This window comes from Cavia porcellus, unplaced genomic scaffold (assembly GCF_034190915.1).
Source record: "Cavia porcellus strain 051 isolate PalLab524CR breed Dunkin Hartley unplaced genomic scaffold, mCavPor4.1 scaffold_14, whole genome shotgun sequence".
Lineage (NCBI taxonomy): Eukaryota > Metazoa > Chordata > Mammalia > Rodentia > Caviidae > Cavia > Cavia porcellus.
In genome coordinates, this window is record NW_026947497.1 from 23,268,246 (window position 1) to 23,340,334 (window position 72,089).

Here is a 72,089-nt window from a genome sequence, read left to right on the forward strand (position 1 = left end):
TACACATTCAAATAACTGTTTTAATTTATTTTCTGGGAACTAAAGACTTGTCCCCTTAATGATATTCTCCCATATCAGGAATAAACATGAAACACAGCAAAGGTGCATAACATATATTTCTCTGATTTGAAATCTGACATTCTCCACAAACTTAGTCTTATAATTTCAATATTTCATTTTAAAATGCAATTATATTCATTATAAATTATAAAATCTTATTTATGCATGTTATGTACATGAAACTGTTTTAGTAGTTTTGTTGAGACATAGTCTCTCGATGTTGCCGAGGCAAGCCTCAGTTTACATTCTCCTGCCTCAGCTTCCTGAGTAGCGGCAGTTTCAGTACTATCTTTCACATCTGAGAGTGCCTTAAATAAAAGTCATAGAACTAATAATGATTTTAGAGATATCATCTATCATACTCACTCTTCTTACTCTATAAATAAAATTCAGTCAAAAGAGACTTTGAGGAATGCATCCCTACACCTTAATGCCAAACCTCGAACTGCAACTCAAACATCTTTATTCCAAAACAATGATTTGTCTCAGATACTACTGCATAGATTACCTAACAATAGTCTGTATAACTGTATGGAGAGTCTAATAAATATATGTGGCACAGTAATAAATGATTTCTATTTTTGGCTTGTGAAGTATTTATACAGTCCACAGTCAATCCTAGAGCCTTTTATTATATTCTACTGCATGACACTCACTTAAGTTGTGAAGCTTAGACCTCGGTGACCGGTGAGAGATCAGTGAAGTCATTTCAGCCAAGCACGAAGCCCTGGTTTGGCTGCAGAATGGCTGGCGTCCACCACCTCACAGTGATTAGGAGCCTTACTGAGTACTGAGTGCTCTCCCAGAGTGTGAGAGGAGCATTGCATTAGATTTGAGCAGTAAAGATGCAGTTACCTCTACCTTTTCCAAATTTCCTGTGTGACAAACGTCAGAATTAAACTGTTGCAACATTCAGCACATTCTTATCCAGATAAATATTGAAAACATATTTAATGCAATATTGAAGGGATTATAGCATTCAGAAAAGGGAAAGTCTGACTAATGCCACAGCTGCAGTGAATTCCAGCACACTCAAGACATTGCCAGCATTTATTAGCCAGTGAAGTCTTTGACAATAAACAATCTACAGTCAGGGCTCATGCTCTCTAGCGGATATTTGTTAGAAGTTTGTTTTCATGACAGCATTAACAGCTCTCATTTCTAGGGGTTGTCTATTGTGAACTGCTTAATTCACATCAGAATGATTTTAACAGAACTTTAAATGTACTTGTAATCATATTCCAGTTGTTGATATTTTTATGATAGTGATTCATCTCGCAAAACGGAGAGAAGTATTCATCTAAAATAGGTGTCAAGTTTTTCAGTGTTCGTCCCAATATAGTGTGCATCTCTACTGTTTTTAAGCAATGTAATCTCGTGAGATCAGAATCAGACCTGATTTTCAGCAAGTTCATACTAAAAAATACACAGAGCTTAGAAAAATGGTTTCTTTCCTGATTAGATGGTTTTTGCTATGAGTGATCAGTTTCAAAATCATATTAGTTGTTTGATGATTTGAATTTTACCTTTCATTAGAAGGAAACTTTAATGCGATCGTTATTTTTTGATAATTTAAATTAGAAATTAAACAAATAATTTAATAAAGAAATGTCAACCATATTTATAGCACCATAATGTGTAAATGCTAAATCTTGGAAACAGCCCAAATGCTTATCAACTGAGGAATGGATAAAAAAGATTTTTTTAATGGAGTACTACTCAGCCATAAAGAACAATAAATTTCAAGTTTTCATAGGTAAATGGATACAGCTAAGAAACCTTACTCATAAGTGAAAGTTGCAATAGATATAATTAAAGGGAAAGAAACTGTTCAAAGGGAAATTTCATTGTTTGATCAATCTTGCATGCCTGTAATAGGGTAACAATACGCAATATAGCAACCACTGGTAAATTACTTTCAACTCTTTTAGAAGTCTGTGTTGTCATTTGTTGTTGATGTCCTTTTGCTTCTATTGTTGGTTTTTAATTGTTGGCTTCTTGATTCTTCTGGGTTTTTTTATATTTAAAATTTTTTTAAAAGTTAATAATTAAATCAGGAAAAGTTTAGGCTACTCAAAATGGAGAAAGTGTAGCAGTACCACATGCTTTATTGTTGGTATAGTGTCATTTGGAGAATAACAAGTATATATGGAATGCTCAACAAAAACAGTGAATGGTTTTGAAATTGCAAAATATAGTGAAGTTAAATGACTCTCAATTTTTAAATATATATAATAAACATATTGCATATATTGATCAAAGTAATGCTCCCCTGAAGTGCTCACATGAAAGTGAGATGGAAAATTCAGAATGCTCTGGGACTGGTCCATGGCATCATTCAGGCCAGTGATGATCTGCTTCATATTTATTTGTATTACAGAAGATACATATTTTTATTCTATCATGTCTATTCATTAATATAATCATAAACTATGAATAGTTTTTTAAAAATTCTAAAATTGATGAGTAGATTAAAATATAATACTTCTATTTTGTTTAAAAACTCTACTGGTTTGTGTACAAATTTGAAAATAATTATTTATTGTCTAGATTATTGATAATATAACATACTGTTTAACTTGCCTATTAATATCCCATATTTATATGCACAAAGAAACTCATACTCATGAACAAAGAGACTAACCCTACATACTGTTACTCCTAGCAGAAATGCTGCTTCTTTGAACATTTAATGTATTCAAGATTCAGCCCAAATTATTCTTCATAGATAAGGATGCTGACTCCTTTCGATAAGGACTTCATCATTCCCTCTTTTGTGCTCTACTATTTCTAATTAAAATACCTGTAACATTTGTATCACTTTTTATATGAATTTGCTCCTTTTCTACATAATAAGAGCTTCTTAGGGGAAGGTAGCAATAGACTGTTACATAATACTATGTTACTGACTAAAAGGAAAACTTTATAGATCAAGAATTAAAATACAGTCCATTGACTCAATGGGAAAGTAACACAACCATGAATCTTTGATGAGTGCTTATGTTGATGTTATATGTTCAGATGTTAGCCAATAAATTATATGCTATTCCTTCTGTAAGAACTTCTAAAGATATAATCTTCTATGAAACAAGAAAAAAACTCTCTGATCAATGGAAAACCAGAATATTAATTTCAACAACCTCCCATTCTTAAAGATAATTTTTCTGAGGCGTGGTAGTATCAAAATGATATGAACAGTGGAAACTAACTAGATGGGGATTAGGACTGTTATCTCTTTGGGAAAATAATCAGAATTTGCTTTTAAAGATGAAATTGAATAATGCACTGATAAGTATTTAATAGCAACTAGTTTGGATTTAAGCATCGTAGTTACATTAGATTGTGTTCAAATTGTATATTGAAATTCAATATTGTATACTATATAGTATACTATTGTATATTATTGAAGTTCAAATTGTATAATATAAAAAATCTTATGCTGATTTAATTACAGTAGTTTCATTAATTAAATGCTTATGTTTTAATAAAAAGTGTATACATAATATTTCATCTTTAATCCACATTACATGCATTTGAAAGTTTTAACTGCCTGCAAGTTTCATAACTTCTATATAAATGTGATGCAGAGAACCAGCTGCCTTGGTGCACACCTGTAACCCCAACACTAAGTCAGCTGAGGCAGGAGGATTGTTGCTAGACTGAGACGAGCCTGGGGCACATAGTGAGTTCAAAGTCAGCGTAAACTGCAAAAACAGACCATGTCTGAAACATATACCAAATGTGATATAGAGACACAGTAAAGTAATATAAGTTTTACAGGTTATGTTTGCATTATTTAAATTCAATTTTTGAGCCTATTTAAAATATGTCTGTACTGGAAACTCCAAGGGAACCAAAGGAAAGAGAACCACACTATATTAAATGTGTACAGATACTTTTTTTATGTAAATGTGTATGCTTGCATGAAATTTAGTTATGAAGTTCATATTTATGGGAACTGAAATCATATTTGCTATACTTTTATTGCTGAAGTCATTTCAAGCCATTCTGTACACCTTTTAATATATTAAAAGTAGATAAGAGACTTTACGGTTTAAATGTTAATGTATGTACATGAGTTTCTTTGTTTCATATAAATATGAGATATTAATAGGCATGTTAAATGGTACACATGAGTAGCACATTGCAAAGGATCTTTATTCTTTGTGTTAATATTTATCTTTTTGTGTAGTTATACAAGTGGGCTCTTAAAAAAATTGAGATGAAGTCTAAGATACATTTGCATTTAATTCCCTAAATTTAGAAGCCAATTTTCACCTCAAGTTACTTATGAAACATCAGTCCACAGAGAATAAAATTTAAATGATTGATAATTTTATAATACCTTAAAATTTTTATAATATCTTAAAATTATTTTTATTATTTTTGCAGAAAATACACTGTTTTATAGAGTGAATTCAGGAATCAAATGCATTAGTCATGCAAGTCACTCTATTTAGAAAATTATGCAATTTATAAATGAAGTTAAAGTGGTAATCTGTGTTTTCTAAGTGACCCAATAATAGTACAATAATTATTTGTGGGAAAAGATTATTTAAATTCATAGCGCATTTACCTGTAACCATATTGTGTGTTTGTCTTCATGAAGATTCCAATCAATTTCTCAAAAATAAAGAAGAAAAAGAAAAAAAAAACCACATTAATTGGATTGTAAAATGTTAACCATTGTGAAAGGTCATTATTCCATTTCTATGAAATTAATATTTAACTTTTACATATGTAAAGGATACTAATCAACCCCTGCTTAGTAATTTATCAAATTATACTTTCATAAAATTTCTTTTAATTTCGACTATGTAAATTCAATACTAGTAATAATTTTGTTTAGCACTTTGGAAATCTAAAATATTTCAACATAATTTAAAAATTTACAAGAGACTCAGAAGTTCATGTTTCAGTATTAATTATTGAAAACATGATGTCATATATTGAACATATATCAGACATATACATGTCTCAGATTTAATAATATGTGCATCTAATAAAGAAGGAATGTGTGAAAAAGAAAGCAAGCATTTTCATTCAAAGTTGGCTCTAAGATCTAAAGCAGTAGAACATTGTTGATTGAAAAGAGGAGGGTCATTTATACTTTCACTCAAAAATATTTAGAAGCAGTAATATTTTTCTTTCATTTCTCAAGGTTGGGAACAATCCTACCATCTCTCAGAAGAAATTAAAAGTTTATTACAAAGAGAGTACACAGCAGACCACCTTCACAGCAGGTAGCCTGAGAACTGAATTGCAATACATAGAATGAGGAATGAAGGGAGTTTTACCTTTGTAAGACTGAAACCCACCTCATCCTACCACTATGTCCATTCATGGAGTTCCCAGAATAAAGCCATTCAGTTTTATGGTTTTGTCATCAGGAGACTGAATAATTCTCTTCAGGGGCTCTAATAAACCCAGTGAAAAGACTGACAGATACTAATATAACAGACTCTAACTAATCAAGATTACAATGACAGCCCTCAAACTCTATCACATTATTGTAGAGAAGAAATTTTAAGTCAGGTTTAGGTAACTTCATTTTAAAGATCGTCAGACAATCATGGTCAAGAAATAGCTGAAGAAGTCTTCACTTTTTTCACTGTGAAGAAAGTTGATCATAAGACACAAACACTCAATTTAACCTGAAGGAGGCACACTACACAAGAAAAAAAACAAAAATAATGATTGTTATTAATATTCAAAGACATAAAAGTAAAATGTATCCTATAAAAGGAAACCCACCAAAACATAGCAGAAACAGGAAAGCAAACAAAAATAAATTTTGGAGTAATGAGATAAAAGATAAGAAATTAGAGATCATATCTGCACTGTCTTTAGACTTTATTTTATTTATTTATTGATTGATTGGTTTTGCTTCATAGTGCAGCTGTACTCTGAAGTCATTATGGAGCCCAGATGGGCTTGATCTTGTAGCTGTCCTCTCACCTCAGCCTCCCAAGTGCTAGGATTGCAGGTGTGTGCTGCCACACTGTCTTAGATGTGTAGTCTCAAACTCCTTGTTTATAAAAGACTAAACAGAAAAACTGAGGTGAAAAAATTAAACAATCTTTAAATTATTATTGGAATTAGTTTCTTGCATTAGCAAACTCATCAGTTGCCTAAACAACGGATGAAAATAGATACATATCTGCATATAATACTAAAAATTTAAACATTGTTAAAAAAGGTCAGTACAATTTTTAGGGAGACAGGAGAAAAGTATTTTGTAAAAATACCACAAGTAATATTTGAAGGTAGAACATGATGTAATAATGTTTTAAAGAATGGAAGAAAATTTATGCATCTTAGTATTCTATTTGTAAAAGAAATATCACTTAAATATGAGTGTAGATGTTTTCACAGACAGTGTGTTGAAAAATGACCTCCAGAGTTATTGCCAAAAGTTACTGGTAGAGAGGCTTAAACATTTTAATTAGTTACATAATTGAAGCTCTAGGGATTTAATGCAGAGAATGGAAAATAGAATCTTATATCAGAAAAGATGAAAGATATAGAAAGGAAAATATCCTCTCTAGATAATGTAAATCAGAAGTCACTGGGAAATATATTGCTATGTTGAGATTTGTAGGGTATTTGATAATTTGAATATATTTAGAAACATTTGATTTATGGAAGAAAACAATATACAAAAAACTAGGGAAGTAAAATCTACTAACTGCAATTAAAATACTAAATTGTTTAATAAAAGAAATTTAATTATATTTTACATTCATAGGTTTTGAATTGTGTCTTCACAGACATAATAATATAAACATTAGAATACTGACCTAGCCAGAACTATACTAATATTTAAGAGAGAAAATGTATTTGTTGGATGTGATCGTGAGCAATGTTAAAGTCCTAAGGAAAACAAAGAACATTAAATATCATTTAAAAATCTGTGTTAATAGAATAAAATATAATGACTTTTAAGGCAGAAAAAACATTCTTGTGTTGAGTAAAAAGTGTGAGGCATGCTAAAAGCAGAAGTAACTGAAATGCACCAAATTTTATTTTCTATATGATTTATAGAAGCTTATATCTTCAGCCTTGTTTGTTCCTTAAGTCCTCTAAGACTGCTTGCAAATTACTTGCAGTTCTCTCTCCATGCTCTCCAGATGGAATGCTTATCATGTATTCCATGCTCTTCTTTGATCACAGAGAATACAGTTTACATTTTACTTTAATCCAATTTTATGCAGAAAATGTCTAATGCTAAAAAATCACAAAATGCTCAAAGAACATTTACAGTACAATAAAATGCATGATTATAAACATCGTTACAACCACACTATATATAAAACCACTCTAAATGTTAACCATGTTATCCTCTGGAAGGGAGTGTACTGTATACACTATCAAACAGCTCTGAGGACAATTGGGCCAATGTTTTAAATTACAATGCAGTAGTGCCAAAAAGAAGAAAGAAAAAAAGAGAGAAAGAAAGAAAGAAAGAAAGAAAGAAAGAAAGAAAGAAAGAAAGAAAGAAATCCCTTACAAAAGTAAGCAAAGAATCCTGCCCATAAAACCAATGGATAAGCACAAGGAATAAACATAATGAACCTAAAAAATTATAAAATCAAAATTAAAACAATTTAGTGTATTCTAGGACAATAGTCTTTTTTTGTTGTTTTTTATTTTTATTTTATTATTTTATTTAAGGAGAAAAAGAAAAAAACAGAAAAAGGGTACAAGTATTACAGAATTTAAAAAAATAAACAGTAGGAAATCACTAGTTAATAGATTACATATTGTCATCTTATAAATAGTTGTTGCAGTTATAAAATTAAAGCATATAAAATGGACATTCAAACAGTGAGACTGCAAACAGTTCTGTTCAATGATCCAACAAAAACTCAGTACTATGGTTATCTATCTTCTACACTTAAATATACATGCAGTTATATCCTTTAGAGCACTTTCTTTTTCGTCTCTTTTTTATAATGACAATTACACATTTTGGGTTTTATTGCTCTCACAGTTCTTATTACTTTTTTTTGAAGAGAATAAAACCAAATGTGACATAGCAAAACAGAGTCAGTCAAATCAAAAGGATGGACATTAGTACATAATATAAAAATAGAATACAACAATGATCAATAGTGGTTACCATAATGCCTCTTGCTATCTTAAAAAGAATTGCCTATATCATCAGTTATAATAAAACTGAACAAAACAGTAATTTAAACTCAGTTTTATTCGATGAATTACAAATCTTAGGACTAAATAATGAAAAGTTAATGTGTTCATTCCGAAATTTTTCTGAAGAAAGACCAGGTAAAACTATACTACAATGGTTTAAAAAAATGACATCAAAAATGAGTACATCTATTTTACAAAAATTAACCAAACTAGGTGGTTTGTTAGTATAAGAGCTTAGTGTAAAGACATACTTATTTTTAAATTTGCCAAAATGGCCTCGGTAAACGCAGCTCATTAGCTCACATTGTATACAATGAAGGTTAATAGATGGATAAAGTGGACTCAGACTAAATTTGTGTTGAACTCATAGATCAGTGCTTACGGTCAACATGAGTGACATTAGAAAAAAAACTGCTTTTGAAAATGCATTATTCCATTTTTCAAGGAAAAATCTTTCTAATACACTAAAATAGCTTTTTAAAGGTGCTTACTTTATTCGTACAAAGTGATACTATACCCAAACTGCCAACAAGCCACCTTATAAAGCAGGACAGTGATTCATTTTTATAGCTGTGATGTTTTGTGCATATATGTTTCAAAGTATATGGAGTTAGAATTTTAATCTTTTCATGTTTTCCCTCTTTCAAATAGAATTCTAGCATGAAATATAGTTCATTTAAAATTCAGGTATAAAAAAGAAAAACTACATGTACTGTGTGTAACTATAACCAAATACAGAAATTTAGTTTAGGCTCAATTATCAAATTCTTAGGAACTTGATGGCCCAGGCAGTCCACACTTGAGCAGACATTAAGGCCCACGTGGGCCCAGTTGGTAGGTTTGCTCAAGAAGCAGCAAAAAGAAAAGTCTATATCTGAATAAATGCAGTTTTAGTTTCTAAAATCAGAGTTACTTTTATATTTTAAGACGAACTTTACCGAAAATGATTCTTCTCTTGAGTCTGTTCTTAAAATATTCTCTATTTCATTCCTTCTAAAATCTGAAAGTACATTAACTATTTGAAACACTATTCTTAGAGCAGAAACTTTAAATTTCATAGTGTCAGGATACCAAATACATCCCCAGTTAAATAAAGCTTGGAAAAGAAAAAGAAATGTGGTTTTTGTACTCTATTTCCATCTGTATGTATGTGTGTGTGTGTGTGTGTGTGTGTGTGTGTGTGTCTCTGTGTGTGTATGTCTCTGTGTGCTCTTAATTCAAATTAATTGAAATTATGGAATGGAATTCAGTCACAGAATTCAGTCACCCTTTCCCTTTGCCACTTCAAACCTGACTTAGAAAACATTTAGAGTCAACAATTCGTATTTCAGTCAGTTAAGTCTTTGATTCAGTCTAAGTGTAAGCAGTGTAGTTTGACTGAAGCTTGTAATTCTGGGTGGTGGTTAAATTGCTGATTCCTCATGAGGAAGGTGTATTTTAAAATAGAAGAATTTTCCATATGCATGTGTGTGCCAGCTCTCCATCATGAATGTATCTAACATGTATCACAGATGCACTAATAAATTATTTTTTAAAAATTAGAAAAGAATATGTATTTTATGTATTTTTGAAGAGTCAACACAACTCTGATTTGGTGGTTTACGGGGCATGTACTATAGACAACAGGAGGCAAATGACTCTTCTGCTACTATAATAGCTTGCTCCAGTGTCTAGGTTTAAAAAAAAGCAAAACGGGCCAAGTGTTCAGTGCTTTCTATGCATTAGGGATAGAAGTCCCCCGGCCCAAGCATTTCAAATTAATTTTGTCTTTTATCTCTGACCCCTCCCACCTTATTGGGGTCAGTTTCCTACAGAATGCATTTTTTTGGCATTACTTTAGATTCCGGTGGTGAAGATGGGGTCCAACCACAGGGTTAGTACACAGTCTGACATTAATACCCAGTACATCTAAGGCCTTGACAAACTAGCCAATTCGTGAACCTGCATTTAATGGAGAAATTTAAAAAAAAAACTTTTTTTCAAGGGCAACCTTCCCACATTTTGTGGTAGAAGAGGCCTAGAAGGATACCCATTAGCACTTCTCCAGGTAACCAGGGAGCAGCTGCTGCATGTGGAGAAGCTAGAAAAGGCTGAGGATTTCTTTTATGACACATGGTTACATCAGCAGCAAAGATCTTGTGAAGACCAGCCCCAGAAGACTGGAAGGAGCCGACCGGCATGGGGTGCTGTGGGATGCATGGTGGTGGTGAGTGGATTTTTATCAGAGAATCAGTCAGCACTGAAGCATCCAATGACCCTTTTAGAGTCATTCTCCCTTAAATTCTTCCACAGGGCTACATCCACAGCACTTTCACATGCTTTAAAATACCTAGTAAATGAAATAGGAAATGGATGCTGGTTTAAGCCACAAAACAGGAACATAAAACAAATAAGTTACAAAGCCTTAAAAAGAGCCTTATGGTTCTAACAATAAATGTGTAAACTCTGGTTTTCTTTTCATTGGCTTTGCAGAGGGGGACAAAGCAACTGATGATAAAGCTCATCTATTCACACATTCGAGATGAGCTGAAACCATGTAATTATAATACATGGTAGCAGAGTTATTGAAAAAAAGAACCAAGAAATACTATAAACAAAGTATTCCATAAATCTCAATGTCATAATTTTTCTTAGCAAAGTATCTAGGTTTAAGTTAAGAAATAGTTCTATTATTTTCTTATAAAAGCAAACTGGAAAGGTAGAAATGCATTTTTCTTTAGTAACTAATTATGAATGAAATCATGTAGCCCCCAGGTTTAAAATAATTGTCCAAGTAACTCTATGGATTTGGTTCTTTAGATGTAAAATATGAATGTGTTCTAAGATTATGAAAATCAATTAAAATTCATTGTAAGTAAGAACTGTGTGTAAGGTGTCAAAATGATGAAAGGGAGGGATTATGAGAATGGGTTTATCTTTTATTCTTCCCCAGTTAATAAATTCCTCGGAATTGTCAATGTGAATTATATTGCATATTGTGGGTTAGAAAGCACAGATATATCTATATCCTGGTTCACCAAACATTACAACAGGTAAAATATATTTATACAAAAACTGAGCTACATTTGAAGAAGAGAAATCTACACATTTATTGGGACAAAAAAATGAAAGTCTAGGTTCAGCTTAAGAATCTGTTGAATCCAAATCACGGCATTTTAGCTAGGTGGAGGATGGTGAGTCTGTGTGGCTTGCTTCGATGCATGGCATTTACATGAACAGTCCTCCTCTTCACTGCACTGACAGATGGGAACGTAAGGTCCCTGGAGGCAAATCAGTTATATTTAATGATTCAAGAACAACCACAGGGCAGGTAATCTTTACCTTGGGGAAAATGTCCTTGAAAAGGAAGAGTGAATTCTGCATTTTTTATAGGACTACTAGAATTAAATTTGGAAGGAAAACGGAAAAGACAGTTAAATGAGCCTGCATTTTTGTGGACATGTCAAATGGAAGTTTTTAAAATACAGTATGTAATTTCTAATATTTAACAAGAAAGTCTAGAAAACTCATAAGAAACGTCTGAAATTGTAAAAAAGCTTCATCAGAATGATTAAAAACTCAAGAAAGAATACTAAGACACTTAATATGACTGCATAATATTATTACTGCCTAACTATATCTATATATATATATGTTTTTAAGTATCAAATAACTAAACAAAAATGCAAACAACAAATCTCACAAACTAACAGATAAATAATTCTCAAGATACAACTATTTTGAATCCTAAACTTGCCACAAAAGTCCTATTTTATAAGACTTGTAGCCACATAGTTCATATATGTAAAAACTTAAGGCTAATATTTATCCTGGTTCAGTTTGTGAAATACTTTGATAGGGTTATTTATGATTTAGAACTAGTTATGATTATAAATTGCCTGCAGTTTAGGTTTCATAATTCATTCACAATTTTCCTTCATGTCACAAATATTTTCATGTTGAACAAAATAGCCTCAAAGATACTACTGGAGGGAATCCTTTTTGCTGTCTGTCTCTATCTCTGCCTTTGTCTCTGTCTCAGCTTCTGTTTCTCTATCTCTGTCTCTCCCTTTCCCTTCTCTTACTTTTCTCTGTGTCTCACAAAAACAGGAATTTGTGACTTACAATACACCAAGAAACAATGTTAATTCCCCCTTCTTCCCCCTCTGAAGCATCTCTTTATCAAACACACAGAACTAATTCTCCATTGGTACAGCTTAATGACAAATACAGCACTTAAGCACCCTCTAGAACATGGTAGAGTTGGCACTCATAGCAGTACCATCAATTCATAAGGATAAAATTGCTACAGATGGCATCATACTATAATAGATCCTTAGACAATAAAGAAACACTGGATCCCTGCCCCCGACTCCCACTTCATTTTATAGTCCCACAAAATGAAGCAAAGACAAGTGAAACCTTCATATCACATACAAGTAACAAACTGTCTCCTAAGGTAGCCTAATGACATTTTGTTTCCCTTCTTTGCATTTTTGAAACAAAACAGTAATTATTATAATGAAAAAATGCATATTAAATAAAAATTATACATTTTAAATGTAATAAAATTATTTTTGGCAGATTTGACTTCTAGGATAGCCTCATAATATGTTTCTATGACTCACAAATTAATAAAGAAGAAAAAGCATCAAGAATAGCTGTCATGGCGTGGCCACTACATTAAGGTTCAGTTTTCTTCCTTGTACTCTGGCTGATTCTAATGTTTAAAACTTCTCACGGCTTATCCATGCAAAAGAATTGTTGTCAAAAATGTGAAATCATAACTTATGAGTAAATATGAAGTCAACACCTTTGAATCATGTTTACTTAACTCCTTAATTAATGACTTAGTAAGTTGTTGAAAATTGATCAAACATGAACATGAGAAACAAAGTATTCATGAAGAATTTAAGAAAAAAAGTATTCAGGAAGATTGTTAAACACAATGCTGATAAATATCCAGCAGAACAATGAACCATAACTTTGAGATTATCTCTTCCAAAAGACAGAAACTATTGGATTCCCATCAGGAAAGAATATGCAATTGACCTCTCCTTTATTTAGTTAAGTATTTGCCAGTCTATTGAAAATCAATCAAAGGAATAAACTCAGCTCAACATTGGATCTTTGCCCAGTAATCTCTTTCACCTATTTGAAGTTCTAAAAATATTTTCTGACACCAGTGTGCTTTATCTATTAAGATACTCTGTTTCTTTTCAAGAAATCCATATAATTTATTTTCTACTTTCTAAATCATTCACTTGCAGAATAAATTCACTTGAACAGAATTCATCCTTGCTTATATTTTAAGCAAACAGATTGTCCAACTGCCCAACTTCTGTCACTCAGTAAATGAAAAAGAAAATACCTGACTAGAAAAACACTTAATGTATTTGGACCACAAACCTCCTCAATGTTCTACAGTCTCCAATAGGATCAATTTAAGTACTGAAGTGACTGAGACCAGCCAGCTTTAAGATTCCTCTACAGTTTCAAAGGGTATAGGAAAACTTTAAATCTAACAGTGATGCTTTAAAATTATTGAAAAGAAGAAAAATAAGAGATGTGTAATGCAGTTGATCTACTGTTGTCCCTGGGCAGTTTACTTTTGACTTATTTAAAGTTTTTAGGTTTTTTTTTTCTTTTGAACTTTGTATCAGGAAAGTTTACTAAAAATGTCCTTGTTTCTTGGAAGACAGGCTTATAGAGTTGCTGCTCCTGTACCAATTTTCATTCCTGTTATCCATCATCTTCTAAGTGACAATACAGGAGAAGATCTACAAACAATTTGAGAGAATGGAAAAATGAGTTCCACAATTGAGATATAGATGAAGAGAATGTCCTATATTATAGAAATTAAAGAAAATAATATATTCTTCTTTATAATGTGATTTGAGAGTAATATGTACTTTTAAAAAACCTAAGCTTTACAGGAGGAACTCTGACCCAAGTGTTTTCCTTTGAGCATGATGTTACAGAGGTGTCCACGGTCATGTTGTAGCACAGCCTGAGTAAGGACTGCTGTGATATACAATGGAGATAATCTGCAATGGCGTTTGTAGTCCTATCTATTTTTGTGCAGTCTTTTATTTACATAATTTTAAAACCTAACAAAAGTTTCTCTTCTAAGAAGGCTGAATTTCAACAAGAAATAAAAATTGCCTAGGTAGTGTGTAGCCACTTAGTAGTATATTGGATAAATTGTATGAGAAAAACTTATATTTAAGGCTTAAACAGTTTCATCATTTAATAGTACAATAAATCATTTCATTTTTTCAACATGTTACTCCATGTATCATGAGTTTTACAAAGAATATCTTAAAGAATGACTTGTAATGCTGACTGAAAAATTATTTACATTGTATACAAATTGTGGCAAATGTAATTAAGACCACTTATCATCTCAAGAAAATGTCTGCTACGTTTAATGCCTCTCACCAGTTTCTGCTCAGTTGTTTGAAAAATATATATAACATAAAAATTACTTACCTTTGAGACATAACCCTTTAAACTTGATATTTTAGTGTGATTTGTTCACAAATTTATCTTGCCATCTGTTGGGAAAAATATAGCAGTTTCCTTTCTTTTGGTAAACATGAATGAATGCATTTATACAGAACACCTTGACATATTTATTTGATGCTCCTTCACAAAGGCTGTGAAACATGAACTAGAGAAAAATTAGCCAGTAACTAAAAACTGTGAAAAGCTATGCTTTTTATTTTAAGATCTCTTGAAATTCAGTATTTAATTTTGAATACTAGCCTTCACCATATAGAAAGCAAGATAATTCAGCTGTGAAAATAAGGGCACATTTTTCCTAATATACAACAGCTTGAATATGTCCCGTAACCTTACAAAGCATCCATTCCTTCTCAGCCAAAGTTATTTTTTAAATCAATTTTCTATTACTGGCATGGTGTGAGTACTTTCTTCTGGGAGAAAATTTAAGAAGCATAGAAAGGCAGGGAGTCTACAACTGGTTGAGTTTCTGTGATATTAACCTTGAATATAAAGACAAGGGGATAGTTCAGTCAAAAACAACAAGCATCCAGTTACCACGAATTCCAAATGCTTAGGTTTAGAGAGCAAGAGACACACTGATTCAGGGATATCAGTGCTGCTAGTGAAACTGCAGTACAGAAATATAGCTATTCTGCGAGCTGTCACAGCCAGCTTCCTTCACTAGATAGTGTTCTGGGGAATCTCTAGGCTTGCTATTTCTGTTTCAGTCTTTTTGAAAACAATGAAAAAAAAAAAAGGCAGTTTTAGTAGAACCATGTTTTCTAAAGCACATATCAACTCATTCAGAACTTCAACAAAGTAGGTAAACTCTGGCTGCTAAGGGAAAAATAGAGCAGTTTCCTGAGAATTGTTAAGCCAACATGCTATTAAATATACCACCTAACATTGTTCTCTTCCTCCCTCCTTTCAGTCCTGCAGCTACCACATGTGATGGAAGAAATCCAAGTTAAACACTTTCACCAGAGCATGCTTCAAGACAGATGACTGAGCCTCAGGCTTGGCCAATACAATGTACTTCTATTCTCTATTTATTTTTGTAGTTCAAAGACCTGGCAGCAACCCACTTGATGCCTGCCATAAGAACCAGTGTTCTCCTGATTACTGCACAACGATTTCATAGCTGTGTGCCAGCTACTCAGATAGACCACGTTAACAGAGGAAGGGGATTTTTTGAAAAGCAAAGAAATCCCAGCTTACACTTAAACTTTGAAATTTTAGAGGTTATACTGCCAACATAGAGACCTTGCTTTAATCAGAGAACCACATGAAAAGGCTGTTTCTATTTACCCTTGGTCATTTAGGAAACTGGTGATAAGTAAACCATGAGAACTTGAAACTTCTCCTAAAATTGGCATGCACTCCTCAAATACAGTCAAGTCTTGATTACATTTTCAGAATAGACATATTCACAATATTGTAATATATTAATTTTACACATCCTTCTGTCTCCCAACAAATAGACTTTCTAAAGAATGCTTTGTGTTAATTTGATGTTGCTTTCTAAAGGATTGCTCTTATAAATTTAAACAATTCCTAAACTGCTCTCCTGCTGTAAAATTTCATCAAAACTGATGTTAGCTCCTAAAAAAATAATTTAAACACACTGTTTTAGTTTTTAATTGTGCAGTCATATAATAAGTAGAAAATCTTATAGAACACTATAAAGTAACTATTACAAGCTTGACAAATTCATAAATATTGGACAGAGAAAAATGATTAGAGTACCAATATATTCTTTGGTACATGTGAGTCTCTTTTTGTTTGTTTGTTTGTTTGTATGTCTTTTGTTTTCTGAGATAAACTTTCAGTATGTAATTCAAACTGGTTGAAATAACTATGCAGCTGCAATGGTCATGGTTTACAAGAGCCAGGATTACAATAGGATACATAATTTAAAAGACTGTTTTATAATATTCACCCAAAGAGTCAATTGAAAAAGCGTACAGGAGTTCTGTCTACACACTAGAAACTCAAGGAATCCAGCTGAAGGCCTGGATCCCATGGCAGTGTCCTGTATAAGTCCAGCTGGAGGTGTAGAGCCCACTACAATTGCCATGCAAGTCTGAGAAGGCCCAAAGGTCAGTGGTGGAAGTTAAAAAGTCGACACAGGAGGGATGAAGGCTAACAGGCTGAGGGATCTACACTGGAGCCAGGAAGTGATACTCAAAGTAAGGATCAGAGTTCCCCCAAAAAACTTCAACCACACTCAGTAACAGTATGGACTTGAGGTCCTCCGATGATGAGAACAGCTGAATCCATGAAAGCCTGGATGACAAGTTTCTCCAGGACAGCCAATAGCACACCATCTTCTGCTCCATTGTGGATCCCACAGGGTCTGGTGCTCACTGCAATATTCCACAGGAGTCCATGTCAGGAGGATTACAGGTCTGCTGTGGAAAGCTGAAGTGTCTATGCCAGAAGACTAAATGGTCAGGGCAGAAGTTTGATAGGCTGCACTAGATGAGCCAGACAGAAGGCAAAGACTAGAGCCCCTCAAAAGAACAAAAGCCAGTCTATCCTTCCTCATTTCCAATTTTTGTTGCCCAAATGAGAGTCACCGTCAAGTGGGTCTTTGACACACTGGAATGTAGACAACTGTCCTATGGCATATCTTCTACATTCTAGGATGTAGAATTTCTGAGCACATAGCTAAGGTTCTAAATTTCTCAAATGACACATTAAAACAACCACTAAAGTAGCCTTCAACTCATGTCAATTTCCCTGCCTCAGTCTCTTGACTTCTGGGATTATAGGCATGTTGGAGACCACTATGAAGCAGCTCTGAGCAGGATTCAAAATTAACTAATTTGCTTCCTATATTTATATGTGAGTCTGTCCTAGGCCTCTGCCCCTTGCCTGGTGATGGGAGTTGATTCATAGTAAGTGAACCTCTATGAATTACTGGTCCTGGTTGAGGCCTGCAGTGGCCTGTGAGATCAGAGATATCTCATAGGCCAAGATAAGGCCACAGCTGCAGACACTTGGCTCAAACATCAATTAAGTAGAGACTGAAGCTGCAGAAATTAATCCTACAATATCATTCTTACCATGTTTTCATGATAAGACAGTTCTACTGAATTAACTTGATTCATTACTTGGAGATGTCCTTGAACTGACTCCCAAGGCCCTGCTCATTGCCTGCACTTTCCTCAGTTCCCTACCCATTGTTGTTGGACCTAATAAATAAGAGTGGGTGGACCATAGAAGTTTTTTTCTGAGCCCTCTATAAAGGGTTTTGACCTTCCTGAAACCCTAAAATCATACCACTTGTCTCATTTTATTTAAGCCTCCACCACACACTCATTTGGGAGTTTGGAGATTTAGGTCAGGACCCAATAACTGGCACCCAAACAGGGACCTAAAATCCTTGGACTAGATATTTTAGCTTGAGGTCCACCCAGAGTGGAAAATTTGGATATGGCGGAGACCTTCACAGGACAAAAACTTCATTGGGGACTTCTGGAGAGAAGAGAGGGCAGAAAAAGGGTGAGTATTTCAGCTGGTAATAGTCGTTCTATATGGGAGTAAAACATGGGGCAAAAGATTTAAGCCAGGGAACAAAGGTATTTACAACTGCTCCAAAGCCTGCTTAGATGTTCATGGGCTCAGGTGCCAAAGAAAGACTTAACAAAAATGTTTCCTCAAACAGGCACTATAGAAATTGATATTTGGGAAAGAGTTGGAAAAAATCGTAAAAAGGCACACAGAGCAGGACAAATCATTTCTGCTGAGATGTTCTTAATTTGGGAATCTGGTCCATTTAGTTGTAAGTCACTTAAAGAGTTCACAGTCAATAGTCTCTGATTCAGACACAGAGGGAAGAGAGCTCCCTACTGAGGCCCCTGCCACCAAAACAAAATCCTTGGAGGAATCACCTTAGCAGGGGCCAGAGCCTTTACAAAAACTATCTCTGGCCAGGGATTTAGCTCAGAGGCATAAGTGCCTGCCTGGCAAGCGTGAGGTCACGAGTTTATCCCCGGTTTAAAAAAAAAAAAAAAAACCCTATCTCATAGGGCTCTATCCAAAAACTTACAGGTAGTTCGGGAAGAGGTAGACATATGGGGAGAGAAATACCCTCCCTGCTTGTTTCCCAGTTGGAATTAAAAGAGATGCTAATGATCATTAGTATTTTGTTCATATGCCTTTTGAAATACAACTGCTAAAAAATCTTAGAGTATGATTAACAATGGAGTCCAAAGTCCATTTACTGTGGGACTCTTGTTACCTATGGAGAAGCCTTCTTTTGTCAAGTATAGCCAGCTCAGGAGGGAGCAAGAACTTCAGAACAAGACTACCAAAAGAGAAATTTATTTTAGACAGGAAGTGACTAAAAACAGGCTTATGTGTTTTATAAACATTAATGGAAAATACTTTGAAGGTTAATAGAACCTGGTGCAGACCTGTCTGTAATTGCATTAGAACAATGGCCTACCACGTGGCCAACACAAAGTGTAGGGAGCCACGTGACAGCCCCATTGCTGCCTCCTTGCCTCTCTCTCTCTCCTATGGGCACAATGCATCTGCCTACATTAACCATAATCCTCTCCTGCTTACGTCACATACCCGGATGTGATGATGACCCTGTTGTATTCATCTCCATAGCCTCTTCCTGTCCCACCAGCCCACGCTTGGCCTATAAAAGATGTAATCACTTCCAGAATAAAACGGGGCTTGATTGGACTCTCTCAACTTGCCTCAGTCTCTCTGTGTCTCCCCCATGTGTTTATTTAATCCCCATTCCCCCTCCAGGTACACTCCATGGAGTGATCCTCGGGCCGGATCAAGTGGCACCAAGTGTGGGGGCTCCTGGCATGGAGGAGTCAACAAGGGAGCTGTTTGAGAAAGCCCGCTGAAAATGAAAGCAAACTGAACCAAAGACCACGGCAAAGGCAAAACAAACTAAATCAAAGACTAAGGCTAAAAGCAAAAGGACATTAAATCAAGGACCAAGGCCTGTACAGACAACTACCCGACGTGCCTGCCCGAGTCATGGTGAGTGAAAGGCAACCCCATTTCCTTTCCTGGACATGGGTCAAGCATTGAGTGAACACGAAGTGTTCATGGGGGGCCTTATAAAGGAATGAAAGGCAAGAGGGGTAAGGGTTAGAACAAAAGAATTATTGCAGTATTTTCAATTTCCATAAGGTTTGCCCTAGAGGGTTCTATAGATACCAAGAGGTAGAAAAGGCTAAGAGATGCTTTAAAAGATTATTATAGGGTTTTCGGTCCAGACCACCTTTGCATACTGGAATTTAATCTCTGAGCTGCTTGTCCAGTGGCATGCAGATCCCCAGATTGAGGAGATGGTCGCACAAGGCCCTCCAAGCTGTACAGTCTTATAGTGCTCCTAAGATGGCGCCTGCCTTTGGCAAGCCTTGTGGCACTCTTAAAATGGCACTTGCCTCACTTCTGCCACATCAGTGTGGGTCCCTCCCCAAAACTGCGTTTCTGATGACGGAAACAAACATACCTCCCCAAGATGGCACCACACAGCCACAAGATGGCATGGACGCTGTGCTGCTAGCTCCACAAGTCATTAGGACCCATGCGCCATTCACAGTGGCAGCTTCAAAAGAATTAAAGACAGCAGTTGCCCAATATGGCCTTACAGCTGCTTTCATTCTTGCTGTTCTAAATTCTCTGGCTGACGGCTGGCTCACACCTACAGATTGACAAAGATTGGCCCGAGTGACTTTATTGGGTGGGGATAATCGTTTGTAAAAATCAGAATATACAAAAATTGCAAAGAGACCGCCAGGCACAACACAGGCTGGCAATGGGTGAGACCTTAATATGTTAATAGTGGAAGATGCCTATGCATGCAGAAAGGCTCAAAAAAAGTTTAATCCAGTACTTTTCACTCAAATTCAAACAGCAGCTACTCGAGCATGGAGATAGCTGCCTGCAAAAGATAATATGAGCTCCTCTCTCACTAGCATTAAGCAAGACCCAGATGAACCCTTTTCAGACTTTGTTGATTATTTGATTGCTGTTGCTAGCGGAGTCTTTGGCCGCGATGATGCAGGCACTGATTTTGTTGAACAGCTTGCTTTTAAAGGCACTGGCACCATTTTCCGGGCCGCTATCAGACCTCATAAAAATAGAACAGGCCTAACAGGATATATACACCTTTGCTGTGGCTGCTGCCTTGCAGGGGTTTGCAGTTGGACAGTTCTTGTCTCAAAAGCATGAACAGGACTGTTTTACCTGTAGAGAGACTGGTCATTTTGCAAAAAAGACTCCAGAGATAGAGACTCCAATGTCAATTACTTCTGACTCATTTAACTGATTGGAGTCATATTGGTCTAGTCTCTTTAAGTTTAATTTCAGCATATGTAAGGATGGGGACAGCTGCTAAAAGGAAAATGAGAGACACTATGGTAGTTATTATTGTCTTCCCCAATGTCAGATCTTAAAAACTCGAGAAGCCTTCATCATCCTGTAATGATTTGATTAGTTCTATAATATGCAATTTGTATTTAATGTGCATAAAGATGGGCACAACTGTTTGGAGGAAACTAGAGACAATTAGATGAACAATGAAGATCTCCAGTGGACTTGCTTTAAAATCTGTATTTCTTTAAATCTTTTTTTAAAAACTGTTTTGTTATGTTTGGTCTTGTGCTCTTTGAGATAAAAAACAAGTGTGTAGGATTGATAAATATATTACTAATTTTTGTTGGATCATTGAGCAGAACTATTGGCAATGTCACTGTTTGAATGTTGCTTTGCATGCTTTGATTTTGTAACCTGGACAACTATTTCTAAGATGACAATATGTAACTTATCAACTGGTGATTTCTTACCATTTATTTTCCTGTAATTCTGTATTAAGATCATTAGAAAACAAGCCAGACAGATAGTAAAAAATTGCCTTTCTTGTGCCATGCACCTCCTAGTTCCACAATTTGGGGTTAATCCTAAAGGATTTATCCATAATGCATTATGGCAAATGGATGTCACTCACATTCCTGAGTTTGGCAATCTTAAATATGTTCATGTAACTATAAGTACCTTTAGTGGTTTCATTTATACCTCTCCCCAGACTGGCAAAGCTACCAAATGTTATTAGTCATATGTTAACTACCTTATCAGTTCTAAGATGCCCACAACAATTAAAGACTGATAATGGTCCAGGCTATGCTAGTTCTGCCTTTGCTCGTTTCTGTCAACATCTTAATATTGATCATATAAAAGGCATACCTTATAACCCTCAAGATCAAGGCATGGTTAAAAGGGCATATCTCTCCCTAAAACTCACTGTTGATAAGATAAAAAAGGGGGAGATGGTACTCCACAAGGAGGACACCTAAAAATATTCTATCTCATGCCTTATTCATCCTTAATTTTTAAAATTTGAGTGCTTCTGAACAGTCAGCAGCCATGTGTTTTGGGCATTCTAAAACACAAAAGCAATTTGCTTCTGTACTATGGAGAGACCCCTGACTAATTCATGGCATGGCCTTGACCCTGTTCTCATATGCGGTTCAGTATGTGTTTACTCTCAACAAGATAGAGAGGCTAGATGGCTACCTGAGCACCTTGTAAAACAAGTAGACAGTTCATGAAAGACCCCATTCAATGCCCAGGAATAATGTCATTTCCTGAGGCACAATCCCATGTGTTCTCTTACAGGTGACACAGCTCCCGGAGCCCTGTGTTGCCTACTCAGCCTTGTCCTTGAGCCATACCACACCCATGGTGGATTTAGACCCCCGCCAAACAGACTACAACTGCTAACAGCCATGCACACAACCTCCTGTGACTGCGGAGGAGGCTCTTCTCGGTCTGGAAGAACATAAACCAGCCAAATAGTCTGCGTAAGGTGTTATGCGAGGCAAGCTCCAAGAAATAGAAGAATGACTTCAACAGCAACAACAACAAATGGCTGCCAACCCCTTCTCCTCGATGTGTGTGTGGGGGGGGAGCTTTACCCTTACATAGTGCCCCTTTGCATCCCTTAGCTGCCCTATTGCTTCTCCTTTCTGTGAGTCCTTGTATTTTTCAGAGGATTATGATGCTCATTAATAACCAGATAGACGCCTTTATGGCAAAGCCCATTCAGGTACACTATCATCAGCTGGAGATGGCAGATCAACAAACCCACCGAGAAGGAATTCCCACAAATGGCCCATATGACAACGCGGCCTAACTGCCCTGGGGCAATGGACAGGCAGTCAGAGACGGGCAACTAGGACATGCATGTGAACTTCATCGGCCACCTAAGACAGGCACAGGACCAACTGCTGTTCTGTGAGCCCATGATGGGTAAGGCCTGGTTGGGTTCATGTAATGAGGTCCTTGACCTAAAACAGACGCTGTCCTCACAGGGCCTGCCATACTCCTGATTAAATAATATAGAAAGGGAGGAGATGTAGGGAGCCGAGCGACAGCCCCATTGCTGCCTCCCTGCCTCTCTCTCTCCTATGGACACAATGCATCTGCCTACATTAACCATAATCCTCTCCTGCTTATGTCAGATACCCAGATGTGATGATGACCCTGTTGTATTCATTCCCATAGCCTCTTCCTGTCCCACCAGCCCGCCCTTGGCCTATAAAAGATGTAACCACTTCCAGAATAAAACAGGGCTTGATTGGACTCTCTCAACTTGCCTCAGTCTCTTTCTGTCTCCAGCATGTGTTTATTTAATCCCCATTCCCCCTCCAGGTACACCCCATGGATTGATCCACGGGCCAGATTAACAAAGGGCTCCTACATCCCTTATTGTACTGGGAACCCCTCAGCACGTGTTACAAAGTACCTCACCTTTGCCTTATGAAGGATCAGACCAACAAAAAGGTTTCTTTTCACTTATTTCAACTATTCCAGGTAACTTGTGGGGAAAGATTTGTTTAAAAAGTGGAAATTAATGCTGATTAGTGATTTTGATTTTAAAACCAAACAAGTTCCAATTTTGAAAATTAACAACTAGATTCAAATCCTAAAATTAAGAAAATGATGATTAAAATGGGATATCAGAAAGACAAAGGACTAGGAAAAATCTTACAGGGAACAAAGAGCCTGTTAAGATTACACCTAAAAATGACAGGCAAGATATTGTAAGATATCAGCAGGTGTTTTTAAAAGGGCCATTGATGCTTCTCCCCCAAAACAGCTCTGCCTTTACAATGGAAAACCAAGAAGCCTGTTTGGGTAGATCAATGGCCCCTTAAAAAGGAAAAGCTAACTCAATTACACAAATTAGTTGAAGAACAATTACAGCAGGGACTTTTAGAAAGCTCAGTTAGCCCTTGGAATACTCCTGTCTTTGTTATTCCAAAGAAGTCAGGCAAATGGAGATTGTTACAGGATTTAAGAGCTGTAAATGCTTCCTCACTTCCTATGAGGGCACTACAGCCAAGACTGCCAAGTCCAGCTGCAGTTCCCAGAGACTGCCCTCTCATCATAATTGATTTAAAAGACTGTTTTTTCTTAACATTCTTATTTTCCCTACAGATAGACCAAGTTTTTGCTTTTTCAATGCTTAATTTAAATTTTAAAAGACCAGTACAGCTAATAATGTGGGGATGAGTTTGTGCATGTGTCTTAACAGATTGTTCCTCAAGGTGGCTGCCATTAAGAAATATCTGATCCTGGCAGGAGATGCAGCTATGCTGGAGACAGTCCCACATGATGGCTCCACCCATCTGTGCCCTCCAAAGGGGAGACTAACCAATGAGACTGGCCCCCAGAGACCTGCCAAGCAGCCAGAAAATCGATCTCCAGCTCCACCAAGAGACCAGGAGAGAAGACAAATGATCCAGTGGAATGACATCCAAGCAATGATTCATGAGGCTAGAGATAGTCACCAGAAGGGGAATTCCACCAACCCCTGAAAATCTTTTGGTTGCCTTAATGGCTCTGCTGGCAATATCTACATATATGACACCCATCTCAGGAGTGGAGTAATGGACTTATGTCTCTGATCCACCACTTCTTAGATTTTCCACCTTAGATATATCATGAACTAGATGACTTCCTAAGTTGTGCCATTACAAGGCCACTCATTTCTGCTTAACTCCCTTGCATTATAACAAATCTTTGCAATTTTGGAAGGATATCAAAAAGCATGTACAAAGAGCTATCCATGAAAATGTTACCATGGATATTGACAGTCTCCATAAGAAGGTGTTCTCAGTGTCCCAAAAAACCCAAAAATTTGACAAACAAATTCAAGATTGAAACAAATTTTCTGACGCTTTAGATCAATTGAATCCATTCAACTATCTGAAGGCACACTTGTGGCTATATATTGGTATACTTGGAGTAATCTGTGTGTCTCTCCTTATTCTACTCATAGTTTGTTGAAGAGGAGCCAAGATGGACTGACTCCTAGACAATATTCAATTATGATTTAGCCTGATCCAGCTTTATTACAAAAACAAAAGGGAGGATTGCAAAAAAAAGTTACAGAAACAAAAGTGAGATTTCATTTTATTTAAGCCTCCTCCTTACACTTGTTTGGGAGATCAGGTATCTAGGTCAAAACCTGATACAGGCATGTGCTACCACTCCTGGTCCGAATGAATCTTTTTTATATTTTGGCTATTCATTATATTTGATACCTGTGTAAAGAAGAGATGTTGCCTAGTCTTTGATTGCGTTATATTATATTTTGTGCTAACAATTTGATTAAACAAATTTCTTTCCTTGCTTGTTAGAATTGATCAAGTGTATATCTCAGGATTTATAATTCATAGTTTAATCCTTCCGTCCTGGGAAAACTTTGTCTTTACAATAAAAAAATCTTTACTAAAATGTAACTAACCTCAGTGTGAAAACGCTTAATAAAATAATAAAACATTTTAAAATCTCTCATACAGACATTTTTCCTCTTTTCGAAATTCCTGATAATTCTTAAAATGGTCCAATTTCATCTACATCCTCATCATCAATGATACAATTATGTCATACCACCAATATTTATGTGGTGAAGATATATCCTCAATACATAGGAGCCATATGATAGCAATTCAGGATAAAGAGGTCAAAAGGTTAGAAACGCTTGATGCAGAAATAGTAGTGTCTTTGTAAAAGACAGTAGAAAAATCAGAGACCTCTTTTCCTTTCTCTTTTCAGCTTCTCCATCTTCACTCTTCTCTCTCTCTCTCTCTCTCTCTCTCTCTCTCTCTCTCTGTCTCTCTCTCTCTCCTACTCTGTGTGTGTGTTTGTGTGTGCGTGTGTGCGTGTGTGTGTGTGTGTGTGTGTGTGTGTCTCCCTCTTATGAAAGCACAAAAGATAGACAACTATGCACAAGCCAGAAAGGGATTCCTCATCAGAAACCAAATGGTTCAATTGATATTCCCAGCCTCTAGAACTGTGAGAAGGTAAATTTCAATTGTTTAAGCCACCCAAGTTATTGTTCATATTTTATAATGACTGACTGAGCTCGTTATGACACCATCTTTCTATTGTTTATACTGATATTCTTTTAATTTTAATGCATTACTTGAATTTTATCTAACAATAATTTTATCTAACAATAATTTGTACTCTGTTTTAAGCTGTTAGTTTTCTAACACTTAAAGGAAATTAATTTCTGAAACACACCTCTTTACACTCATTTTTCCCTCTTTCAATTTTACCATTTCCAGTATCTTCATCTCTAATTATAGACTCACGTTTCTAGAAGATATCACTTTCTATTAACCCAATGAAAATATAATTCTGGACACAGTGATTTACCTGCATTTGAAAGAAATCTTTCTATTGCTTTAAGTCTTCACGATTTCAATAATGAGAAATAAACCATCATATTCATTATTTTACCCTTATATATAATATATTTTTAAAATGTCCTGTATTTTTTCTTTGGTTTTCAACATGGTTATGGGTTTCCTTGTATCTATCAGTATATAGGATATATTTATAACAATAAATTGGGAAAAATATCTATTTATTATATTTTCAAATATTTTCTCATTATAGTAATATTATTTTCTCTTTCTGGAACACATGTGTAGTTTTTTTAATGCCTTTCTGAAACTGTGATGATTTGTAATTTTTTCACCTTAGAGGATTTCTATCTTTATTAATGCTAACTCTTTTTTCTATCACTGTCCTCTATTTCTAATCTCTAATATATCTGAAATCTTTCTTTCATGACATAATCTGCCTTTTCTTAAGTTCTTCTCCTCAAAATGCTATTCAGTTAAACAGTCTCATTTTGGTACACTCCATTAATTGTAGCTGCTCAGTATTCTCCACAAATAAAATTGATAGTTCAGATATCTGGAAAATTATATGCAGTTACCCAACAAGCTGACTTTGAGTCACCTTATTTTTATGGACTTTTATGTCCAGCACTCATTGGTCATTAGTGATCTCTGTCTCTCTGTCTGTTTGTCTGTCTCTGTTTCTCTCTTTCCCTCCCTCCTCTAATCAGTGTAGATAAAAATCTGAAGTGCATGAGTACAAACTTAAGATTTGTTATAGTGATTGGTTTACCAAATTGCATACCTCTTGAGCACTATGTATTCTACAGTAAATATTACTGTTTCTATCCCAGTCTCTCCCTTATACTGAAGCATTCCATTTTCTTTGCATGTTGGTTTATAATGTTCCGCAGCCGAATTTACACTAGCTAAAGGAACAATCATTTGGATTGGGTCACCTTACATGTTATCTGCATTTATACTGTCTTCTTGTAGTTGAACATCAGGTTATTTGGGAAAGCACTAGGTAGAAAAAAAGGGATCACTGTCTGATGTACTTTAAAAGATAAACAACCAATGCCAAGCCTTTTATAACTATATACACTCAGGATTCATTGCTTTCCTTAGCAAGAAAAGGATAAAGATCAGGTAAGCAGATGACTCTTGTGGTTATGCAGATGATCCCCTCCAGCACCATTAGCAATTTTGAAAGTACCAGATTGCTTATATTTTAAGAATGCAATTTATGAAATAAACAGGGAAGAAGAGGATGCGTGAGATAAATAGTATTAAATCTTCATTCTCACTTCAGAAACAATATATTAAGGACAATATATTTTATTTGTTAATATTCTGAATACATATGAAATAGTACCAGATTGTGTAATAAAGAATTAGAAACAAGATAGTGGCCTTTTTTTAAAAAACTTTTTTTTTTGGCTTTTTCCTTTATATCGGTACCAGGGATCGAACTCACTACTACCTGCTTGCAAGGCATGTGCTTATGCCACTGAGCTAAATACCCAGCCCCGATATTGGCCATTTTTAACTCTTAAAAAAAACATGGCAGCCATTCTCTGCTGGGTGGAGGCTGCTACCCACAGTTCCACACTCACTCTCTCCTTTTCCCTCTTTGAATTTTTGCTGGACGTATGTTAATGCACAGGAGCACAACTCTGACCCTGTCTTTCTCGCAGGTATGGCTGTTGTACTGGTGTTTAGGTTAAGACTGTTAGGCGCAAAGTTGATTTTTGCCAATTCCTGTTTCCCTCCCCATGTATAAGAAAGGACAGTGATCAAAGAACACTAAAAATTAAACAGTGAAAATGAAAGAAATGCTTCTGAAGAAGCAGGGTACACAATGAGCCTGTTGCCTGGGATAGAAAGATCTTTCTCCTACATGCAAACAAGGTATTTGGGAGTGGTTTGTCACAGCATCTTAATCTTTGTCTTAGTAGAATATGCAAATACTGTTGCTAAAGGACAAAATCTTTACAAATATTTAGAGCACATAGTATAAGACAATATATAAGTCTTAAGAGTTACTGATTTGAAATATTTCAGTAATTTTAAAGCTTTGACTATATTGGAAATATAGTTTGTCCTAGAAGACAGCCCAAAGGAAAAAAAAAATGATGGAAATGAACAATGAAATTAGAAAAACTAATAGAGAACACAGACACTTGAATGAAGTAACAAGAAAAAATACAGAATTTTATTGTGACTAGAAACAATTACATTAAACTAAACTTTCCAAGCAAAATAAGATGAAAACTATCCTTAAAAATTCAGGATAGGAAATCCAGGGTAATAGCACACATCTGTAATCCCAGGACGTGGGAGGATTACAAGTTCGAAACCAACCTGGACTTCATAATAAGCTCAAGACCAACCTGAAGAATATATCGAGAACCTGTCAAAATAAATAAATAAATACAAATGAACAAACAAAAAGGCAAAAATAATCAGTACAGGAAATACTATACTTCTGTAAATAGTTATGGAAGATATGCAAGCTAAATGTGTATGGATATAGGAATATGAAAATGACTTTCAGAAGTAAATGTGTATTTCTTTGAAGATAATTCATAATCATTTAATCATCAAAATAACATTTTTATTTGTTTATTGAATGTGTGAAATAATTATGTGTTCACCTAAAAGATCACATATCTATGAAGTTTTTGTAGCTTTTTAAAAATTTTAAATTACCTATTTTACCTGTAAGTAGTTTGAATAAAATTTAAAAAAAAAAAACTCAGAGCAGTTAGAAATAGGATTCATTTTAGTCAAACATTGAACAGTTACCTATTTAAACTGGACATTCAATTAATGAGACCTTTAGAGGGCAATATCTTCTTGCCTGGGCCCACATCTAACGATAAAGGCAAATTTAAAAAAAAAAATCTATTCCGTTATTTTGACTCTAAACTTGCCACCAGATAATTTTTCATGAGTAATGTCAGATTTCACAACTCTGAGTTTCTTTTTATTTTATTTGTAGAAAATTCATAAAATAAAACCACATTGCTTTAAAGAGGAACACATGGTTCATTTTTAGGAGAGCAGTGAAAAATCTCTAGTTTGCCTCCTATAGAAATTATTGACAGCCGCTAAACTCTATATAAAACTTAAGTCTTACATTAGCTGATCACCAGCATGTGTGTAGCCACGAGACAACAAATATTAAGTTTGGGTGAAAATAGAGAAAAGAAAGTGAACGAAGAGAAATCACAAAACACTAAGATGTTTAGTTATATGTCATGTTGTTCAACATTTTTATGAAAAAAAGACATTTTATGATATTAGTTTTCATTGTCATAATCTTATGGTAAGGTAAATTTTCAAATTTGAGCAAGAAAAAAGAAAATATAAAAAAATCCATAAACAAACTAGTATTTTCAGAACTTAAAATTAATATAAGTCACCCTGTCAACAGATTCAGAGCCAAAAGGGGCAGAAAAAAAGGAGAAGAGTGCCATATGTGATTTGTTCTACTGCTCAATTTTACTGAGGACTCAAATTCTACAATCAGAAGCTGATGACAGTTAAGTATGTTTAATTTGACTGTGTAGGTTATTTTAACAAATTTGTGGGAAAAAAGTCATTGATGAGGATTTTCACATCTCTAAAGCCCAATGGTCAACTACTTAAATTTGAACTACTAACTATTAACTTAGGAGAAAGTGTAAAGTGAATAAAGTGTCAACTATAGCACAGAAATATGATGTTAGCAGCCCACTGTTAACACTGTTTATTCCATAGCTTTTTTTTCAGTTGGTGGTCATGGATCTGCATGCATAAATTTACAACCTCGCTTACACCTTAGTGATCAACACAGGGTGCCTGACTGGGATTGTGGTGATGGACCAGAGAAATGTATATTTAACTCATAGAATCTGACTCCATTACTGCATATCTACTGGTAGAGTAAAAAAAAAAAAAAAAAAAAAAAAAAAAAACAACTGTAGACCACAAAAGGGCAAAATGCTTTTTTTTTTTTTTAAAGAATGAATGGCAAAATCACCATTCTGAATTTTAACTCTTAATAACCAATACATTTCATATTCAGAATCTGAGAATTATGTCGATAACCATTTTCTTACTTAAAAGTGAATGTGTGAATAAGGTTTATTATCAAACTTATGTTATAAATATAAAATTATTATAGAGGAGTTATTTTGTCAAAAGTCAGATTTGCGATATGGAATTACCTGGTAGATAAGAACTAATATCACCTCTGATTTCAAATCTCAAGTCTACTTTGTAAAAGGCTTAGATTCTTCTTTATAATCAGCTATGATCTCTGAGTCCAACTATCATCATCAATCAAATAGGTATAATAGATCCATGTGAGGAGTATGTTGAGAAAATTACATGGCATGATACCATAAAATGGTTAGTATTTTGCATAGTCCCAATAAATCTTAATAATACTGTTAGTATTAATGTTATTATCACTTTCAAATATTTCATGGTTATATCAGTGCATCATAATGTAGAATGTACCAAGAATGCTTATTTTAAATAACATTATTTATAAAATCTAACAGTAATGCAGGACTGCAGATGCATGAATGTCAGTTGTGAATATGCTTATTCTTAGGAATCAAAGACACAGATTGTAACTCTGGCTTTTGCCACATTCTAATACCATCACTTAATGATAGTGAGTTTCCGTTTCCACATTTGTAATATGGAATAAATTAAATCTACTCTAATACAGTAGCTGAGCTCTAAGATAAATGCAAAATGACTTTGGGAAGCAGAAAGTATTGTACATGTGTAAAGTGTTATTAGTCTTAAGAAACAGTTATTGGGGAAGTCTAATTTCACTGTAGAATTCCTCTAGCTTCTCTTTTGTCAGGTATCACCATTTCCAAGAAAGGAAAAAGAAAATGTCTTTCCAACGCAGTGATTTGGATTTGCAAACTAGAGGCACAAGGTAACCATCAAGCAAGGTATTGATTTATCCGATTCATTGTATCCTGTTCAATGTGATCATAGTAGTCAAAGTGAGGAGAAAAACATGGAACTTTTTAGCCAGCACATGTGTTTCATTGCATGTTAAGTTATAAAATCCTGATCTATGGTTTTTCGAGTAGATTCTCTTTTGACTCTTTTCAGCAAAAGTACCATTAAACATGTGTTAGAGTGTAAAACAATACAACTCTAGAGGGGTTTTGATTTATTCCAGCCTGTCCTGTGATTTGTTAACAAATATGTCAATTCCATTTTGATGTGAATTTTTTCAATTGACAAGAGCTAAGGAGAAATGGCTTCAATTTTTAGTCTTTGAGTAACAAATTAGGGCATCAGTTAAAAAAAGAAAATGACCTTACTAATACATTGTGTTTGTTTAGAATGTATACTCAAGAATATTTAGAGAGTTTGCAGAAAGAAACAACATAAAATCCTAGAAACATTTCATGGATATTTATTTAAGAAATCCTGTGCACCTCATACTCTGTCCACTGAGAAAAGAAAAATAAATGAAGCAAACAAACACAAATCTATGTCCCTACCCACTTTACATTCTCATTGTTTACTGAAAATACAGACAAGACAGAAAAGCGTGTTTACACGGGGCTGTGTAAATATGGGTGAATATTTTAAATAAACTCATTATGTATTGTTTTTCTAGGGATATTTATGAAACCCTGTGCAAGACTAATGGAACCATTGAATTTACTCAGAGATTTCTGAAGGAAATGTTTTTGTTGGTCTCTTAAAAGAGATGAAATCTTTTCTGTAAATTTCGAAGTCAAGAGTCTGCCGCATGGTAGATCTTAAATTCTCGAACTTTACTATCAGCGTAAGGAAATTGGTCCTCCCTATAATATCCTGTGGGGTGTTCAGGTCTTCACTTGCTGTGTAAGATGGGCTTGGATTTTTCTGAAGGTGTAAGGAGGAGGTTATAGTTGGTCTGGTTCTCTGAAACTACTACATTCTTCATCCTGAGCTTATTTTCTTTCCTATTACCTCTACTTACTGTCGGTTGAACTGCTCTAAACCATGCTCAAATTATTTCAGGAATACACAGCTAGCATTCAATTTGCTTTACATTAAAAGTGTCTTAACTTCCTTCAAGAATTGATGACTTTATGCTAAAATTCTTGATATCTTTTTGCACAAATCATTTTAGATTCATTCAAAATTTTTTCATTTAGATACATAGGAGCATTATCTTCTTTAAATATATGGAAGCAGACAAAACACAAGTAAAGGATTTCCTTTAAGGAAGAGACAAACATAATTTTTTTCTTCCCCCAGAAAGATACACAATATATAGACACATATACACACCCTAATTCACACACACACACACACCTGTAGAAAATCAACCCCTTTTTATATAGAGTATGATCGACATTTTATAATGGTCACTGAACTCCAGTTAGAATAGGTTAATGAACTAAGAATTGCAAACCTGCCATATCAGAGAACTGTCAAAATAGATAATGAATATAAAAAATGGTTACTGTTTTTATTTGTAATCACTATTTCAGAACAATAAACTTGCCTTTCATGATCTTTTAATTCTTTCTTTTCTTCTGTTTTTCATCTTCTTTCAGGCATCTGATTCACTAAATTTTGTCAGTCATAGGTCCTTTCAGCCTCCCTACCTGAAATTATTTTTGGTTTCAAAAATAGTGGATTTTTCCCCAAAATTCAGGTTATACTGAAAATTAAACAGATGGTAGAGAGTTAATATACTCCAGGTTCTATCATCTTCTTAGATTGTCCTCTATTAGTAATGATTTCTATTATCATGGTACATTTGAAAACAGTGGATGAACCAATATTAATCCATAATTGTTATTATTAATTAAAGTCTATTATTTACAGCAGAGTTCACTGATCCTGGAAGCTGGGTCTTGAAGTTAGGTTCTGATCCGTGAAACCTGTGGAGTCATTTTGTGCCCTTTATGAAATAACAGTCAAGATGCATAGACAGCCATGCAAAAGCATAGGTAGCATCCACTGTGAAGTAGACCCAGAGAGCTGTACTTCGAGTGCGAAGTTGAACAATGCCGTGAAAGCATTTGTCCTGGGTACGATTTGGGTTATCTTTTTATGCTTAGCAGTTACTCCTTGGTTTTAGAGAACTATGGGGCAGTCTACTTAGAAGTTACTTTAGAATCGCAAAATATCTTCTAGTCCTTTGAGTAGCCTTCCTTACTCATAAGGAATTTAAGAAGGAAATTTACAAAATTTCTTAATTTAACCATGTCTCAGTGCATGGCAGGGGCCTTTGAAGTCTTTTCATTTCTGGCATTATTGGGACCTGTGTTATGGAATCAGGGGTGCTACATGGGGGCTTCTAGAAATAGAAGATCTATGTCTTTGGTCAGAGACTTCAAAAATGACACGAATGTATTATACATTGACATCTTTATTCTTTTACTTTACTGGCGAAGGATGTTATTTTGGAATCCCATTTTGGCACTCAGGCCTTCTAATTTTAACTTCATGCCTAATATTCCCCTGTGTCTTACATTTCTAAGGGTTTTGATAAATGCATAATATGTATCCAACATGATGAAATTTTATTTTACTGAATAGGTTTTGCAGCCCAAAATTCCACATGGTTCCACATGTTCATTCCTTCCTCCATTCCCTTTAAGTCCTGATAACATTTGCTTTTTTTTTTTTTTTTTTTTTTTTAATCGGTACTGGGGATCGACCTCACGACTGCCTGCTTTCAAGGCAGGTGCTTATGCTGCTGAGCTATATCCCCAGCCCCAACATTTGCCTTTTTAATATCTATAAATTGCCTTTGCCAGATCATCACGTAGTTTGAATAATACAAACTGATTCATTTCTTTGACAAAGAAATATACGTTTAAGATTCTTTAACTCTTATATTTGTCATTTCTTTGTGTGAAATGATAGTTCAGTTCATGCCCAATTCCATCTAACATTTAAGTCTACAGAAATGTCGAAGATTGTTGTATATGTTCATCTATTGAAAGACTTCTTGTTTGCATCTAATTTGGGGTATACGTATAAAAAGTTATAAGCGTTTATATGCAGGTTTTTATGTATGTGGATATAGCTTTTCAGATCTCTGGTGTAAATATGTAAGCTTATCAAAGCAGAGCAATTGATGAAACCAGGTTAAATGTTGTATTAAAAAAGCCTTAATTATTCACAGAGTAGCAACAGTATTTTTATTAAAGTTGAAAGCATCTGGGGGTGGTAGTGCACACCTGTAATCCCAGCATTTGTGAGACTAAGGAAGGAGGATTGCTAGGAGTTCGAGGACAGCCTGAGATACAAAGTGAGTTCAGGGCCAGCCTAAGCTGCACACTGAAACCATATCTCAAAAAGACAAAATAAGTAAATAAAATAAAGTTGGAAGCATTTTATTCATTTTAAAATTTATGTAATGGCATCACTTTTTAAAATTAATTTAAAATGTCCTGATATAAAGCATCTTTACACATGAGTGTTTAGTATCTCTATATCCTGTTCTGATCATTTTACCACATTAAAATTAGGCCACTTGTTTTCTTATTGCTGAGTTTGAGTCCTTTTTATACTTTAGACACAGTCCTTTATCAGATATGTGATAAACATATCTTTTTTTTTTGCAAATATTTTTTCCCAAGATGAACCTTGTCTTTTCATTTTCTTAAAAGTCTTTCCAAAAGCAGAAGTTTTAATTTTAAGAAAATTTTGTGTTTTCTTTTATATTTCAGACTTCATTGGAACCATGTGGAATTTTAGACCACAAAACCTATTCTAAAATAAAATTTCATCACGGTGGATACATGCTATGCATTTATCAAAGTCCTTAGAAATGTAAGAGACCGGGTGAATATTAGGCATGAAGTTAATAAATTTTGTATTTTATATTTGTCTTTTATATTTCAGACTTTTGGTATTATAGCTCTCAAACTCCTTCCCAAGTCTACAGTCATGTAGATGGTTTTTTCTTATATAATTTGCTTCTCCCACCCACCTGTCTCTCACTTTTTCCTATATCTTTGCTCAGGATTTTTTTTTTTTTTGGTCTATTTTGGGTATTTAGACTTTAAATATAAATTATCCATTTCTCTTCATTTACAAAACTGCTTTCTTAAATTTTGATTGGGATCATGCTGAATCTATAAAGTGGGAATATTCATATCTTTTTTAAACTAAGAAAGAATAAAACTGAAGAAACAGAATTGCAAAACAAAATAATAGGAGAATAAAAATGGTTAATGTATTGTGCTTTGTTATCTTCAAAGTAGTTGTTCAGATTGCATGATACAGTCATGAAAAAAAGATCCAACAACAAAAGCACAAACCATTCTCTTTGATGAATAGAGATTAATATTATAATTATCTAACATATATATATTCCTTTCCCTTCTTTTCCTCCTTTCCCTTATTCTAGATATTCTTTCCTTTTAAGAGATTTTTTTCCCTTCCACTTTTACTAAACTAAGGTCAAAATGGACCAAAGATTCATAATTTTAAAACAATTTCTTGTTCAAAAATATGCAATATTTTTCCATAATTTAGAATTTTTGATATATTTCATCATGTTTTTATTGCTTTTTTTTTGTTTCTCAATACCACATTTGTACCTAACTTTTAATTAGTTTGGGTACAAATGTGTGGGCTGTACTTCAACTTTAATTTCATGCTTCAATTGCTCATTTGGTGGCATTTAAAGAAGTACTTAACTTTGGTATGTATCCACCCCATCTCCTTTAAACTCATTATATTTGCTAATTGGATGTAGAGATTTTATGATCACCTCATTTAACACTAAGAAGCATGTCACCTATGAGTACGGTTATTTTTATTCATCCTTTTCATCTGTGTATTTTTAATACCTTTTCATGCTTATTTTGGTAGCTTAGACCTATATGATACTAAAGAAGAGTGTAGAAAAGAGTTACTTGGCTTCTTCCCAATTCTAGAAAGAAAGCATTCCTTCCTCACCACGGGGTGTGAGCCTACTTGTAATGAAACTTTTCTTAGATATTCTGTATCAAGTTGAGGAAGTTTCACTCTATGCCTAATTTTCTGAGTTTTCATCATGACTAGGTATTGGGTTTCCCATTTATTAATATGGCCATGTAATTTGTTCTTTAGCAAATGATGTGATAGGTTGGTTTTCAAATGTTGAACTATGTTAAGTGCCCAGAATAAACATCACTTAGATGTATTTATAATTCTTTTTATACACTGTAGAAATTAAATTGCTAATACTCTATTAAGAGCATTGGTACTTATATTCCTAAAGCATATTTTTCTATAGTTTCTCTTTCTTGTAAAATCCTTTTGTGATTTTGATATTAGGCAAACAGTGACGTCATAGAATGAATTGGGGAATATTTTTGTGTTTTGAAGAACTGATTGTAGTGTTGATATAATTTTTTTCTTAAACATTTGCACAATTAAATGTTTTCACTAGCTGAAGCAGTGAAACCATGTGGTTTTTTTTTAAATTTTATTTAAAAGGAAAAAGAGAAAAAAAGCAGAACAAAACAAAACTGTGTAAGGGTACAAGTAATACAGAGCTACAAAAAAAAAAAAAAAAAACAGTAAGCTATCACTAGTTAATAGATTATACGCTATCATCCTAGAAAAGGTGTTTCAAGTCACAGGATCAAGGCATACAAAGTGAACATTCAAACAGTGAAACTTCAAATAGTTGTGTTCAGTAATCCAATAAAAAATATTAATATGGTCTTCTATTTAACACACCTAAACACCCTTGCTGTTGTATCCTTTAGGGCACTTTTTTTTTCCCTCTCTTTATTACAACAAAATTTACACATTTTGGGTTTTATTGTTCCCTTAGATCTTATTACTTTTTTTGTAAGAGAATAAAATCAAGCATGATAAAACAAAGCTGTCAGTCAAAACCAAGGATAGGCATAGCACATGATGTAAAAACAGAGTACAAGGTTATCAACAATGGTTACCATAATGCCTCTTGCTTCCTTAAGAAGAATTGTCTATCTCATTAGGTATTATAAAGTTGAACAAAACAGTAGAGAACAAGACTAATAAAACCTAAACATTGTAAATCTTACAGAACCTCAAAAAAGGATAATAGTCAAACCAGAATGGGCATCATAGTGAATCTTATTGTCTTCAAAGTAGTTGCCTATACGCTGATACTTGATACTTTTATACAGAGCAGGATAGAGTCTAATCAGTCAAAACAAGATAACGAAGGTATTACAGGACTTCAAGTTAATAGGAAATCAAAAAAGTTACTATAATATATCCTGCTAATTTTTTTTCCCTTAGTTTAAAAAAGAAATTTAAAAAAAATTAAATAATTTTTTTAATGAAAAGGGGAGAGGTTGAGATAAAAGGGGGCATAACAACATAACAATACAGGTTAAAGCATGACACTTTCAGCAACCTAGTGCTTCACCATCAAATAAACCGACTTAATAGTAGTTACCATAGTGTCTTTTTCCTTGAAGTATTTGAATATAACTTCATATGCTATAGCATCAAACATATCAAGACAGTGTAACACCATTCAACTGGATAAAAGCATTGTAGAGTATTTAGAACCAGCTAACAGAAAAATGAACAATGGTTTCTATATTGTCTCTTTGCCTATAACAATTTTTGTTTATACTACCACATACGATAAAATCCAGCAAGATACAACATGATAAAATCAATGGAAACAGAAGAGCCATAGTTTGATGTGGCTTCAAAACAAGATGGTATTAAAGCAGCACTAGCTATTATGATGTCTTGTTTTCTTCAAAATAGCTGTCCATTGCATCACAGGCCATAATATCAAATAGCCCAAAATAAAGGCATTCCAATTAATGAGTGAAAACTTTATAAGGCTTCAAGGCCACATAATGGGGAATCATGGTTACCACATACTTTTATATATTTGAATCATTTCTTACACTAGGGAAACTATTCAGTGTTCACAGATGCAAGTTTGATTTATTTCACTTACGAGTATGGTTTCAAGCTGCGCCCATTTATTGATAAATACCTCAATGTGATCTTTCTTTATAGCTGAGTAGTACTCCATTGTATAGAAATACCACAACTTGGGGCTGGGGATTTAGCTCAACGGCATAAGCACCTGCCTTGCAAGCAGGCAGTCGTGAGTTTGATCCCTGGTACCGATAAAAAACGAAAAAGACAAAAAAAAAAAAAAAAAAAAAAAAAAAAAAAACAAAAAGAAAGAAAGAAAAAGAACTACCACAACTTTTTATCCATTCCTCAGTTGATGGACACTTGGGTTGTTTCCAAGATCTGGCGATTACAAATTGTGCTGCTATAAACATAGGTGTGCATATATCACTGTGGGATGATGTGGTCTTGTTGCCTAAATGTGAAGCTTTAGAAGGTTATGTTTTTGATAGTTTTTAAAAGCAATTGAAATATTCAGATGGTCTACTTATTTCTACGTGGGTTTAGCTAGATATTTCAAAAAATAGGCTCATTCTACCTGTTATTTATATTCTTGACATATGGTTTAGTGCATTGCTTTATTAAACTTTAAATATTTATGAGATTAGTAGTTATTATTGTGTTTTACTCCTAATACTAGAGATTTATGTTCTTCCCATTCCCTTTCTCTCTCTGTTATCTGGTATAGAGATTTGTCAATTTTATTGATCTTCTCCCAGGAGTAACTCTTAATGATACTGATTTTCGTTGTTGTTTCCTGTTGTCAATTTCATTAATTTCTACTTTAATTCTTATTACTGATTTCCCTCTCCTAGGTTTGCATTTCCATTTCTCTTCTATGTCTAATTTCTTGAAGGAAGCATTTAAACTTTAAATTTTAAATCTCCCTTCCTTTCCAACGTCTGTATTTATTAATAGAAACTTCCCCTTAATGCTTCATTTGCTGTAAAATAAAACCAGTTATTTGAAGATTTATTTTATATTCATTATCTTAAAACTATTTTAATTTTTCTGGACTTTTTTATTCATCAATATCTTAGAAAGTAGGCAAATTTTATATGATTGCTGATCCTTTCAATTTGTTATTACACAATGTGTTTTATGTTGGTGACTATTCAATCTGAGAAAGATGTGTATTTTGTTGTTATTCCAAGAAATAGTCCTATAAATATTAACTACATTCAGTTCATTGATGGTGCTATTCAGTAAACTATTACCTTATTAATTCTTATCAATTACTCATAAATTTCCAAACATAATAGTGAATTTCTCTGCTTTTCCTAGAATTTCTAGCTACATATGTTTTCGTACAGTTTTGCTACATATATTTTCAATATATTGTTATGTAAATTGACACTATTTTCATGCTATTTGGAAAACCTATCCATTTATTGTTCTAGAATTTCACTCTATTTCCTTACAGATTTATTAATTTTGAGTCAGTTTGGATGAAATTAATATAGCATCTGCAGCTTTAGCTTAACTTATAATAGTCTGATAACCTATTTTACATTCATTTATTTTAATAACCCATATCTGTACACTTGAAGTGGGTTTCTTGAAGTAACATACATTTGCTTTTTGTTGTTACTGCTGTTATCCTATGTGTCAGTTTTCTGTGTAATGCCATTGTATTTATTGGCATACATCACTGATCATTTTAAATGTTATTACTGATTTGAATTCATTTTTGCATCATTATAATAATGTTTTACTATCATATTTTACTGTTTTCTTTACTACTACATTTTAAAAATATTTTCTTCCATTTTTTTACCCTCTCTGATTTTTACTAAATGCTTTATATGGTTATATGTTTATCCTGTCTTTGTATACAAATAATACTTTTTAAGTTTTAAAGTCATTGGTTTAGGATTTGTAGTACTGCATACTTCCAACTAATTTTGAACAACACTGTGCAACTTCACAAAAGTCCTGCTGACTTATACAGCATTCCTGTTTTCTTCTTCCTGCTCTACATCACTGTTGTTATTCATTTGATGTGTCCATTCTACCAAATACATTTTATTATCATTATTTTGAACTGTCATATATTAAATCAACTGAGAAAAATGAAAATAGGTTTTATTTCATTTTTACTTGTTAATTTTCAAATGTTTTTCTTTTCAATATGGATCCAGATTTCTGACCTACATTATTTTCCTTCTCTTTGAAAAACTTACTCTAATAATAATGTCAAGGCAAATCCATTAAAAGCTTGTTTCTTCATTTCTGGAGAGAATATTTATATCTTCTTTAGTTCTGAAGAATAATCCTCCCTGGTACAGAGGCATACACTGACAATGTGCTTTGTCTTGTTTACATGGTAGCGAAGGGAAGGTCAGTTCAATCATTGTCTTCATTTCATAAAAGATTGATTGTTTTTATTCATTTTATTCATAGATGGACTGCGGGATGACTTGGTGGAGTTTCCTGGAATTTATCATGTTTGGTGTATAAAGATCATTTTTAAATTGTCCCATAATTTTTGAATATTTTGGTCTTTTTTAAATTTTTATTTTTCTTTGCACTTTGGAAGGTTAGTATAGATACACTTGCAAGCAAACTTATTTTTTCTTGGCTGTATTCTGTCAACTGTGTGCCCCAAAATGTCACTTACCATTTTTTGTTACAGTGTTTTACATTTTAAATATTTCCTTTCAATGCTGTCTCAAAGTTTTAATCTGGATTCATGGCTTACCCTCCTTTTCATGTTTGTTTGTTTGTTTTGCAGTGTCAGGAGTCAAATTCAGGACCTCACATGTCAAATTCACATGACCTCACCAATGAGCTATCCTTCCAACTGGGTACAGGTGAGCCTGTAACTGAACTCCTCTATTCTCTGTGTTTTCTACTTCTTCCGTTAAAGCTCTTAGTGCACTAATTACTATTATTTTCAGTACTGACCTTATTTCCACGTGTGTGTCTGTTTGTGATGCTTACTTTACCTTCTGATTCTTTTCAATTCATCCATTTCCCATAAGGACATGTGGACCAATTCATGTACTTTGTAATCAGGTAGTATAAACTCACATAAATAGCATATTTGATATGTAATGTTGATACTTATCTGACACATTAGTCTTCTAGTCACTGTGTATCATCATATTTTATAATTGGAGGCTTAAACAACAGAAAGCTGTTTTCTCAGAGTTGTGGAGGTCAAAAAGTCCAAGATCAAGGTGCTAAAAGGTTCAGATTCTTTTAAGGTCTCTCTCCTGGGCTTACAACATGACCTTGTGTCTTTTCCTCTGTGAAGGCACATGTACAGTGTCTCATTTTCATTTTATAAAGACATCACTTACTCTGGGTTAGTGATCCACTCTTAGGACCTAATGTAACTACCATTTAGTTTCCATTTCATAGGCCAAATAGTCACATTGTAGATCAATGTTTCAACACATAAATTTGAGGAAGACAGCGTTGAGTCTATACTTTTATAGTCTATAGTATTAGGCTGGACTTTTTACAGTTTATCCTCTTATCTACTTTAATGTAAAGATTTTATATGCAAATAGACATTATGGTATGATACAGAGCAGGGATTAGACTATGGCATTGCATAAGAGATTCTCTCATAGAGAAGTCTTGGAAAATTCAGCAATAGTAGCAGAAATAGTCTGTAAGGTTTATACATATTATACAGTGTTTTTATTCTATTATTCTCACTGGTCTCCTAAACATTCTTCAGTAAGTCCAGGGCATCAGTAACTAGTCTGACTTGGAAATGAGAAAGATTGTTACCACAGGTTCTAAGTGAGTTATTTGAATTTTAAGATGAATAATGGAAAGTAAAATCTTCAACAAAAGTTCCAGTGCACATGCACGACACTTAGCTTATTAGAAAATCTCTTAAGGACTAAGAAAAAAGAAGGAAGGAAGGAAGGGAGGAAAGAAGGGAGAGAAGGAAAGGAAAGGAAAGGAAAGGAAAGGAAAGGAAAGGAAAGGAAAGGAAAGGAAAGGAAAGGAAAGGAAAGGAAAGGAAAGGAAAGGAAATCAAAAAAGCATACTATTGCATCTTCCATGTGCTGAACAACAGCTGCTAAAAAGACTCAGAGGTGAAAACCATGACTAAAACTTTTGTTTTTCATTTCCATTCTATTTGTCTTTCATCAAGGGAGGACCACTACTCAAGCTGAACAAGCACAGGCTTTGATAGATGCTTCATCTGGAAGGGAACATCTGAAAACATGTTCTTCTCGCATGCTTTGCAAATTTGTGGGGAAAAAAATCCTTTAGCATAACATGTGGTATTAACACTATAGATGTGATTTAATGCTTCCCTGAAACAAACCACTGAGGGTGACTTTGCCCCAAATTCTTGACAAGTCATGCATAATAGAAATTCTGATGGAATATCAGTTAAAGAATTTTTAAAAGGCTCTTGTGTGACAGAAACAGTTCCTGGGGGAAAAAAGTACATTGGCACAACCTAAATATTATAAACTATATTTAAAATAACTTTTAGCTGATTAATGTATGAGTGTTATATTCCCATGGTTTTTCCTTTCTCTAGAATAAATAGAAGAAAACTACACAGTATCTTATAAGAGATCTTGTATTTACTTTCCATTATTATCTTAAATCTCAGCAACCTATGTTTTCTTATTCTACAAATGTGACACTATAATATTTGTCTGTAGTTTTGAGCAGTGATATTGTAGGAACTGACAAAAATATTTACTCATTTCATCAGACTAGTAGATAATGGAGTGTCTAAAAATGTATTTAAATAATTTCTTGGAGATTTGTTTGATGTCATTTATTTGTTACCCTATAAGAAATACAGGATGATGTGAAGGGAGGTAGGACTGGAAAAACTGATAGGAAAAAAATGAATTAAAGGCAAAAGTTGGTGAAAGTTGCAAATGGGAAGGTGGCCAAGATCTGAAAGAAACAGGAAGGGAAGAAAATAATAAGATATGGAAAAAGAGAGAAAAAAGAGTTAAGATGTATTACGTGCCAACTCCCCACAATAACTGTAATCGTCACATACTGCAAACACGTACAAATAAAAAAGAAACATAAGATTGCATACTTACCTTTAGTCTTAGGTTTGCTTCTTACTGGATGGGAAATCCACAGTACAGCAGTTTAAAAATTGCCATCCACTTCTTATATTTATAAATAGCTTATAGGAAACACATCTTTATTCTTCACTTTTGGTTGCTTTCTCAACAAAGACAGTGTTGAGTAGCTACAACACAGACTGTGTGACTTACAAAGACTAAACTAATTGCCACTGGTCCCTTTACAAAACAGTTTCCAAACTTTTGTCTTACTTTTATACTATCTCTTACTATTTCTAATCTTCATTAATTTTATTCACTATATTTAAAATTATTCCATCCTTCATTAAAGACAAACACGTAAGGGAACAAATGTCTTCAAAATAAATAGAAAATGAAGCACTACACTTTGTGCCATTTTCTGTTATTTACAAGGCCAATGATTAATTAGTTTCTTTTATTTTACTCTTTTATAACTAGCTGCATATTTATTACTATTGCTAAGTATTACACATTACATTGTCTTTTAAAGCACTAACTACAGGAGAAGAGAAAGAAAAGACCATATGTATGTATGAAAATATATATATATATATATATATATGTGTGTGTGTGTGTGTGTGTGTGTGTGTGTGTGTGTGTATGTGTGTGTGTGTTTATAAATATATTCAAGATAGATAACTACACCATTTATCTGTTATTCATCAAAAAGAACAGTTTATGTTTTCACTGATTGATCTTTTTTATGTAATTTGACCAACTACTTTTAAAATAAAAATATGCAGTATATTAACTAGCATTAATTTGCTGGTTTTTTTTGAAATTGTTTGTATCTTTTTTATTGTTTTCAAAATAAAATATAGCTGGGGACTTAGCTCAGTGGCATAAGCATCTGCCTGGTAAGCACGAGGTCATGAGTTTGATCCCCGTTACCAAAAAATAAAATAAAATAAAATAAAATAAAATAAAATAAAATAAAATAAAATAAAATACACATATACACAATATTAAGCACTAACTAACATGTTGGAACCATTGTTAGGTATATTGAATATCTTTCAAAGCCTCAAATCAGAGTGTTATAAGCAGAAAAAAAGAAGAGAGACCTTTATATTGTAGTGAAAAATTATGTCTGTGCACCCAAAAAAATAATTTCAATTTGTTTATCAGACTACAGGCCATTATAATACAGAAGGAGGTGCCACCTATTTCACATGTGTAAGAACCAGTCTTAAACATTCAGTCATGAAATGCTCATATTCTTTCCTAGACACAGACGTCTGCTTTTATTTCTATATGCTGAATGACACTGTCATTAAATTTTCACCCAAATCTAAAATGTTATTGACTTGTTTCATTTTATTTCATTCTGTTGTCTTTCATGTCACATTTAGTTTAATTTTAAACACATTTTCCTGCTTTGATTTCTGCTGTTGTTTAGACACTCAGCAAGTCCTGTGGATTTCAGTAGCATTTGCTGTTACAATGCTGTTGCTATCGGACCTAGGACTGATACATATTATGAATATGGCAACCATTACTGTCTTTGGGAGATGTGCTCCCCTTTTCTTTTCTTAGCTTTACATTTTGAAATTCAATTGGTAGCTTCTTTTTCAGCCTTTTCTGAGTGCAGTGATCAATGTAAATTCCTTGAAAACCACAGGGTGTATGGTTTTCCAGAGGGCAGTCACAGAACCTGGTCATATTCTTTCTTTTGAGCTCTGTGACTTGACAGGGTTTGTCACTCCTGAGTAAGCTGGGAAGACATCAGGCTGGACCCTGTTGATCATTTTGATTCTCGTTTTTTAGGAAAACCAGTCTGCAAAGAGAGGAACACAATCTGGGATGCAAAGAAAAATAGCGGTTCTGCACTACAATGTCTAATTTCTCTCTTCCACGATTCGTGCCTCATTTTTGCATTCCACAATATCCATTGTTAGTCTCCTTACAAAACCATTATTTTATTTCACACATTTATTTCATACATTTCATACATTATGTTTCATACACTCACATTGATGTTAAAGATGCATTCAAATTTATTGATGTTGAACTAAGAATGATGCTTGAATAAATAAAACTTCTCATATAGTTTTACCTTTTTTTGTTTTTTGATGTTTTTTGTTTGCTGACTCCTTAATTACAGGAATAAATACCAACATTTGATCTATTTTTAAAGGGTTTAAAAAGATACACCATTGGATATTTGCTCATACCATAGCGATAAAGTACAAAACTACTGTTCTTTATCAAATCAAGAAAGCTGTCATTCATTTATAGTTTTCTTTAAAATATCAGTAGAAAATGGTATAGCATTTCATCGCTTCTTTTTTACTGAGTGTAATCATATATGACCATTTGACTTCTTTTCTGATGGAGTTAATGGATTACAATGATTTATTTTCAATTATTTAAATAGAATTGCATATTTTACATGAAATAAATTTCACTTTACTTTGCATCACCTTGCCATTCCTGTGAAAAAATATCTAAGATGGAAAAAATTACAATGGGAAAAGGTCTATCTGAGCTTGTGGATTCTCGGGTTTCTGTCCCTGGTCAGCCTTCGCACCTGTGGTGAGTTGAGGTGGGACTTTCCGGCTGGAGCATACACTTGACGATGGCATTCCTGTAGACACCAGAATGGACATGAGATGCTCAGGGGAATTCTCTGTTATGGCTGGTCCTGAGATGTCCTCCCCAAGCCTCATACACTCGTAGGTGAGGTATGGTAGTGGGACTAAGAATGTGTACTAAATTAGTCCACTGATTGGAATTAGCATAGTTCTGGGTGTGAGAAATTAAAGGCACACCCTGGTTGTGGGTGGCACCAATCAATAGGCTCACGGTCTGAATGGAATACAAAGGAAGAGAAGGTTTGTTGTTACTGTGCTACTGCTGCTATTTCTGCTTGTCCTGCCTTCTGCATATCTTGCAACGGATTGTTTTTCCTCTGCCACAACCTGCCTTGTCTTCCATAGACTGAAAAGTGCTATTATATGTAAAATGAAGAGTAAAATGATTATGTCAATTGTCTAGTTTTAAATGTGATGGTTGCTATTTAAAGTATGAATATCTACATATTAATATAATGAAATCATTAGGATTTAATGGTTGTAGACTTTTTTCAGCAACAAATTTCAAAGCCGTTCAAAAATTTTCCACGTGAGATTTTAGATAAATCTAGAATCATTGATTAAATGAGAACATCAGTAAGAGAATCACACTTAGAAAAGTTATAAAAATTCAGAGTAGCTAAATCTTGGAAGTGGTGCCTCCATATGTTTGTCAGACGATGAATACACAAAGAAAATGTAGAATTTACACATCAGGGAGTTCTACTCTCTCATAATGACAGTAAAGCTGGAGTCATCCGGAGGAAAATGAGGACACATTGAAAACATAATTTTAAGTGAAATAAATCAGACACACAAGCTTAAATATCAACATTGCTTCCCTTCTATGAGAAACCCAGAGTATAAATGATCAGCAAAGCGAAAAAAGGCAAGTAATAGGAAGAAGAGAGATAGATCATCTCAAAGATAAAAGGCGCCAAGAGATGGAAGGAGATAAATGCAGTAAGTGATTTAAAAAGTACATTGGATGTGTTATGTGAATGTACCAACTCCACACAAGGATGTAATCATTCTGTACTGTGTACATAAACAAAAAAATAGAAGGGTCAAGAGATGGCTGGAGAGAGGAGGGAGGAAAAAAGATATTGAAAAAAGGAATTAATAATAAAAATTAATATTGTTAAATATATGTACCAACTTCTCACAAGAAATGTAATCATTAAACGTGTACTACACATAGGCACTGATAATCTAAAAATAACCTCATTATTATTTCAGTATCCTTAACATAATAGTTTGTAGTAATAAGAATATAATCATTTTTCAATAAAACTTTTATTGGCATATATATAATGGTCTTTGGAGAATTGAAATACAAATTTCAGATACTGAAAATGAGTTCTGTCTTAGTGTTAAGTGTTAATTTTGAATTTTGCTTTACAAATATAAAGATATTTATGCAGAATAAAACTTCCATAAATATGTATCAGAAAGCTTGTTTTCTTTACTTCTAGAAAGAAAACTCGAGACTGCGGCCCTTCCAGGGGGGGAACCAGCAGCAGCTCCTGAGATCCACGCCATGTTGGAACTTAGGACACTGGGAAGCCAAGCAAGCACCTCCCCTCCCTGGTAAGCGGTGGTGGTCTGGCAAACTGTGGCCCTTCCAGGGGGAGAACCAGCAGCAGCTCCTGAGATCCACACCATGTAGGAACTTAGGATGATGTGAAACCAAACAATCAGCCTGCCTCCTTGCCAAGCAATAGTGAACCTACTGATGCTGATGCACAGCCTAGAGCCAAATATCCCAATCCCCTATCCCGTTCTCCCCCTCTCCCCTGCTGCCCATTAGCAAATGGGAACCAGAAATCTGAGTGTCTCCTGGGAGGTTGACGTAGTAAATAAGGGGGACTTCCTTCTACCATCTCTTTGAAGGCAAATAGTTTTATTACTGTTTTGTTCTTTTCTGATTAATGGTACTGCTCTATTCAATATTATTTTAATAAGTTCTATAGTGTTCTATATTTCATCTCATTTTGATATACGTGATTGAAAGAACAACTATTATAAAGATAACAAAATATACTGTGATACCTATTACTGTTATCCTGGTAACCTGCTGTGAAGTTCTGTACCAATTTCACTGTATGATCTTAGTTGGCTTTATTCTGTCTTGTTCTGTTGTATACTTTCAAAATAAAATTTTTAAAAAAAGAAAAAAAGAAAGAAAACTCTTCTTACAATGACCATTTGGGTAAGAGGATACACAGTAAAAATTGTTTGATAACATTTAAAAAACTACATGCCTGTTAATCCAGAGGAACTCCATTCCTTGCTATGCCTTTGGCTATGCTATACCTCCTCAGGTGCTATATGCTATACACCTCAGCTTTCCAGACAGACTCTTCAGTCTTCCAGCATAGACTCTTTCAGGGATGACTCAGACCCACACCGAAAGCCCCAGGCAGCAACGGGATTTCAACATTTGGCTTAATTTCCAGCTCTTGATGCAACCATGGTCATTTTGCATTTTTGCACCCCTGGTCCTTTAGGTTGCCATTTTAAGCTTGCCTAGTAAAACCTTCATAAAATTATGTACATATATTATATTAAATCTAATCTTTTAGTAAATCTTAACTGCTACATCACTTTCACTGGGTTATGAAATATCTAGCTGTTTAGCAAAGCGTACTCCTGGTGATTGGGCAGGACATGGAGGCATGGACTTGGGTACTACTTGTGGTCTCTCACTCGTTCCCTAGTGGCACTTTGTCTCTTGCTGTGCTTGCTGCCTGCTATAAATAAAGAGCTCTGCATCTCCGTGCCCTTGCAGTATACGTTTCTGCCTTGCAGTCAGCTGAAAATGGATGGAATTTCCTACATGCATGAGCTAAATCAAACTTTTCCTCCAAGTTGTGGATGCTCTTTATTTTGTCTTGGCAATGAGGGAGCTGATTTACTCAGGATATTGATAGCAGAGTAATGGAATCATTTCTGTGCCTATACCTGATGCATGATTTAGAAGCATTTGGAAATGGTTTTTGCAAGGAATTTGAAAAGCTCTAGATAAATGCTACAAGAAAAGCCTAATTGGAGGTCCTGGAAGGAGCTCAGAAGATTAGAATGTGGATGAGTTCAAGAAGTTTCAGGTGGGAAGATGAATTAGTTGATAGTTGGACTCGAAGCCATGCATGTTATACTACAGAAAAAAAGTGCCTATATTTTGCCATGTCCTAAACATTGTGAGAAAAATAAAATTAATAGTTGTATACTGATTAGCATGACAGAGGAAATTTCAAGGCAATCTAACATTCAGGCTATTGCATTGGTAATACTTGCTGCTTTTAGCCAGATTAATAGTGCAAATCAAGGACAAAAGACAGAGAAAAAAAATGAACAACTGAATTTTGGTCGAGAAGGAACTCACAGTTTGTAGAGGATTCTGTCTGGAGCTGACTGGATCCATGTAAGAGCAGCATGGCAGAGGGATATGACAGTGAAGTAGGGCATGGCCTGGCAGGCAGGTGCTAACAGCCTTCTTTCTTTCTTTTATTCTACCAGGGTTAAAAACCTATTGATTGGTGCCACCCACATCTAGAGTTAGTATTTCCACTTCAGTAAATACAACACCTGCATTCAGAACTATGCTAAACCTATCAGTGGATTCATCGGGTATCACACATCCATAATGCAGCTGCTTCCCACAGCCCCATGAGGCTTGGGGGAACATCTGTATAGAAACCATAACACATGGAGTCTCCTAAAGCCATGAACTAAATCCTTCCTTTTCTTCTTTAAACTGCAGGGGTTAGGTACAGTGTCTCAGGAGTGGGAATTTGACCAATATAACATTTAACTAAAGTTCTTTTCTCACACAGAAAAAAGAGTTCTTGGTTACTTTTTTTTCCTTGCTGGGACAAAATACACAACACCCAAAATGAAGGAAGGAAAGGTTTATTTAGCTCTCTGTTTGTGGAGGTTTCAGTTTATAAACTGTTGGTTCCAAGGCAGAATGACATGGCACCAGGGCAACACTTCAAGGCAGCAGGCAGCAAAAGCAGCCAGAACAAAAGGGAGAGAACAGCAAGTCCCTTTTCTTCCTCTATATTATACACAGGCCATGCCCCGCTCCAAGACAGATTGTAGCACTCACAAAATCTCCATGCCCTCCTCTTGTACAAGATGGGCATGTTTACAAAGAAGGAACCCTGGCTCCCCACTGAGTCTCTCAGTTACAGTTCTAAACTTCTCAAGTTAACACAATGTATCAACCATAACAAATGGTAGCATTCTTACCTTTTTTAGTATTGAACCCACAAATTATACAAGTATCAGAGTATAAAATTTAATGAGGCTAGTAGGTTTAAGAAAATACAAGACGTAGAAAGTAAGAGCATTAAACATGTGATGAGCAAATGTTAAAGAAATGAACAACATGGAAAAATATGGCAATGGCAATGAAGTCTTTCAAGACGGATCAAAAGTATAAAAATAATATAACCAAGAGAAATAATGCTAGATTTAAATTATTAACTCAGAATAAATAGAATAAAACTAGAGATAATAAATTAGAAAGGTTTTAAACTCTATTTACATCAAGAGAAAGAAAAGTAATAGAAAAAAAGAATGTTAAAGAGAGTTTAACATATTTGAAGTGACATATCGAAGTCCCCTTGCAAAATATGCAGTCTTACAGCCAAAGTCATACACTGATGAAACACATATTTGATATCTAAATCACGATTCATGTAGCATTTTATTATATAAACAGTGAAAAATACCTTTAATGGATATTGAAGCTATATTATGCCACCAATCTGAGAATAGCTTTGAAAATATTGTTTGTTTATGCTTCATAACATCTTGTAAAATCTATCCTCATCACTAATACGAATATCTTTGACATAATTGAAGCCACTCACTCGGTGAAATTTGGCTTAATCTTCTTGAAAGTCAATTTGATCACACCTGCTGATTTCTCATACACTTTTTAAAATTTAACTTAATAAACTCTGTTTTATGAGATCCAGTCATGACGGCATATGTCTGTAGTCTTGGCACTCAGGAGTTTAAGGGAGAGGATTGCCATGAGTTAGTAGTCAGTGTGGGCTACAAAGTAAGTTCAAGTATAGCCCAAGCTACATAGCAAGACCCTGTCAAAATAAATAAATAAATAATGGAGATTTACTGCAAGAGTAAACCTTCTGTTAGCAATGTTTTCCTCCTTATCTTTTAAAATTTAATCAAAGGCTAAGTTCTGTCTTATAATTTGGGACATTCATACAATAGTGTGGAGAATTTGGAGAACTCTGTAGAAAAAACTGTTGATAAAATGCCAAGTACTATCTTGGCTTTCTTAGCTTTAGCAATTGGAGAAAGCGATATTTGCACAAAATGTTTCCTTTGGTATAGTGCAATAAATCATTCCAAGCAAAAGATTTGATCAAAAGTTTCTAGTAGAAAGATAAATTCTTTTATCAGGCATTACCACCTACAACCATATGCAACACTTTAGTTTTTGCCAACAGGATGTTTACAGTTAACTGTGACATAGGTTATGGGTGCTACTCTGAAACAATGGAGCTGTTTAAGACCAAAAGTCAGTGAAGCAAATCAAACAAAGTGTTTTGGAGATATGTAGACATAGCTATGATACAGCCAAACAATGAGGTCAATATGTGGTTACATTAGCTTCATGATAAAATATTTGGTGCCGCTCTACACGATCTACTTCAAAGGAACGTATATTCATGTTTTATGCTAGCTATTAAAACATATAATAAATTAGGTTCTAGTTCTTTTTTCTTCCACTATGTAATTTCCAAAACCCAGTTTGAATTTCTTCATTGCCATGGTTTTGAAAGAACATATCTATAAAGAGCAATAACCAGAAGTGAAACAAAAGCCTAAAGATTTGTATGAACTTGAAACAATTTATGGAAAAAAAGAAAAGGAAATGAATATAATATACTGTGCTGATTTTTATCTTTAAGTGATGAAACTATTTCACCTATCTAGAAATAATAAGTAAATACAACTGAATATTTATTGTTAACCTTTAGAAAGAAAATCAAATTACTTAGAAAACAGAAAGTGAAATAATACTATGACACTTTGTCCAACCCAGTGGACTGAGCCAGAGAACACTCTCTTCAAGAAGAAATGCTTTCTTATAGCATAAAAAAATAATTTCATTTCTTTGGGTTATTACTTGTTAGAACCTCAACAAGTTGTTTTTTAAAGTTTACCATAGTTCTTATGAGACTCCAGAATCAGAGACTTAAAAACATCATTTACTTAACTCTTTTAAGTAATTCTTCCTGAAATAAAAAAATGAACCTATTTTCCTTAGCAGAATTTCTGATTTGATTTTGGAAAATTAGCATAAATAATTAATCACATTCATATAAATTCTTGTCTCTGGATACTCACTTTCATGCTCTTGTCAGTAACTAGTCTCAAATAGCTGCAAATTATAATCATCAAATAGCCTCATTATAATCATCATCCTCAACAACAAATTATTTAATGATATGAATGTGAAAATTGTGTGGTTCATCCTTACTTAGACTGATGCAGAGGATATATTTCTTATTTCTGGATCTCTAAGTCATTTGCTGCACTTGTATTCTTTATTAATGAACAGATAACTAGATTATCTAATCTGGAGAAAGAACATTCTTTAGAGAAAGACTTATGTCAATAAAATGTTATTCTATCTGCAACATAAAAATGTTTTATTGGCATAGGAGAGTTGATTCTAATACAAAACCTACACTTTTTTATGGACCATAATTATTAAAATTTTAGATATTTGTGAATTTTAAAAATTGAATATTTAATACACAGAAAAATTTGCTTGAGAACGATTCAGCAAGTCCCCAGAATTTAAATTGAGTTCATGGTACATGTGGGAAAAGCTGAACAATATTGTACCAATTATTTTTGTCTTCAAAAGAACCCTTGGCAAGAAATCTTAGAAAGAGAAATCTAGTAAGCTGAGTTTGTTTGGATATGTATCTATTTCTAGATTTGCATATGTTAATGTTTGTATTTATATTTAATAAATGTCATGCTTACTGTAGAACATGAAAATATAGAAAATGTAAATATGCAAAACTTATACTACAGCCTGGGCTGAGGATATAGCTCAGCAGCACAGTTCCTGCCTGGAAAACACAAGGTCGTGAGTTCGATTCCCAGTACCAAAAGATTAAAAAAAAAATACTACTATATCTAATAATGTATATATCTTTTCAAATTTATTGCTATGTAATGATTCTTTTTTTATTTTATTTTAAAAAGAAAAAGCAGAAATACCAAGAAGCAAACAAATCTAAAAATGACAATAGCAACAAAAAACAATAGCTATATAGGTTTTCAAAACAAGATGATAGGAATTCAGCAATGGCTGTCATACTGCATATTATTATCTCCAAAATAATTGCTCAGGTTACCAGACACAGGAATAAAACAAAATGGTTAAACAGAACAAAACGCCTGATTTCAAAAACAAAACAGAGGATAATCCCCCACAGTTGCAGCAAATGCACACTTCCATCCTCCAAATAGATGCCTATACCACTGGCTCCAAGCCTACAAAGTCAATCAAACAATACAAGCACCAAGTTATTAATACTGTCTTATCCTGAGTCCTCTGAATCAGCCATCTGCTAACCGGAGGGTCAGGGAAAAGCTCTTCTGCTTTTCTTTTCTGCTTGTTCACCCAGCACAAGCAGGCTCACAGAAGGGCATGGTTTGTCTTCTTGCTGAGTCCCTTCTCCATCCCAGTGGTGGAGCCTGGCTCACAGGGAGGTATGATTTGCCTTCTTCTAAAATCATTCTTAAACATTATCTTTCAAAGGTACAGAAATTTTATTTCCGATATTTTAAACTATCTATTTTGGGAATTATTTATAGTTGCATAGTAGTTACAGAGATATTAATAGACCATCAACCCCATGGTTGCTTCACCAAGCTTCTTCCAAGGTTAGCATCACATCTAACTGTGGTAATTTTGTCAAAAACAGATTAACAATTGTGTGAGACTCTCAAGTGAAAGCATATGCTTTTGCTTGTAATTCAGTATATTTTCCTACCAATGTTGTTTTCTGTGCCAGGGCCCAGCTCATGACACTGCTTTGAATTTAGCTATCTTCCTTCCAACCTTTTATTAAATTTAATGATATTTTTGATTATCCTTTTTTTCTAGATTTTAAAAATAAAGACAGATATGTATCCCAGTCAAAAGTGTGACAAAGTATTTCTTCCTGGTAGAATTAATGACCTAGTTCAATTTCAGTGTCAGGATTTTAGAGTGAAATCAGCCAACATGTTTATGTTTATATTTTTATATATTTCTTGTATAGTTTTAATCATATTTATCATAAATGCATAGGTCAATAAATATACAGGCAAATAGTGTATCAGTCAATAAATTATAAATATACAAGTGTAATACATAGTTCAATAACAGTACAAAGAAAACACCTTTGCAAATGAAGTCAAATCTGAAAGCAACTGTTGTTAGGATTCTGTAACTTTTATTGAAAGTTTTTGTAATTGCAAGTTTTATCCATGTCTCAGCCAGTATCTTCGTTATTTCCCAAAGTTATCTGGTATCCTGACTTCTGATGTAACTTACCTGCTGTGGAAGTAATGTACTTGAAATCACCACCATGTATTCTTTGGTGGTTGGTTTCTTTTTCTCAAAATTACGATTGTCACTTAAACTGTTAATTTAGTTGTAACATATTCATTCTCATTACTGAATAGTATTAATGTTTTTTTTTTGAATGTTCCTTTGCTTAGTTCTCCACTATACTAATCTGACTACTTGGGAAGTTATTAGTTTCATCTTTTAAAGAAATACTACTAGAAATATGTTTCTGTACATTTTGGTTTCCAAATGTATGCATTTCTTGTTTTCATTTAGTTTTCAACAAACAATGTGTGAAAACACCTGTTGCTCCATATTCATACTGGCAGAGTTAGTCATTATAACTTTTTATTTCTTCCAGAATATTTGACTTACTGTGTTTCAATAAACTTTTTCCTGATCCTAGTGCTATTGAGCAAATTTGCATGTTGGTATTAAATTGGGTATATCTTTGGCGAAATATCGTACAAGTTCTTCAGTTATCTTCTTTTACAGTAAAATTTTTCAATGTAGCAAATACTGACTTTCTTTCTTAGTAGTTTCTAAGTTCTCTTTAAGAGGCCTTTACAGACTGAAGATAATAAATGTGTTCTATTATGTTAATGTTTAAAAATCTTGTACTGCTTTTTTTACATGTAAATGAACAATAAAATTGGAATGTCATCAAATTTTATTCAGAATTCTTTCCAAATTAATATTGGTTTAATAGGTTGTGGAGTTTTCAAGAGCCAGAGGTGCCCAAGGTGAGCGTGAGATAGAAAGAAATTAGTAGAAAGTATAATAGAAAGAAAAGAGAAGACGATCAGAGAATAGCACGCACAAAGTAAGTATAGTGATGAGGTTTTGTTTTGCAAGGCATTAGTACTGAGTTTAGGGTACGATCATGAAAATAAATTGCAAGAGTAAAATGAAGTGTGTTTTGAAGTTCTGGGAAACATAATAAAAATTTAGAAAACTTAATGTTTAACTTTCATTTCTTTATTTTACTTGCAACATTTCTGATTTATCTCTATCATCTCCTTCTGTTGTATAATTTCTCAAAATCTAACCTCCTTTATCATCACAATGCGAAAATTTCTCTACATTTGAATCCTTCATACTTCTCTTTCTTCCTGGAATTTACTTCTTTTTGGGGGGTTACTATTTTTTTTTTTTTTCAAACATGTGACATTGTATTCTTCATTGTGTATTTCTCAGTTGACTAAACTCTGCTCTCTTTGTCTGGTATTTTATCCTCTGGGTAGCAGGGTATTTTTTATACAAAACATTTCCCTCCCTATGAATTTAGGTCTTTAGTTTTCTTTGCTCCCTTGATTCTGGTAACTCAACCAGCATTTCCTCATGAATGACCCCTGGTATTCAGTGCTACTTCAAATTCTGTGTTCCTGGATTTTCCTACTGTTGTGCTAAAACAGAGAAAACTAGGTATAAATCCTTGAAAGGTAGTTTGGAGTAACTATGCTTCTAATTGATTTATATTAGTTTCTAGTCTCCCCTGGCTTCAAACTTTGCACAACAGTGTTGGGAGCCGCGTCTGTGATAGCTCGCCTTGCGCGGCGGACGTGCGGCCTGTGGTAAAGAGCAAAGCCTGAGGTAGATTACCCCTCCCATCGAATATGTTAGTTTCCTGCTTACCGCGTAAACAACCCGCTCAACAATATAGTCTGCCTGGCAACTGATGATGTTAGCCAATCAGCTTGCCTTGCTTACTTTAACATGATTGGACACTGTACCCGTATATATACCGGTGCCACCCCTGGGCGGAAGAAGAAGCCAGGTAGAAGCCCAGAAGTAAAAGCCCAAAAGGAGCCGCGGAGAGCTGACCGGTAGAGGCTTTGGGGCAGACTGAAGCACAAAAGGAGCCGCGGGGAGCGGACCAGAGGAGGCTTCAGCTGGGAGAACCCAGGGCAGGCTGTACGGAGAAGGAAAATAAAAAGAAAAGGTTGTCCACTACCAGATTTTGTCGTGTGTCCTTCCTGCCGGCCGGGAGCGGACATCGACATTTGGAGGCCCGCCCGGGGACTGATCACCCCCGAGACGTGGAAGTGGACAACGCTCCAGTACAGAGCTGCGAGACAGGTGAGTTGGGGATAAGCCTGGGCTCTGGGTGGCGCGCACCTACAGGGCTTTTAGACTCCCCTCAGGCTCACGCGTAAGTGGCGGATTCCTTGGGCCTCACGCGGTGAGTAACATATTAAAAGATGGGAAACATGTTAGGTAGCAACACTAAGAGCGAGGGTGGTTGTGGAGAAAGCTCTCAAGAGCTTACAAAAGTACGCAGGGTATCTGAGCAGGCCCAGTCAGGGAGCTCCCGAGAGGGGTCCGTCAAGGGGAACAAGGATGCTAAGGAGGAGGACGGGGCTCTAGCCTCGGAGTCGTCTGACTCCGAGGACGAGGGAAAGTTGAATGGCAAGGAGGCCAAAGAGACCAGCTGTCAGGAGCCTAAGTCGCTCAATAAGGAGTCGCAGGGTTCTTTTCCAACGTTGCCCCGCGAATTGCGCTCTGCTCAACCTGGTCTGCGGAGGAGTAGAGAGCTCCTGAGCGCTCCCCGGCGCGAGAGGGAGGCGAAGCCTTCCGCCCCACCTTGGGGGCCGTTTCCGGAGGCGATTCCTCGCCACGAGGCGGCCGCCTGGGAGCTCTCTCCCCTTTCGCCAGAACAGGAAGTGATGCACGGGCCCCCATTTTCCGCCCAATCACGGCCGCTGTCTTATGCTCCGCCGCCGGCGGGTCGGTATTTTTACAGGCGGCTTTGGCAGGGGGGACGCTTGTCTCATGAGGTACATCCACCTGGGATAGATAGTGGCCCCTACGGGATATTTCCTGTACAAGTAGCTATGGGCCAGGGACGCAATGTATGGGAGCCTTTTGAGATAAAGCAGATTAGAGAACTTAAAAATGCAGTTACAACCTTTGGGCCGACTGCGCCTTACACCATTGCCATGCTGGAGAATCTGTCTTCTGGGCCCCTCACCCCCGCGGACTGGATTCAGCTGGCAAAGGCGTGTCTGCCCTCGGGCAGTTACCTGGATTGGCGAGCCTGGTACGCAGAGTTCTCTGCAGAGCAGGCTGAGAGAAACGCCAATCGGGGAAACCAGGGGTGGAACAAGGAAATGCTTATGGGAGAAGGTCGGCACGCTGATGACCAGACCCAGTTCCCCGGCGCTGTCTATGAACAAATCAATGCCATAGGGCTCCGCGCCTGGAAACAGGTAAGTGGTGCCGGAACAGCCTCCTTGTGTCTTTCAAAAATAATTCAGGGTACCACAGAGCCATTTGTTGACTTTGTGGCCCGAATGCAAGATACTGCCGATAAGATATTTTCTGATCCGGGAGTGGCTCAACCGCTGGTAAGACAGCTGATTTTTGAGCAATGTACAAAGGAGTGCAAGGCAGCGATAGCTCCTCATAAGAACAAGGACCTCAACGCCTGGATTAGGATATGCAGAGAGATAGGGGGGCCGCTCTCCAACTCGGGAGTGGCTGCTCTCCTGGCCGCGGCTGTACAGCAGAGGGGACCTCGCGGGTTAGAAGGGGAATGTAAGGCTAAAGGGTGTTTTGCCTGCGGGGAGCCAGGACACATTAAACGTCATTGCCCAAACAATGCAGATGCTAGGCCTCGCCCTAGGAATGAAGAACCATATGTTTGTGGGCGATGCAAAAAGGGATCACCCAAAGCTGAGGAGTGTAGGTCGGTCTTTAATGCTCAGGGCAACCGTATTTGTGGACAAGATGCTAGAGAGCCAAAAAACGGCCAGAGGGGGCCCCCTTCACAGGCGGGCCCCCGCCCCAGAGACAGGACAGCTCAGGGTGGCAGCCTTCAACAAGGGCCACCCCTGGGTCAGCAGGTGTGGACCTCAGTGTCGCCTCCAGACTTATACAGAAGGTCACCATTAGGACGGATGGCGTTAGGACCCTAAATGACATGCAAAAGCTATTGGGAGACATTAATTGGATTAGGCCATATTTACATATACCAAATTCAGATCTCAAACCCCTGTTCGACCTTCTGAAGGGAGACCCAGATATAGCCTCCCACAGGAGGCTCACTCCTGAGGCAAGAGCTGCCTTACAGAGAGTGGAAAAAGCCTTAGGTGGGGCTACCTTACACAGAATTGAACCAGGGCGACCCTTTGATGTCTGTTTGCTACAGACTAGTCTACAGCCTACAGCGGTGATTTGGCAGAAAGGACCACTACTGTGGATACACCCTAAGGTCTCACCTGCAAAAGTCATAGAGCATTACCCGGAGGCAGTCGCTTCATTGGCCCTTGAAGCGCATGATAGAGCTGTCCAACATTTTGGCTCAGGACCACAAGCCATCCGAGTACCCTATACCGCCAGCCAGATCAAGACCCTGGCTGCCTGCATAGATACCTGGGCCATTCTGAGATGTGTTTTCCATGGGGATATAAACAATCAATACCCTAAAGACCCTATCTTGTCATTTGTCACTCAGCACCCTATAATTTTTCCAAAGGTTACTGCCTCTGAGCCATTAGTCCTAGCAACTACAATATACACAGATGGCTCCAAGACGGGGATAGGCGCCTATGTGATCCTAGGCAAGCCCCCGGTTACCATACAATTTGAACCTGATCAGCCTCAGGTGGTAGAACTGCAGATCGTTAAAATGATTCTTGAACAGTTCTCAGAAGCCATTAACATTGTCTCCGATTCTAGGTATGTGGTCAATGCTATGCAAGTGCTTGAGACTGCCAGTTTAATTAGATCCACTTCCACAGTGGCTGGACTGTTCCTGTCTATCCAGACATTGCTTCAGAACAGACACCATAAGGTCTTCACCACCCACATAAGAGCACATACATCCCTGCCGGGGCCCATGGCACAGGGGAATGCGGCTGCTGACACTGCCACTCGCCCGTTATGGATTTTTACCTTACTAACACCAATCGAGCGAGCCCGTGCCTTCCATGATAAGTTTCATGTCAATGCCAGGACACTAGCAAACCATTTCCATGTTTCCAGAGCAGATGCACGAGATATCGTGCGACTATGTGACTCCTGTGCCACATACAAACCTGCCATACCGATGGGAGTAAACCCTCGAGGTTTGATCCCTGGTGATGTTTGGCAGATGGACATCACACATATACAGGAGTTTGGGACTCTTAAATATGTTCATGTTTCCACAGACACCTGTTCTCACGTCATATTCGCAACAGCAGAAACAGGTGAAAAAGTGTCTAATGTGATCAATCATTGCCTGGCAGCTTGGGCCGCATGGGGCAAACCAAAAATATTAAAAACTGATAATGGACCAGCCTATATAGGCAAAGCCTTCAATGAGTTCTGCAAAATGATGGAGGTTCAATTAAAACATGCTATCCCATACAATCCCCAAGGTCAAGGAATCATTGAGAGGGCTCATAGAAGCCTCAAAGAAATTTTACAAAAACAAAAAGGGGGAGTAGGCCAAGGCCTGGCCCCAAAGGCACGATTATCCATGGCACTATTCACACACAATTTTTTAAATTTAAATAATGATAATCGCTCCCCAGCTGTGGAGCACTGCAACCCTTCCCCCAACCATAAAGGGTGGGTGAAGTGGAAAGATGTCCTGACAGGACAATGGATGGGCCCGGATCCAGTGGTCAGCTGGAACCGAGGCGCGGTTTGTGTTTTCCCACAGGAACCGGGACGAGAACCACTGTGGATACCGGAGAGACTGACACGGGCAACAAAGCCCTCGACTGAAGATCAGACCTGCCCTACTGGAGATCCATCACAGACCAACCAATAAGATGAATAGAAATAGCGGTAGCCCGAAATGGACAAGAAGATCCTCAGGCATATGCATGGCTTGCTCAATTGGCCCACGACCGAGTCTAGATATGGCGGGCATCCCTCATTCTCCTCCATAAGGTGACAATACACAGCAGGGTAGGTGAGTCAATGACGGGTAAGAGCGTGCCTCCCCAGCACGACTCGACCTAAGCCAGGCCCTACCCCATCCTGCACGTAAGCCGCTGGACTGTTAGATGCTGCCCAGGTCTAAATTTCTCTCCGAGGGGATTTCTTTACAGAGAGGAAATGAGTGCAAGCTTGTGTGCATCCAGGTTCCGTCCAGTTTGTGCCTGGCCCTAGAAAAAGGACGAGGGCCTCAGGGCCTTGGCAGACCATGGCATGGCCAACCAGGGTCTAAGCCAAGGACCTACGGTGGGCCTACACATAGGGCATAAGCCTCTGCACCCAGTCCAGGAAGGGCTACGATGCGCACATTCATAAAAAATAAAATAGGAGGAGATGTTGGGAGCCGCGTCTGTGATAGCTCGCCTTGCGCGGCGGACGTGCGGCCTGTGGTAAAGAGCAAAGCCTGAGGTAGATTACCCCTCCCATCGAATATGTTAGTTTCCTGCTTACCGCGTAAACAACCCGCTCAACAATATAGTCTGCCTGGCAACTGATGATGTTAGCCAATCAGCTTGCCTTGCTTACTTTAACATGATTGGACACTGTACCCGTATATATACCGGTGCCACCCCTGGGCGGAAGAAGAAGCCAGGTAGAAGCCCAGAAGTAAAAGCCCAAAAGGAGCCGCGGAGAGCTGACCGGTAGAGGCTTTGGGGCAGACTGAAGCACAAAAGGAGCCGCGGGGAGCGGACCAGAGGAGGCTTCAGCTGGGAGAACCCAGGGCAGGCTGTACGGAGAAGGAAAATAAAAAGAAAAGGTTGTCCACTACCAGATTTTGTCGTGTGTCCTTCCTGCCGGCCGGGAGCGGACATCGACATTTGGAGGCCCGCCCGGGGACTGATCACCCCCGAGACGTGGAAGTGGACAACGCTCCAGTACAGAGCTGCGAGACAGGTGAGTTGGGGATAAGCCTGGGCTCTGGGTGGCGCGCACCTACAGGGCTTTTAGACTCCCCTCAGGCTCACGCGTAAGTGGCGGATTCCTTGGGCCTCACGCGGTGAGTAACATATTAAAAGATGGGAAACATGTTAGGTAGCAACACTAAGAGCGAGGGTGGTTGTGGAGAAAGCTCTCAAGAGCTTACAAAAGTACGCAGGGTATCTGAGCAGGCCCAGTCAGGGAGCTCCCGAGAGGGGTCCGTCAAGGGGAACAAGGATGCTAAGGAGGAGGACGGGGCTCTAGCCTCGGAGTCGTCTGACTCCGAGGACGAGGGAAAGTTGAATGGCAAGGAGGCCAAAGAGACCAGCTGTCAGGAGCCTAAGTCGCTCAATAAGGAGTCGCAGGGTTCTTTTCCAACGTTGCCCCGCGAATTGCGCTCTGCTCAACCTGGTCTGCGGAGGAGTAGAGAGCTCCTGAGCGCTCCCCGGCGCGAGAGGGAGGCGAAGCCTTCCGCCCCACCTTGGGGGCCGTTTCCGGAGGCGATTCCTCGCCACGAGGCGGCCGCCTGGGAGCTCTCTCCCCTTTCGCCAGAACAGGAAGTGATGCACGGGCCCCCATTTTCCGCCCAATCACGGCCGCTGTCTTATGCTCCGCCGCCGGCGGGTCGGTATTTTTACAGGCGGCTTTGGCAGGGGGGACGCTTGTCTCATGAGGTACATCCACCTGGGATAGATAGTGGCCCCTACGGGATATTTCCTGTACAAGTAGCTATGGGCCAGGGACGCAATGTATGGGAGCCTTTTGAGATAAAGCAGATTAGAGAACTTAAAAATGCAGTTACAACCTTTGGGCCGACTGCGCCTTACACCATTGCCATGCTGGAGAATCTGTCTTCTGGGCCCCTCACCCCCGCGGACTGGATTCAGCTGGCAAAGGCGTGTCTGCCCTCGGGCAGTTACCTGGATTGGCGAGCCTGGTACGCAGAGTTCTCTGCAGAGCAGGCTGAGAGAAACGCCAATCGGGGAAACCAGGGGTGGAACAAGGAAATGCTTATGGGAGAAGGTCGGCACGCTGATGACCAGACCCAGTTCCCCGGCGCTGTCTATGAACAAATCAATGCCATAGGGCTCCGCGCCTGGAAACAGGTAAGTGGTGCCGGAACAGCCTCCTTGTGTCTTTCAAAAATAATTCAGGGTACCACAGAGCCATTTGTTGACTTTGTGGCCCGAATGCAAGATACTGCCGATAAGATATTTTCTGATCCGGGAGTGGCTCAACCGCTGGTAAGACAGCTGATTTTTGAGCAATGTACAAAGGAGTGCAAGGCAGCGATAGCTCCTCATAAGAACAAGGACCTCAACGCCTGGATTAGGATATGCAGAGAGATAGGGGGGCCGCTCTCCAACTCGGGAGTGGCTGCTCTCCTGGCCGCGGCTGTACAGCAGAGGGGACCTCGCGGGTTAGAAGGGGAATGTAAGGCTAAAGGGTGTTTTGCCTGCGGGGAGCCAGGACACATTAAACGTCATTGCCCAAACAATGCAGATGCTAGGCCTCGCCCTAGGAATGAAGAACCATATGTTTGTGGGCGATGCAAAAAGGGATCACCCAAAGCTGAGGAGTGTAGGTCGGTCTTTAATGCTCAGGGCAACCGTATTTGTGGACAAGATGCTAGAGAGCCAAAAAACGGCCAGAGGGGGCCCCCTTCACAGGCGGGCCCCCGCCCCAGAGACAGGACAGCTCAGGGTGGCAGCCTTCAACAAGGGCCACCCCTGGGTCAGCAGGTGTGGACCTCAGTGTCGCCTCCAGACTTATACAGAAGGTCACCATTAGGACGGATGGCGTTAGGACCCTAAATGACATGCAAAAGCTATTGGGAGACATTAATTGGATTAGGCCATATTTACATATACCAAATTCAGATCTCAAACCCCTGTTCGACCTTCTGAAGGGAGACCCAGATATAGCCTCCCACAGGAGGCTCACTCCTGAGGCAAGAGCTGCCTTACAGAGAGTGGAAAAAGCCTTAGGTGGGGCTACCTTACACAGAATTGAACCAGGGCGACCCTTTGATGTCTGTTTGCTACAGACTAGTCTACAGCCTACAGCGGTGATTTGGCAGAAAGGACCACTACTGTGGATACACCCTAAGGTCTCACCTGCAAAAGTCATAGAGCATTACCCGGAGGCAGTCGCTTCATTGGCCCTTGAAGCGCATGATAGAGCTGTCCAACATTTTGGCTCAGGACCACAAGCCATCCGAGTACCCTATACCGCCAGCCAGATCAAGACCCTGGCTGCCTGCATAGATACCTGGGCCATTCTGAGATGTGTTTTCCATGGGGATATAAACAATCAATACCCTAAAGACCCTATCTTGTCATTTGTCACTCAGCACCCTATAATTTTTCCAAAGGTTACTGCCTCTGAGCCATTAGTCCTAGCAACTACAATATACACAGATGGCTCCAAGACGGGGATAGGCGCCTATGTGATCCTAGGCAAGCCCCCGGTTACCATACAATTTGAACCTGATCAGCCTCAGGTGGTAGAACTGCAGATCGTTAAAATGATTCTTGAACAGTTCTCAGAAGCCATTAACATTGTCTCCGATTCTAGGTATGTGGTCAATGCTATGCAAGTGCTTGAGACTGCCAGTTTAATTAGATCCACTTCCACAGTGGCTGGACTGTTCCTGTCTATCCAGACATTGCTTCAGAACAGACACCATAAGGTCTTCACCACCCACATAAGAGCACATACATCCCTGCCGGGGCCCATGGCACAGGGGAATGCGGCTGCTGACACTGCCACTCGCCCGTTATGGATTTTTACCTTACTAACACCAATCGAGCGAGCCCGTGCCTTCCATGATAAGTTTCATGTCAATGCCAGGACACTAGCAAACCATTTCCATGTTTCCAGAGCAGATGCACGAGATATCGTGCGACTATGTGACTCCTGTGCCACATACAAACCTGCCATACCGATGGGAGTAAACCCTCGAGGTTTGATCCCTGGTGATGTTTGGCAGATGGACATCACACATATACAGGAGTTTGGGACTCTTAAATATGTTCATGTTTCCACAGACACCTGTTCTCACGTCATATTCGCAACAGCAGAAACAGGTGAAAAAGTGTCTAATGTGATCAATCATTGCCTGGCAGCTTGGGCCGCATGGGGCAAACCAAAAATATTAAAAACTGATAATGGACCAGCCTATATAGGCAAAGCCTTCAATGAGTTCTGCAAAATGATGGAGGTTCAATTAAAACATGCTATCCCATACAATCCCCAAGGTCAAGGAATCATTGAGAGGGCTCATAGAAGCCTCAAAGAAATTTTACAAAAACAAAAAGGGGGAGTAGGCCAAGGCCTGGCCCCAAAGGCACGATTATCCATGGCACTATTCACACACAATTTTTTAAATTTAAATAATGATAATCGCTCCCCAGCTGTGGAGCACTGCAACCCTTCCCCCAACCATAAAGGGTGGGTGAAGTGGAAAGATGTCCTGACAGGACAATGGATGGGCCCGGATCCAGTGGTCAGCTGGAACCGAGGCGCGGTTTGTGTTTTCCCACAGGAACCGGGACGAGAACCACTGTGGATACCGGAGAGACTGACACGGGCAACAAAGCCCTCGACTGAAGATCAGACCTGCCCTACTGGAGATCCATCACAGACCAACCAATAAGATGAATAGAAATAGCGGTAGCCCGAAATGGACAAGAAGATCCTCAGGCATATGCATGGCTTGCTCAATTGGCCCACGACCGAGTCTAGATATGGCGGGCATCCCTCATTCTCCTCCATAAGGTGACAATACACAGCAGGGTAGGTGAGTCAATGACGGGTAAGAGCGTGCCTCCCCAGCACGACTCGACCTAAGCCAGGCCCTACCCCATCCTGCACGTAAGCCGCTGGACTGTTAGATGCTGCCCAGGTCTAAATTTCTCTCCGAGGGGATTTCTTTACAGAGAGGAAATGAGTGCAAGCTTGTGTGCATCCAGGTTCCGTCCAGTTTGTGCCTGGCCCTAGAAAAAGGACGAGGGCCTCAGGGCCTTGGCAGACCATGGCATGGCCAACCAGGGTCTAAGCCAAGGACCTACGGTGGGCCTACACATAGGGCATAAGCCTCTGCACCCAGTCCAGGAAGGGCTACGATGCGCACATTCATAAAAAATAAAATAGGAGGAGATGTTGGGAGCCGCGTCTGTGATAGCTCGCCTTGCGCGGCGGACGTGCGGCCTGTGGTAAAGAGCAAAGCCTGAGGTAGATTACCCCTCCCATCGAATATGTTAGTTTCCTGCTTACCGCGTAAACAACCCGCTCAACAATATAGTCTGCCTGGCAACTGATGATGTTAGCCAATCAGCTTGCCTTGCTTACTTTAACATGATTGGACACTGTACCCGTATATATACCGGTGCCACCCCTGGGCGGAAGAAGAAGCCAGGTAGAAGCCCAGAAGTAAAAGCCCAAAAGGAGCCGCGGAGAGCGGACCGGTAGAGGCTTTGGGGCAGACTGAAGCACAAAAGGAGCCGCGGGGAGCGGACCAGAGGAGGCTTCAGCTGGGAGAACCCAGGGCAGGCTGTACGGAGAAGAAAAATAAAAAGAAAAGGTTGTCCACTACCAGATTTTGTCGTGTGTCCTTCCTGCCGGCCGGGAGCGGACATCGACACAACAGAACGTTCCATCAGATATATTCTCATGCAGATGAACTGTTAGTGGTAAAATTCTACTTTCATTAAAATGTGGTGTCATTAGAATTTGTTCTCTAGGAAATTCTTTGAATAAAAACTGCTGTGTTGAATTTATTGTATTTTTCCTTAATACTGTTATTAGAAAGTATATCTTATATAGTAATTTAGTTTGTTTTCACTGAAAAAAACTTCTTGCACCCAAAGTAAATGAGGCATGGTCTCAAATTCAGAATAGCTTTATAAGTGACCTTTGGTAACTTATGGAAGGATGCAACTTTGTGAGCAGACCTTAGAAAAGTATTTCTTCTGTTCATGTGAAAAGATGTTAATATTTCACAGTCCAGGGTAAAGATCAGAGACACTAGTTAAGGTACAACTTTTTGGTTGAAGAAAGGGCATAATCAACATTAACATCTGAAATAAACATATTTACATCATTTTTACTTCTTGGTTTTGAAGAATTTGTCTTAAATCATAATGTAACTTTATTGACATAATCCCTAAACTGCTCTTTATAACCCACTTACCTGTAAATGGATTATTTTTCTGCTTTGTTTAGTATAATAATAGGTGGTCCTTATTGTTATTCTCTGCAAACACTGGCAAGTCAGCTACTTTTCTTTGGTATGCTTTTCCAACTCAGCCTCCTTCTTGAAATGTCCTCGTTATCTGTTGATAGTTAAATCAATTTTCTAGATCTTGCATCTTCAAAGGAGGACTTTCTCCACTGTCTGCATAGCACTGTTTTCACTTAACAACCGGTATGATGCCTCCTATATCAGTATTAAAAGACATGCCTCTTTTTAATTAAAATTTCTTGATTTTATTCGAGGTAGTTATATGTCACATAAAAGTTACTTCCTTCTGTGATCATTTTATTAGGACTCCCAGAATCAATAGGGAAAAAAAAAAAATATATATATATATATATATATATATATATATATATATATATATAACTGTGCAAAGGGATTTACTATATGGCTTACAAAATCAGAGGTCAAAAACTCCATGGCCAACTGCATTCACATGGGAATACTGGAATATTTGTTTGAAAATATAATTAAAGATATACTGCGAGAGCATAAATAAGTATTTGGAGGTAAGTCTCAAATATCCTGCCAAATAAGTGGAGAGATAGGTTACAAAGTACAGTTAAGTATGTAATGACTGGGCCAGAATTAATATAGTGAAGAATGTTACATAAAACTCAAAGGACAGGTAAAAAGATGGGATGAAAAAGTCTGAATCAATTTCCAAGCAGTTTGTAAATAAAAAAGGAAGAAATTAACAATCTGTTATTATGTTTCAGCCTCTACAATCTGTAATTTGTAGCAACCAGCAAACACCTAGAATGGTAGTTGATCTAGACAGCGCCTATGATACATTTTTCCTTGCTGCACATTATATTTTACTTTAGTGAGAAATCTCAATGACTGGCTCTGCATGTTCAAGAAGAGTTTCACACAGTCAAAAACCACAAGTGTGGGAAATAAACTGGTACCTAGATGCCTCAGGGAGTTGGAATTTTGTGTCTAACTTCCTCTCAGAATTTCTGTGCACACTGTAGGGTAATTTCAGGGTCACAGTGATTCATAACTTTGACCCATTAAACAGTTATTTTAGAAGTAGCAGAAGGCAGGGTCCAGTAGAAATGAAATTCAGGCAAAATATTTGAAGTCTTACCTTTACAGTTTTGTAAGCTTTAAAAAATCTTGAATGAGGCATGTTTATCTTATATTTCAGATTTTCATTGTGTTATTGAAGGTAAAATTAGTAGTATCTCATACTATATCAAAGCACCTAAGTCCCAAATTGTACATATTATTAATAAAAAGTCTATTTTACAAAATAAAAACAAATCATTTGATGCCTTTTAGCAATCACAAATAGTTCAAAAATTAGTTCATTCTGAACTATGCATATATTCCTGGCTCGATAATCACACAACATTTTAATGATATATGCTAAAATGTTTTTAAATAGAAAGCTAAGTCTGACACATAGTATGAAATTTTTAATAGGATTGGAACAACTTTATATGAAAAAATATGATTATCTGATTAACATTCCTATTTATCTACAATAGAAACATGTTGATATATTATCTTTTTCCTTAAAAATATTTAGATATATCTGAAATCTTAATTTGACAAATTTAAGAATATGTAATGTTCAAATATGACTTCCAAAACTCACCTGAATTCCTATTTCTATTTTGATATTGCCTTCAATAAAATGCACTAAGATGTCCAAAGAAACAGTAAAAATTGACTAATGATAAATTGATTTTTGCATTACTTTAGATTGTAAGTTCAGATGTATACTCCAGAGACTAAAAATAAATGGTGGCCAAAGTGACATGTAAATTCATTTTTCTTCAACGTGAAAGTTCAGGTGGGATGAGGACCTTGCGTGTAAAGTCATCAGGGGCCAGAAGTTCTTTAAAATCGTCATCCCCAGGTGGTTGCCTTTACCAAGTGACCCATGATAGCTCACTCCCTTTTCAACATTCCATAAAGAAAGAAAGGTGAAGACAGGGGCAACCATACCATATTTATCTGCACTGGAAATGGAAACCATTGTTTGTAAAAATCACTTTGCGCTCATGAATGCATGCTTTAATTTAGATACAAAGCCAAATTTAAATTTTGATTTTATTTTTATCAATAGTTTAGGAGGTCTGAACAATATAAAAACATGTTCTATAAACATATCAGTTTATAGAGCACACTTTGCTAAGAAAAAATTAAAATTTTTATGTGATGTTAAGAGCAATTTACAATGGCATTAAATTCATGATATACTATTTTTCAAAAGTGAATATGAACTTAAAATATCAAACATAACTTAGACTTCTGTTTTATTGTCTGTTTTTAGATAATAGACAAAAGACGGTTTCCTAAGTAACAAATTCTGATTTTTGGAATGAGACTAATTGATGTGGATATGTAAGCAATGAAAACTTCCTAACTTACAGAGGAGTTTCTCTGCTTTCTATTACTGTTTTTTTCTTGAAGTGAATGGCATGATTAGAACACTAGATAGCACCTAAACTCCTCACTTGTACACAGAACTCTGAATTATGAAGGAATTAACTTTAAATAATTTTAGCTATTTTTATTCACTAGATGATTTCCCAACTGGCATTGCTTGTTTGGTTAGTCTCCCATACAGATGGAAGCAAAATTTTTAAAAAATCCACTCACTGTGAATGAAATATAAGTAATAATTTTATAGCTTGATGAATATAAAGTTTGTTATAAAGCTATGATTCATCTCTATAATAAAAAATAGTTCTTTGCTGCCTTTTCATATTAATTAATGTGAATTTCAAAATGTATTTTATTAAACTTCATATAAAAGAACACTATAATCTGGAAGACTTGAGGATAATTTCTAGGAAAATACATCTGTGCTTGCATAAATATACATGGTGATACACAAAATGACCCAAACATCCACAAGAAAAATGATTTTGATAAGGACTATACACATCCTTCTTATGCTTGCAGTCAAAACACAAGATAGAGACGGTAGGAAGTTGTGCATTGTTTCACTGACGCCCCACCTACTTGAGAGTTATAAATTAGAACTATGACACCTCAGTTCATGGCATGTCATTATTTACAAGATATGTGGCCTTCAGCAGTTTACTTAATTTCTTTGCCTCATTATCCTAACTTTACAGTAAGCATAACAGTAGTGTCAATTCAGGCAGTCATTTTAGAGGATAAGTGAGATATTTGTATTTATAATTAATGCTTCTTCGAATATCAGTCACACTGATTTTTATTTTGTTAGTAGCAATATGTATTTTGTTAGGGACCTAGTGTCTATTATTTTGCTCAACTCTTTATATGACATTAACATTAGTAACAGAGATCTAAAAATGTTTATAATTGGGCAGTATATCATATAAATGTTACTTCTTATCATTGGATCAGTATATAATATATTTGGTTTACTTAGAAAAAAAATAACCAAACTTTGGTGATTCTAAATTTATAATGAAAAAGCCACCAATATCAGTTAGTAAGTCTCTAGAATGCAAGTTCATTTTAACTTCAAGTCGGAGGTATTCTTGAAACTGCTGAATAACTGCCTCATTCCCAAGCAGTATTTTTTTAAACCCATATGTCTTTAACTACAATCATAATCTTGTGTTACATTGAGTTCATATTTTTATGCAATATCTAATGTTTACCATTTAGGTTAAATTTTCCTTGTCTTGGTCTTACAGCATTGAGGAAGGCTGACCAGAAATAAGTGAAATCATTCTCTTTACAATAGGTAATTGTACATTAAGATCATGAATAAAATATTTCATTATAGGTTGAACTTAATAAAACTGCAGAAGTCTATTACCAAGTAGCAACTGATACCATGTTAATCCTTTGCCAAGGGCCTGGGCTATAGCTCAGTAGCATAGTGCCTGCCTGGCAAGTGTGAGGTCCTGAGTTCAACTCTCAGCTCCCGGAAAAAAAAAAAAAAAAAAAAAAAAAGAATCCTTTGCTAAGTCAACTTAGTGGCCTATTTTTTTAGGTCATAAAAAATAACATCTGAGAGCCAGAAATGGAACACGGAACAATAACTTACAAAACATAACTATTTTACAAATAACTTACAAGTGGCCATCAAATAGTCACAAATTGTGACTATTTTCAAATATTTTAAACTTTAACACTTTTACCACCTGGAGGTAATATTTACAGTAAGATATATATATATATATATATATATGACATTTTTCACCTAGACCACAAGCAAGTACTGCTTTTAAGAAAAATCTAATTTGCAATATATTATTTTAAAAAGTCAATTTACAGTGTCTTACAGTGTCTTTAGCACTATCACTAAATCATCTTCCTATATGCTGATAAATCATTTACATGTAATCTCTGGAGTGAAAGCTAGAATAGTCAATTTCATTTTATGGAAAAGAATGCCCATAAGTCATCATGACTTGATTTAAAATATCACATAAACAAGCTGCCCTCTTCTGACACGTGAATCATAATCTTTTCATAATAAAAATAAATAAGAATACAATGATGACACATTGTCAGGGTTTATATGTCTGTGGCCCCCCCAGGCCTCATGAGTTTGCATTGTGCATTTGTGATTGATTCATTGTCTAGTGCTTGGAGTGATGGTGTCAGTGCTCCACCCACATAGGGGTGGAGCCAGGATGTGATGTAATGGCAGGAAGAAGGTATGTCTTGCTCTTTGCTGGTTCCTGCTTGCTGTTTGAAGCTGTCAAGAACTGCGTTCCAGCCATGCCCGCCTGCTTTGGAGCCAACTGAGTGTGGACTGAAACCTCCAAAAACTGTAAGAAATAAACCTTTCCTTTCCCAACTTGGGCTTCAGGTATTTTGTCTCAGCCATGAGTAAAAAGTAACTAAGACACACATCTTGTCATTTTTACAGTTAGAGTTACTTTAATATTTGTTAACAGATATCTCCCTTGTCTTTTTAGTTTTTTGAAGATATTAATATGATAAAAAAAACACTGAAATGAATCTCATTTCAATCCTCAATTAAGGAACAGGAGAACAAAATGCATTTTAACTGATGCTTGTATAAATATTTACCAATGTGAAATGCTGTATGTATTCATTTGTATGACAAATCCTTTCCAAAAAAAATCATAGCATTAAGCAAAACAACTGTCGAAAATGTGCTTTATAAGGAAGAATGTAGAAAAGGATTTAAAGGCATGTAATTAAATGGAAATACTATCATTAATGGTATAGATTATCAAATGGAGTTCTCTAAGTCACGAAGAGCTGTGTTTACTGCCTTTTCCAGAGTGACTTAATGGATATTTTAAGCCTAGTCTTCAGTTACATTGCTCTTGTAAAAGGGAAAGTTTAATTTTAAGCTTCTTTTGATTTCATTTAGTGAAAAATGTTATTTGCATAATCCCATAGATTTTCATTAGAACTATCTTTTGTAGAACATTGTTATGTGAGCTTCTCTGCGTGTAGAACTGATTGAAGAATTAAAAATAAATGAAAATGTTGTTTTGCTCTTACATTTTGTAG